The sequence below is a fragment of the Nymphaea colorata genome, chromosome 12 (genome assembly GCF_008831285.2).
Source record: "Nymphaea colorata isolate Beijing-Zhang1983 chromosome 12, ASM883128v2, whole genome shotgun sequence".
Lineage (NCBI taxonomy): Eukaryota > Viridiplantae > Streptophyta > Magnoliopsida > Nymphaeales > Nymphaeaceae > Nymphaea > Nymphaea colorata.
Genome location: NC_045149.1, coordinates 3,176,046 through 3,248,134, shown reverse-complemented (window position 1 = coordinate 3,248,134; position 72,089 = coordinate 3,176,046). Strand labels below are relative to the sequence as shown.

The 72,089-nt window shown below is 37.9% G+C and overlaps 2 protein-coding genes across 3 annotated transcripts; both read left to right on the top strand.

The window, feature by feature from the left end:
- The first annotated feature begins 33,544 nt into the window (after positions 1-33,544).
- Positions 33,545-37,545, top strand: LOC116266033 (CDT1-like protein b). The gene is made up of 7 exons (XM_031647099.2): positions 33,545-34,022; positions 34,544-34,663; positions 34,751-34,985; positions 35,154-35,915; positions 36,004-36,199; positions 36,523-36,613; positions 37,251-37,545. Exons 1-7 carry the CDS (start codon positions 33,643-33,645, stop codon positions 37,318-37,320), a joined length of 1,854 nt encoding a protein of 617 aa, XP_031502959.1. The 5' UTR covers positions 33,545-33,642; the 3' UTR covers positions 37,321-37,545.
- A 16,705-nt stretch (positions 37,546-54,250) lies between these two features.
- On the top strand, positions 54,251-60,324 carry LOC116265932 (leucine-rich repeat receptor protein kinase HPCA1-like). 2 transcript variants are annotated; one of them, XM_050080967.1, is made up of 20 exons: positions 54,251-54,293; positions 54,435-54,542; positions 55,344-55,464; positions 55,557-55,628; positions 55,741-55,815; positions 55,904-55,975; positions 56,057-56,218; positions 56,298-56,372; positions 56,446-56,517; positions 56,745-56,816; positions 56,899-56,967; positions 57,054-57,128; positions 57,216-57,287; positions 57,370-57,504; positions 57,621-58,093; positions 58,196-58,342; positions 58,485-58,627; positions 58,708-58,927; positions 59,028-59,263; positions 59,702-60,324. In XM_050080967.1, the coding sequence occupies exons 2-20, from the start codon at positions 54,455-54,457 to the stop codon at positions 60,197-60,199; spliced, it is 2,877 nt and encodes a 958-aa protein (XP_049936924.1). In that variant the 5' UTR covers positions 54,251-54,293; positions 54,435-54,454; the 3' UTR covers positions 60,200-60,324. The 2 variants fall into 2 exon arrangements, with proteins under 2 accessions (XP_049936924.1, XP_049936923.1); XM_050080966.1 differs by having other exon boundaries at positions 54,258-54,299.
- Positions 60,325-72,089: the final 11,765 nt, after the last annotated feature.

Below are 72,089 nucleotides of genomic sequence, written 5' to 3'. Positions count from 1 at the left end.
ACCCTAGAATCATCCGAAGTAAAAGATTCATCTTTTAAATCATTTTAATTAGAGGTATGTAATCAATATCTCACTCCATTTCTTTATATCATTTCCTCCCTTCTTCTTCTCCCCATGGCTGTATAGCTCTTAAATCTCCTCTTCAGAGTCAAGAAACTATTCTTGAGTGCACCAGAAGCAAAAGAAGATGAAATCAGATTTCATTTTAAGATCGAAACATGTTTCTCTCTTCTCTTGAATGTGCTTTGTTTTGAGATATTATTCATGCATAGTTGATTGATTTTTCCCATTTATATGTGAATGAACGGTAAGAATGAATGTTTGAGTTGGGATTCATCTCTATTATTATGTTGATTTTGAGGTTGAAGAAAGCTATTCACGAATATGTACATGTTAAAATGCATCTTCATGTCATTCTTACGGTTTGTTTTTTTTTTTAATCAGCTGATTAGGAACCCCAATGAGTGTCATATTACATACCCAATGGTGGGAGAAATATATCCTCTCATAATAAACCAAATAATTATATTTTATGTTCATGTATAAAAATTTTTGAAATCATGTTTTTCAAAATATTTTCGAAAGCAAGAACCCTCCCTAATGAGGCCTTGTAAACTTAGCCTAAGCTCTTCCATGAGCCCAAGTTCCTCTCCAGCCTACATAAAAAACGAAGTCGGATATTTTGAAGTCATTTTTTTATTTCAACTGTCACGAAGACATATATGTATATACATGTTATATACGTAATATACATATACATGCACATAATTATCTTTCTTTGTCATTCTCTCGCTATGGTTCAACATATTATTTTACGAATTTTCGTATACACATGAAAACATATATACATGTGTTCAGTTTTCTCTCTCTAGAATCTTTTGTTTCCTCCCTTCAAGTTAAATATCTTCTTATATATATATATATATATATCCTCTAAAATTTCTTTCTTTCTCTCTCTGTCTCTCTCTTTTTCCAAGATCTCCTTCTCCCTCCCCATTTGAGTTAATTTTTTATTTTCACAAGCTTTCATATACATACGTGTACATATATCTATACATATATACGTATACACATGTATATGTATACATATAAAATACATATATAAAGATACGTATCTCCATCTATTCTTAAATCTTTTATTTGGTGATCTTTAAAATCTCTTTCTTTCTCGCTTTCTCTCTATGAAAGTATTTCATTTTTTTCATTCTTTTAGATATTTTTTCCCAAATGTCTAAGGTTTAACTTTCCATTTGTCGACTTCACCAAGAACCAAGTATTCACTCAACATTAGAATAATGTTTGATGGTCTACAACCTCATTCCACCTTCAAAAAAATTTTTTCCTTTTCACAAAAATACTTATGATAATTTTATAAATAAAAATGAGAAACTAGATGTATGTGATGGTAGGATTGCTTCCAAATGAATATTATGATAAGAATGAATAATTTCTTTTTAATCATATAGGATCAATGCATTCATACATTCACATTCACATAACATCACAAATGATCACAAGCACACCTCTAAAAGAACTTAAGCAAGATGAGATGGAGTTCTAATTAGGTAGTAACCGAACTAAAGCAAAATGTCAAACCTACTTAAAGTCTTAGAGAACACTAATGTAACTTCAAAAAGTGATCTCCAAAGGCTTCCAAATGATATTTGTAAAGATTTCTCAATTCAGAATTTCTCAAATCAAAATATTTTACACTCTCAAATGACTCTTCAAAAACTTTCTCAAAGATTTGAAACATTAAATTTTAAATATTTTCTCAAACACTATACCGCATTTCGAATAAAAGATGTTTAAGCCAAAACGAAATGCATCAAGAATAAACATAGCCCTTGGATTGGTTACCCTCGGTAAAGGCATCAGAAACAACTAATCCTTGTACCGACGGGTGAGTCCATTTCTCTCTCATTTAAAATAAAACCTTATTTTTCTAAAGCACTCCAAAAACCAAAATATGTTTAGGGATGCGGACAGATGGTGACCATAATGAGACCCATCATCATTTGGCTATGATTATCATTGATGCATTTCCACCAACTTGAACATGTCATATATTACCAATGATAAAGCATGTCCCCTTCTTTGGTCTTGACCCTATCGTATTTTAATTATCATATTAGAAAACATTGCATTAGAGACAATTAATTTTGCATGTTTTCTCATATTTCAAAACTCCTCATACCTATTTGTCTCGGTCATCATGTTGTTAGGTTTGGTCTTAGGTGATAGGACAAAACTAAGCCTTACAACTAGACCACACCTTGGAGGGGAAAGCCCCCTCATTAGTACCATGAGTGGTAATTTGTGGTATATCGATGAGTATCAAAGAAGAAGTGGATAAATCCTACCCTTAGTTGCCTAAGAAATAATCTATGCTAGTACTAATTCATTTGGCTAAAGTATGTAAGCATAACCTGACATTTGATTATCGTGAAACAAAATTATCTCAATTAGGCCCCTATACCCCTTTTTCTCTAAATTATTTTGCATGATGGAAGTATAGAGAATGTTTAATGTACATAAAACCTTATGTGATGATTTACAACTTTATTATATACCTATAATTCATATCGTCTTTACCAACCTAGTCAGCCTTTTCCACTAATTTAATCTCTATCCTTCAGAGTCATCACTCAAGATGTATTCTTTCCAACGCAGTGTCACCTTCCCTTATGATCACATCTTCTTTGGGAAAGAACCCAAGCGGTCTACTTATATCTCTCTTGAATCTAAACCTTTGGCTCCCGAATGGTATCGGTCTTGGCATCTCACCTTCTCTCTGATATTTCTTTCTTATTTTGAAGAATGTGGGCTAGAGACAGTGATAGCCAGAGGAATGCAATCAGTGGATGAGAATTTTGTGCATGCAATTGCCGAACGATGAAGCCCAAGGACCTCCTTTTTTTGGTTTTTATGGAGAGAAATGACAGTATTACTAGATAAATTTGTTAAAATACTAGACCTTCCCTCCCCGACTTGTGACCCAAATGACCCATTGGAGAAACAGTTCCTCGTGGACCCAACTAAGGTTAATGCAAATGACCTTATAGCTCACTTTACTAGACGAAAAACTTGATCCTTAGTAGACAACTATGACAACCTGAAAATCTGTATGAATAATTTGGAGTCTATGTTGAATCTTTCATCTTATCTCAAAAAGCTAGAGGAAGAATTAAACATTGTATGATGTTTTACACTGTGGGAGTGACCCTTTTAAAAAACGGAACGAACCTCCTAAATGTTCATATCGCCCAACTTTTCCAGATATGGAGACATAGCGGGACCCGACACTTGTTAATGGCAATGATAACATTGGCTTTCCTTTACCGAGGACTCACCCACTTCACCATTGGAGACACTGATTTCATAGAAGGATGCACATATGTTTTACAATTGCGGTTCCTCAAGCATGCAAGACCTCAAGCAGGTCTATTTAGAAACACTAATGGTGCATTGATAGTTCTAGAACAATACTGCCCTTTGATCAAGAAGTTAGACAGAGAAGAGATCATTTGGGACTATCATGATTGTCTTCAAAACGCACCTAGATACACTTACCATTACCATGATCGCACCACACTTTTGGGCCCTTATTTCATAGTTGATTATTGTGCTGATAGATGCATGAGACAATTCTCTCAGAGACAAAAGATGGTTTCTATGCATCACCAATTGGAGGTATTCCTAAATTCGACCTCAGTTCTCCTCAATGAGTGACATTGTTTGCAGTGGCTCGACAAAAGTGGAAGACACAGATATCATACACTTGGTTCACATGCTCAATAGTAAAAAAAGAATACGTCGAGTGGTGGGATGCTAACGAACTGTCATAAATCCTTTCTTAGAAGTTTACATTGTCAATTTTGTACTCTTTATTTCACCTTCAGTTGTTGTCACCTTTGATAGTGTTTTCTTTGGATATAACTTTTAAAACTCTTAATGCAATATGAACATTCATTTCATCATTTCCTTTCAATTACTTTTCTTTTTCCTGTCTCACAAGGTGAATACTTGAAAGTCAATAAGATGGTTGAATCCAGAGCACAAGCTAAGCAGACTCTTAACAATGAGACTTCATCTTCTGATCTTATGCCAGAAACACTTGACTTTCCAGCAATCGAGAAAGAGGGCTATCATATATTCCAGTTGTACATGGAGCGATTCATGAGGGAGCAAGAAGAACAAAGGGCCCTGATGGTACAAGAAAACAACAAATCTTCTCTTATAGCCGGTCAAGCAAAAAAGAAACTAGAAAAACAACAAACCTTCTCCTATAAATCAAGATGAAGGTCATCTAGATTCAGATCATCAAATAGTAAGGAGGAAAAGCCCAAATTACTTCCACTTACAAAGAAAAAGACAACAAAGAAAAACAAGAAAGAAAAAGTAATCATATAGGAAAGCAGTTCACCTAGCCCTATCACCAGCAAAAGTTTGGAATAAAAGCCAAAAAGAAAGAGAAAGCCAGCCAAGAAAGGCAAAAAGACAAAGAAGTGCATCCCAAGTAGTAGCTTGGACAGCGAGGGTTCTAAAGAGAAAGTAAAGGAGATCAAGGGCAAGAAGAAAAAAACAAAGCTAGAATTAGTCAAAACAAGCGATGATGAAAGTCTGACTATTTGCATCCCCAAAATTTTTTTTAGTTTTCGGAGTGCTCCAAACAAATAAGGTTTTATTTTAAAATGAGAGAGAAAGAGATTTTCAAAATCACAAAAGCAAAGGATTTAAAAGAGAGAGATATACAAATACATATACATACTTATACATACATACATATATATATGTATATGTATGTATGTATAGAAACATATATGAAAGCTTGTGAAAATGAAGTTTAAATCACATAGAAAGAGAAGAAGAATTTAGAAAGAAAGAGAGAGATTTTAAAATGAAATACACGTATATATATTCATATATACGTATATGAGAGTTTATAAAAGAATATGTTAAATCATAAAAAGAGAAAGACAAAAAGAGATAGTCATGTGCACGTATACATATATAACATGTATATACATATATATTTTCATGAGAATTGAAATCAATAAATAACTTAAAAATATCTGATTTTGATTTCTATGTAGGCCGGAGAGGAACTTGGACTCATACAAGAGCTTATATTAAGTCTTCAAGGCCTCATTAAATGAGGTTCTTGCTTTCGAAAATCTTTTAAAAAATATGATTCTAAATATTTTTGTATGTGAACATAAAAACCATAATTATTATAAGAAAATCGATTTTTTCCACCATTGGGTATGGAAGAAAATCAAACATACATGAAATGAAGAGCAACGTAAGAAGCATTCATTGGGGACCCTAATCGGGTGATTAAGAAAGAAACAAAGTGTGAGAATGACAGAAAGAAATAAGTCGCAACCTCAAAAATCAACATAAAAATAAGAAAATCCCAAAACCCAAACACTCATTCTCGTTGTACATTTGCATATTCATTAAAGAAAATTAATGCATCATATGTGAGCATCATCTCAAAAATAAACGATGAATAAAGCAATATAACAAGCATGTTTTTGAAAATAAATGAAGAAATGAAATTTAATTCACATTGCTCATACTCCCAATACGCTCAAGATATAGCTCTCAATTTCGGATATGAAATCATTTGAGCTTTCTTGCATGGCTATGGGGAGGTGGTAAGAGGAAATGAAAATAAAAATGAAAGATTACATACCTCGAATACAGATGAGCCTCCTCTTTTGAATGATCTTAGGATCACCTTGGATGAAGCTCCAAGATGATACAAATATCCCTTTAAGAGATCTCTGTTTGCTCTCTTGAAGAGTTTAAACTTAGAGAACCTTGCTCTCAAGGTTAGAGAAGAGGATGAAGGGAAGAAGAGAGAAATAAAAAGAGGGAGCTAAAAAAAATCTAGATTTCAAGTGAAGAAGCAATGAAGGTTTTCCAAGAGTTAGCTCATGCCCAAGAGGGACGATTGTGGGGATATTTATGAAGAGTTTTGGAGCCAAAATTCAAAATTTGAATTTTTTTGAATTTAACAAGATTTTCATGCAAATTTCAAATATTTTTGAATAATTTAATTTTTTTTAAGACTTATGCTAAGTTGGATTGGCCATTAGCCCTGTAAACACCCCTTTGGGGTGTGGGCAGGGCTAGTGCCCACCCAGCCAGGCCAAAACCATTTCCCAAGGGGCGGTTTTTCATTAAAATGAGGTCACGATGTGCTAGACATTGTTGCATCTAGCGCGCGTCAGTGCACGGCAGCACATGATGTGTTGCCGCACACGACGTGTGAGGGAGCGCTCACGTGAACGAGGTGTATGGTTGTCTTTCTCTCTTTATGATTTAACATATTCTTTTATAAACTTTCATATATATATATGAATATATATACGTGTATTTCATTTTAAAATCTCTCTTTCTCTTTCTAAAATCTTTTTCTCCCACTCTATTTGATTTAAACCTCCTTTTCTCAAGCTTTCATATATGTATCTGTATGTATCTATATACATATGTATGTATATACATATGTATGTATATACATATATATGTATATATAAGTATGTATATGTATACGTGTATCTATCTCTTTTAAATCCTTTGCTTTTGTGATTTTTAAAATCTCTTTCTCTCTCATTTCAAAATAAAACCTTTTTTTTTTAAGCACTCCAAAAACCAAAAAAATTTTGGAGATGAAAACACTTACTAAGCGTAAGTTTCATTAAATGGAGGAAAGAATGAGCAACCTTGAACTTAGAGGAAAAGGAAAACTCTCATACTCGTGCGAGGATTACGATCTTGGCATTAAAGAAGATGAAGATGTGAAGGGTTTGCCCAAGGATTTCGTCAAGTATGATGGAACCACCAGCCCACACGTTCGTCTTTCAACATTCATCAATGGTTGCTAAAAGATTCGAGCAAATAACATAGCTTTGTTTTGCTACTTTCCAAGAAGTTTTGAAGGCATCGCTGCGCAGTGGTACAACGAAAATGTCAATGTAGTTGAACTGAAGAAATTTGACAGATTAGTTAACATGTTCATTGAGAGATTTGAGCAAAATGTTCCCATGGCTTTAACCTTCAGTACCATTTGCAGTTTTCATCAGAAACAAAGAGAAAATGCTCGAGAATTCATCCAAAAATGGAGAATCCAATACAACAAGATGAATGAGCCAATTTTTAAAACACAAGCTTTGTCACTCATCAGAAAAAATCTCACCCAGCCCTTGAAAAGTCTCATCTGCAATGCTCCAATTAAGACCCTTGCCGAGTTGATTGAACAAGCTGATTCAATAGAGGAAGGAATTGAGGAAGGCGATTTTGATGGAATCATTGCTCCTAAATACAAAGAAGATGGTAAGAAAGGAGGGAGGTCACAGTTGCCCACACACTTCATAGCTAATGTCGGCATTTGAAAGCACAATGGCAGTAGTAATAAGCATAACAAAAAAGCCAACCACAAGAAAAACACACAGTTGTCCAAAGGCAATGAAGAAGGGAAGAACAAACACCCAGGCTGGAGCTATGACCGGAAGTTCACTCCTCTCAGTCAGTCTCATGAGAAGATCCTAGAGTACCCACTCACCAAAGGAACTGTCGTATTGCCAAAAGAATTATAACCTCCAAAAATGATGGCAGGTAATAAAGAAAAATAATGTAAGTTTCATCATGCCCCTGGTTATGACACTGAGGATTGTTTTGTTCTCAAAAACATTATCCAAGATTTTGTCAACCATGATCTCAAGGTTGATGATGATAGCATTCATGAGGTCTTAAGGAATCCATTTTCTGATCATGTGATGGTGGCAGTAGCCACGATCACCACAGGCATTCCACTCCCATATCATCCATAGGGGCACATCCGACTTTGTGATGGAAGCAGTTCACACAAAGTCATGATGACAAATCAAAGTAAAAAAATCTCTAGATTTTATTGTTATCATGAACAACAAGGTAGAAAGTTCATCCAAAAGACCTGCCATAATTCCAAAGACTTTTATCTTATGAGGTGAAGATGATGGATAATTAGATGACTCCTCGAACAACGATCCATGCTACTTGGATGATGTCTTCCCCTTGAAAGAATGTATGATTGACGAAGACTGGATTCAAGCCTCTAAGGACCAGTCAATAACCTTTTCAGAAAAAGACCTCTCAAAATGGGGATATTATCATGAAGATGTTCTTTTACATTGTCATCCATGTTAACAAGATGACTGTGCCACATGTATTGATCGATAGAAGAAGTGGCTTAAATATTTGTCTTGATCTTACGGCCAAAGCTTTGGGATTTTGTGAAGAAAAATATCACCCCGATGATACCAAGATCTATGGATACGATGGCCGAAGTATGAATAGCAAAGGTACCTTCAACATGGATGTGATCATCAAACGCACAGTCATTGCATTACATTCCATGTGGTGGATGTACCACCATCATATAACTTGCTCTTGGGATGGTCTTGGATCCATGAAGTATGAGGAATCCAGTCCACTCTTCATCAATGCCTCAAATGAAATTTTGGCCCATTGGTCATTACCGTACTTGCTGAGGATCCGGTCGAGAGATTGGTACAACCAATGCTCCCTAGGCCAATTGATTTGGTGGACATGCCCGGCATAAGAACAACTATGGAAGGATGTCTAGAAGAATGGATGAAAAGCATAGAGATAGGCAAATCATCCGAAAGAGCCTATACTATTTCAAGCAATCGAATGGGTTACGAAAAACATCCCTTGTATGCTCATTTCGTGAAAAACCCTAAGGGATTTTAGTTGCTTTTGAAAGGTGGCTACCATCCATTCACTGGCCTCAAGAAGAACAAAGATGACATCTTGCAATCGATCAGTATACCTTTTCAGATGAACACCAAAAGACTATGCTATTATAAAGAAATTTGAAGAAGATCATGTTGGTTGATAGTATTTGCCTTTGTTTTCAAATCTTCCCATGATATATGTAATCTTAACTTCTACTTTATAGGATGTCAAAACTTAACATGTCTCAATTTCTTCATTTTCCTCGAAAGTCACCCCAAAAAGCATTTATCAAACAATCAGTTAGCAAAATTGAACTTACAACAATACTCGAGTTGGAATTACCGGAATTCACTCATATTCAAAAATAAGAACATCCCTTGTCCTTAGTTAATGATCCAATTGAAGTGATTAACATTGGAACTAGTAAGAATGCCAAGATCCTTCAAATTGGTAGTAGTTTGTAAGTAGATGAAAAGAAAAAATTGGTGGACTTTCTTATAAGTAACCAAGAAGTTTTTGCATAGACCTACGAAGATATGCCGGGCTTAGACCCCTAGTTGGTTCAACATTGTTTGCCCTTAAGTCCCAATTACAAGCCAGTTAAACAAAAAATACGCAAGCTTGATCCTCGACTAAAAGGACCCATAAAAGAAGGATTAGAGGACCAACTAAAGGCAAAATTCATTTGTGCGATTGCTTACCCCGAATGGTTGGCTAATATCATGGTAAAAAGGCAAAGTCAGGTTGTGCATCGACTTTCGAGACCTGAATAAAGCCACACCAAAAGATCATTATCCACTTCTAAACATTGATTTATTGGTACATAGCCAGCCATGCCATGTTCTCTCTTATGAATAGATATTTGGGATATAACCAAATCAAATTAGTAGTCAAGGACCAACCTAAGACCACTTTTACTATACCTTCGGTACTTTCTGTTACACGGAAATGCCATTTGGATTAAAAATTGCAGGACCAACTTATCAAAGAGTCATGGTCGCTATCTTTCATGACCAGATGCATAAAGTCATGGATACATATATCGATGACATATTAATTAAATCTAAGACAAGAGAAGATCACATTGAAACATTTGCCCAGGTGTTTGAGAGACTCTTACAGTACAAGCTTCATTTGAATCCTGAAAAATGTGTGTTTGGAGTTGAATCAGGTAAACTTTTGGGTTTCATGGTCAGTAAGAGGGGGATCAAAATGGATCTTATCAAAGCTAAAGCAATTATTGATATGTCACCACCTACCAATATCAAGGAACTATGAAGTTTGCAGGGGAAAATCCAGTCTAGCAGATAATTCATTTCCAATCTAGTGATGAGACGTGAACCACTCAACCAGCTGCTGAGGAAAGACGTCAAGTTTGAATGGGGTTTTGAGTGCCAATAGTCATTTGAAAAGATCAAAAAATAGATTTTAAATCTACCAATTCTAAAATCCCCAGTGTTGGATAGACTGTTGTTACTTTACATGACAGTAAATGAGTCAGTATGTGGCGGCTTTTCGGTCGCATCGAGCATGCAATTTATTATATTAGAAAAACTTTTGCCCAGTATTCAAAGAAGTACTCTCCAATGGAAAAAAACTTGTCTAGTGTTGGTTTGGATGTGTCAGAAGCTGAGGCACTATTATTACCTTGTGAGATCAAGATACTCTGCAAGCTAAATCCTCTTAAATATATCTTGGAGCAGCCCTTCCTTAATGGGTGCATGGTCAAATGGCAAGTTTTGCTGATGTAATATGATTTTGAATACGTACCCCAAAAGTCAATCAAAGGATAAGCAATTGTGGATCAGTTAGCAAATTTTCTCCAATACGAGGAAATGAGAATGAAAGATGAGTTTTCAGACAAACATGTACTAAGATTGGAAACGGTTCTAATATGAAAGATGTACTTTGATGGATCCAGAAACGTGATGGGAGCAGATATAGCCATTTTACTTATTACTCCGGAAGATGAAATGATCTCGTACTCTTTGAAACTCGACTTTTCATGTACCCATAACATGGCTAAATATGAAGCTCTCGTACAAAAACTTCGTTCTTTACTGAGTTTTCAAGTAAAAAAGGTGCATGCCTTAGCGACTCTCAGCTTATCGTCAATCAAGTGAACAAAGAATGACAAGTCAAAGATGAGAAATTAGTACCATATCAAGAAATCGCCACCACCATGATCCATCAGTTTGAAGAAGTACAGCTAGCTCACATAAAAAAACAAGGCAACCCTATTGTGGATGGTCTCGTAAGTTTAGGATTCACTATCTCATTTCAAACCAATGAAGCAATCTGCTCTTTTAAGGTTGGAAGATTAGAACATCGCCGCTTTTGAAATAGTGAAGCATGTTCATCATATCCAAGAGAGGAATAAATTTTGATATTATGATATAAAAGTTACATTGAGAGTGGAGAATTCCCGATTGGAATGCCCAAAAATGAACAGAAAGCAATTCAAACTATGTCAGCAAGGTACTTTATTCTTGCAGGAGTCTTGTACATGCGTGTATTTAGTACCGAATACTCTTGGTGTCTTGATAAAAATGAGGCAAAGGAAGTCATCGAAGAGTCGCATCGAGGAGATTGTGGGGGCCATGTTAGTTACCAATCCCTCACCAAGCAAATAGTTTGAGCAGGATATTACTGGCCTACTATGCAAAAGGATTATTACCAATTCGTCAAAAGATATAAAGAATCTCAACTGCATGCTTCAATAATCCATGCACAAGCCTCTCATTTGCATTCTATAACATCTCCCTGGCTATTTCACTGCTCTTATAAAGCTTCCTCTAAATCAATATCAGCATAAGAGACTGATGCAGCTCAATTTGCTAGATGAAAAGAGGCTAAAAGCGGTTGAGCATGCTGAAGCCAATTGCGAAAGGGTGGCTAAACAGTTCGCCAAGTCAGTTATTGAGAGACATTTCAAAGTGAATGACTTGGTCCTATGATCTGTGGTATACCTCAGAGGATGACCACAGGGTAAGTGGGTGCCCAATTGGGAAGGCTCGCATGTTATTGTGGAATCCTTACCCCGTAACTCATACCGGTTGATTGATGCTGATGGGGTGGAACTTGCCAATCCTGTTAATGTTCTTCACCTCAAGAAATTCTATACCTAGTCCTCTTGTATTCACTTTTCAATCAATGATAAATATTTGTGCCCTCCACATTCAATCTACTATTCATTTGGGATTCTTTTCCGTCGTAAAATGTAATGATTACACTAGAGCATTATTTTATTTTATTATTATTATCACTCAAGACTTGACAGCAACCCACGCAGGTAAGGGGTTAAACCTGCAATGTAAAGCAACTCGTTCAAGTAAGGGGTCAAACCTGAACTCAATCTTGCCCAAACCTGCTCAGGTAACGAGTCAAACCTGAACTCAATTTAGCACAAATAATTCATTCAGATAAGGGGTTAAACCTGAAATATAATTCCAAATATGTTTTGTTTGAAAAATCCAGGGTGTTTATCTTTGCCACTAAGCACGGTTAGTGTCGGCCAAGTTACAAAGAGGGACATCTGTTATCACCCCAATTTTTTTCAAAAATACTATATGTGGATTTAATATTTGGTTCCTCAGCCCAATCTTAGACCCAAAACAAATTTGTAATTATTCAATCCAAAATGAATTTTTGAACCCCTTATCTGAATCCAAACACAAAATTCAAATTCAAAGCCCAACTTTAGATGTGAGATTCCAATCCAAAATCCAATTACCAGATCTGAATTATATCCAAATCAAGAATTTCAAACTCAAAATCCAAAATTGAGATCAAAACAATGGAATTTGATGCTATCGAAAGCCACAGGCACATGTACAAACCTTCCCTTTGTTTTATGTCTCGTCCTCGCGCCAAAAATGTGCCTTTGAGCTTAAATCACTCAATAGAACACATCGGCAACAAATTGAACCCAATCCAGATTTAAAACATGCTTGGAGTCACTCAAAACGAAGTCGGCCTCCCATTTGCAACAAAAAAAAAATTACACATTTTAAATGAAAAAATGGTTTTATTTCTGTTTTTAAAAAATCGTGTGTCATGATAGCATGTCGCGCGACACGGCAGCGCCTCACGCATGCCGCGCATCATTCGCCAACGGCTGCATGCACCTGCAAAGGCACCAAATAGGGCCTGCACCCGCGCGCAGGCCCCATTGCGAGGCTTAAACTGCCCCTTGGGGGTGGTTTTGATCCTGTTGGGTGGGCAATAGCCCTGCCCACACCCCAAAGGGGTATTTGTAGGGCTAATGGCCAATCCCACTTGTTCAAAGCCTATCTTTTTTAAAAAATTAAAATTATTCAAAAATACTTGAAATTATCATGAAAATCTTGTTAAATTTAAAAAAAAAATTAAATTTTGAGTTTTGGCTCCAAAACTCCCTATAAATATCCCCATAATATTCCCCCTTGGGTATGGGCTAACCTTTGGGGAACCTCTAGTACTCTCTCACTTAAAGATTTAGAGTTTTCCCTTAGCTATTTTTCTTCATTTCTCTCTTCTTCTCTTCTTCTTCTACAACCTTGGTAGCAAGCTTCGTCAAGGTCCAACTCTTCATGGGAGCACAAAAAGATCTCTGGGAAGCATATATTCATCATCTTGAACCTTCACCCAAAGCAACCATACAATCATCCGAAGTAAGAAATTCATCTTTTAATTCATTCTCATTAGAGGTATGTAATCAATATTTTACTCTATTTCTTTTCATCATTTCTTCTCTTCTTCATCTCCCCATGGCCGTATAAGACAGCTCTCAAATCTCCTCTTCAGAGTCAAGAAGATGAAATCAGATTTCATTTTAAGATCGAAACATGTTTCTCTCTTCTCTTGAACGTTGCTTTGTTTTGAGATATTATTCATACATAGTTGATTGATTTTCCCCATTTATATGTGAATGAACGGTGAGAATGAATGTTTGGGTTGGGATTCATCTCCATTATTATGTTGACTTTGAGGTTGGGGTTTGTCCAACCTGGAAAAGCTATTCACAAATATGTACATGTTAAAATGCATCTTCATTTTCGAAAGCAAGAACCCTACCTAATGAGGCCTTGGAGACTTAGCCTAGGCTCTTCCATGAGCCCAAGTTCCTCTCTGGCCTACATAAAAATCGAAGTCGGATATTTTCAAGTCTTTTTTTTTTACTTCAACCCTCATGAAGACATATACGTATATATATGTTATATATGTAATATAAATATATGTGCACATGATTATCTTTCTTTGTCATTCTCTCTCTATGGTTTAACATATTATTTTACGAATTTTCATATACACATGAAAGCATATATACATGTGTTCTATTTTCCCTTTGTAGAATCTTTTGTTTCCTCTCTTCAAGTTAAATGTCTTCTTTTCTATATATATATATATATATATATATATATATATATATATATATATATATATATATAGTATATCCTCCCTCTAAAATCTCTTTCTTTCTCTCTCTCTCTCTTTCTAAGATCTCCTTCTCCCTCCCCATTTGAGTTAATGTTTTCTTTTCATAAGCTTTCATATACATACATGTATATATATGTATACAGATATACATATACATATGTATGTATACACATATAAAATACTATAAAGATACGTATCTCCTTCTCTTCTTAAATTTTTATTTGGTGATCTTTAAAATCTCTTTCTTTCTCTCTTTCTCTTTATGAAAGTATTTCATCTTTTTCATTCTTTTGGATATTTTTTTCCAAAGATCTAAGGCTTTAACTTTCCATTTGTCGACTTCACCAAGACCAAAAATCAAGTAATGACCCAATATTGGAATCATATTTGATTGTATACAACCCCATTCCATTTTCAAAAAAAATTTTCTTTTTTCACAAAAATACTTATGATAATTTTATAAATAAAGATGAGAAACTAGATATATGTGATGGTAGGAATGCTTATCGATGAATGTTATGGTAGGAATGAATAATTTTTTTAATCATGTAGGATCAATGCATTCATACATTCACATTCACTTAACATCATGCACACTTGTAAAAGAACTTAAGCAAGATGAGATGGAACTCTAACTAGGTAATAACCGAATTAGCGCAAAATCTCAAAGCTACTTAACGTCTTAAGATGACACTAACGTGACTTCAAAAAGTGATCTCCAAAGGTTTTCAAGTGATAGTTGTAAAGATTTCTCAATTCAAAATTTCTTAAATCGAAATATTTTATACTCTCAAATGACTCTTCAAAAACTTTCTCAAAGATTTGAAATATCAAATTTTCAATATTTTCTTAAACACTATACCACATTTAGAATAAAAGATGTTTAAGCTAAAACGAAATGTATCAAGAATAAACATAGCCCTGGGATTGGTTATCCCTAGTAAAGGCACCAGGAACAGCTAATCCTCATACCGACAGGCGAGTCTCTTTTTCTCTCATTAAATAAAACCTCATTTTTCTAGAGCACTCCAAAAACCAAAATATTTTTGGGGATGCAAACAGCTCATCAAGCACAAGTGAAGAAACTAGGGGTGGATCTTATTTCCTAGAAGAAAAACCATGAAAGGTATTTCGTGGATTTTGATTGGAGTTTTTTCTTTTTGGGTGGCCAATGGCCATTGAAAAGGCCCTAATCACTCACTCCAATGTTGCCTCTTCTACGAGTGAACTTTTCTTAATTAGATGATTACTAAATTTAGTTAGTTTCTTCAAAGCAATTTTATTACCTTTTCTCTAGTCCTCACAACATAGTCTTCTAGTTGATTATTTTGTTGGTTAGAAAAATTTGCTCCTAACTCTTGTTGGTTATCTGGAGTGGAGAGGATGACTTGTCCCTTATAAGATTTTTGTGGCTTTTAAATTAGTAAAATCTATAGCCTTGAGAAAAACCACTGGAATAGGTCTTTCATGATAATAGAAACACCGAAATAGTCTGTGGATGTGGAAACAATAATTCAACACAGTGACGTCTATCATGGTAGCGGCATCAGTGGTCACTTTAATGGCAATGAAAGTTTTCATTGTGCCATCATCGGATAATGCCATCAAACATCCTCTAATTTGTTTCTATTTGTGTACAAGAGAAGGTGCCACTAGAATAGGTACACAAAAGTTGAAAAGGTTGCCAATACCACAAAACAAAGGAACATAATTAAAATTACAATTTGTAGACATAATTCTACAAGGCTTTTTAAATCTTTTGAATTATTAAATTTTAGACATTGTCGATCCATTTTTATTGCGAAGCTTTAAAAGGTGTAGCCAAAAGTACCAAATAACATACTAATGACTTATTTTAAATCAATATAATCTAACAATATGATTTTATAGGGTTGTCCCAAAAGTTTGGGGCAGGTTCAAGAAAAAGTAAAAAGAAAAGTGTTTAATGAACAAGACCTAATTGGTGTGGTAGATACATGAAATGATAACATTATTACAGTTCCTAAACTGCTACTATGAGACCATTTGGCATTACTAACATATTGTTGTTGTCCCAGCTGTTCAAAAAATTGAGGTAGATTGATTAAACACAATAAAAAGTGCTACACGAATTTGCTTCATTTTTTGGTGCAGGTTCAGAGTTTCAGAGTGCGATAATGCCACCAAATGACCCATATATACATATACGACTAAATTATGAAGATGGGGACTAGGAAAATTTTGAACTTGGTCACAAACCTAATATTGGAGATGTAATATTTAACATTGTTTATTCCTAAACCTTGTTGTGTAAAAGTATATGATTTTTTCTTAACCACTCATGCATATAAATTTTGTTGGAATATATATATATATATATATATATATGGAAAAGTACGGTTGATTTTTACTTACCTTTACCATATATTTCAACTCTCTCTCTCTATATATATAAGAAAATTGAAATCAACCAGTACTTCTATAACCAAATGCTTTCTTTTTTTACTTTGTTGTTAAAAAACTATCATAAAATGTGCATTATATATAAAAACTATGGCCAAATAGCTAGCTATCATCAATGCACCTTTTGAGATGGTTTTTTTGTGACACAAAATTAAATTTTAAAAAACATTTAGCCACAAAGATAGCTAGCTGATTTCAATCTCTCTCTCTCTTCCCACCCCGGTCCCTTTGGTCTCCTGGCCCGTCTCCCCATGCCATTGCTTTTGCCTTGCTTCTTTTTACTGGCCATATCAACACTTTTGACCACCTGCAACGCCTTGGCATCAGTTTAGCTAACCAGTGTCTCATTTGTCTCGTCGCGACTGAGTCTCGGGTCCACCTCTTTACTTCTTGCCCTTTTTTCTCTAGTGTCCTTGCTTATGTCTGGCCTTCCCTTGTTGGTAGTCTTCCAAATCCACCTTTCATTCGTCTCCTTTTCCTCTTTTGTCATTCCTCCCACCTGACTGCATCCTGGGGTCATGTCTGGAGGCTGTGGCTCATTTCAGCTTGGTGGTGCATTTGGGAGGAACGCAACAACAGAGTCTTCATGGACACCTTCTCTTCGCTAGATTCTGTGGCTCGTCTTGTACAAGAGGATGTCTAGTTTGCCATTCGGTTGAAGCGCCACTGTCCATCTGCGACTGGGTGAATGTGCCGCGCCGCCTTTCCTCTCTCTCTTATTTTTTTGTGCATTGTATTGTATATTTCCTCTTGCTGATTCTGTTTTTGCGGTTTGTTTTTTGCGGATATATCTAGGGGACCTCTTGTCCCCAAATTTTGTTATATATTCCAATTTTATTGGCTCTCTCTCTCTCTCTCTCTATATATATATATATATATACTAAATTTAACATACATCTCCTCCCCCCATTGTTCCTCTTATAGTTGTTAAGGCTCCCCTTTCCCTCCACCCATCATTGAGTGGAGGAAGCAAAAGTAGAAGAAAAAAACATAAGGGTGGTCTATTTGGCTCTGCTTTTAAGCCTGATCACTGGGCCAGGCCACCGGCAAGAACCCGATGGCCAGCCTAACTCGAGCTCGGTACTATAAAACCATTTATTGGGCTTATCTTGTCGGGCCTGACCCGGCCCGATACTCTAACGGGCTGGGCTCATGCTTGGAACTTTGCCTGTCGAGGGCCCAAGAAGCCCGGCGATCACGACAAAAAACAAACTTTTTTTTTAGGTTAGGGCCCAGTTGCTGACTCGCCATCACGGGCCCTGCCTCGTTGACCGTCGTCGCTGCTTCTCCAATCACCATTGTTGTCGTCGGACAGGATGCTGCCCAAACCATCGAAAAAACACCCAAAAATGCAGACCACCTCGCCATCGCCTGACTGCTGGTAGCCGGACCCCGACCACAGTTCTGCAGGTAGCCAGACACCGAACACTCTAGTGATTCAGTAAATGGTTCTTTAGAGAATTGGGGGGACTCTGGCGTGGCATCTGTGAGTCCGCCGGCGGATACTTCAACAGATGTCGATACCGATGGCAAAAACCAATTGGTAAATTGCTCAGCTAAATCGAGCGGTGGTAACTGTGGATTCGTATAAAGGAGAAAACAACTGATCAAAAGGTTGGGCAAAAGTTACCCTCTTAACTAATATGTTAATATATGTGAGTAACCTTTTGTTTTCACGTTTTTTTTCCCTTTTTCCTATGCAGACACTGTGTCGGCTTGCTCAAAATCATAAGGCTGCAATAAAGACCTGCTTGAGGCAAAAGGTTAGATGGTTTTGTCATTTGCATGCACTTCTTCAGTCAGGTTCGAGGTCATTTTTATCGCCTCTTTATTCTTTGTTAAATTTTTTTATTTTACGTTGTGCTTAGGTTTAAGTAGATACAATTTTGCTGGTAGAATGATGGCCGTATATGCTCTTGTAATTTTAAGAATCCATTCAGCTATCTGAAGTTAAACTTTTGAATTCTCTGTGATGTCTAATGATTTGTCTTCAATTGGCCTCTCCTCAGTAATTCCAACAAAAGAATTGAGTGCTTTATTTTTTTTCTCATTTGATGAATCTGAAGCTACTTTATTAGGCAATAGTTGGAAATATGAATTTATGTTCGCTGAGTTGCAATTATCTTATATAAATGTTGACTATATACTAACAATGGAAACTCTAGTTTCAATCGCACAAGTTCTAGTGTTTTGCCAAACAAAATGCAGAAAGCATCATTTGACAAAGATTTTCCTTTGTTGGGAGCTTCGGTGAAAAATGGAACTGCTGATTCAAGCCCAAGAGATAGCCTTTTGTTCACACAATCAAGGTTGATGCATCCAGGCAAAAATATTTCTAGCAAGCATGATAACATCATGGGATCTTGATGTTCTATTTTTAGTTTGATGTGCCTTCTAGCATAAATAAGAACACTGCTGCAATCCAAAGCTGATGCTTCTTTTTTCGCTTTCAATTGCTTGACAGTTATCACTTTTTTGGATAGTTGATGCATCTGATGGCTTACAAGGTCAGAGGATAACTTTTTTCTTCTCTAGGACAGCTTAATCCGTTCAACAGTTCAAAAATGACCCACTGGCCCTGTCAATGTTCAATATTTCTTTAAGTATGCACTTGCCAATCAGATTATAGGCCTTAATTAGTGACTAGTGGCTATTTAAACATGAAAAATTTGCAATACATCAATCCAACAATAAGGCTCGAAGTAGATAGAAATCAAGGTTCACAGGATCTTAAAAAAGGAGAGAAATTAAAGCTCTTGAAAGCAAAAGTATGATAATGAACAATACAAACTAAAAATAACTAGTGTTACTAAGAGAAACATATTACAGAAGGGGGTAATTGTCTGTACATACAAAAGAGAGGCAGGAACCATTGGTTGGTCCCTACCTTGTTAAGCTAGTTACTAGGTACAACTAGTCACTACTTAGGGTCTGGTTGCTAGTCAGGTCTCTAGCCTCTAAATTGACAGAACCAAGGTTAGCAGCTAGTTGATCAATTTGAGCAACCAATTTGTTAGTTTGGGCCAATCTACATGCATTTGGCAAGTCTTAGTTACTGTCCAATCCTTTTCCATTTTATGTTTTGTAACATTAATTTATGGGCTTTTTGCCTTCTCTTTACAAGATACATTTTGGAAACTATTATAAAATTGCATTACTGAACATGGCTTCATAATCTGTTCACATTCTTTCAAATACTCTCTCTCTCTCAAAAGATGGTCTAAAAGAGGTTGGAATGTATCTCACAATATGTCATGCTTATCATTTGTCTCATTCTTATTCTCTCTCGATATATCAGTATTTATCAACTACATATATTAATAACAATAAAAATAATAATAATTGTTATTATTTTATTATTTACTCATATAATGCCCTTGTTAACCAAGTTGTCAAAGAAGAAAGTTGGATAATAGGTCATTCAAGACCAAAACAAGACTAATCTTTGTCTCACACAGATGTGGATGTCGCAAGGGCATCTATGTGCATGTTTATAATCTAATTTTTTTTTTAGTGTTGCACCATATCATATCTTTCTTTAGTGTTGTTTCATCATACGAATTGAATTTGTGAACTGATTTGGCACCTACAATTTGATTTTGAAGTCTGATCATCTGTTGTTTTTATCAGATTTCTATCAAATTTCCTGTTTTTTGTTTTCGCTTTTCAGGTGCGTATAAATATGAAAATCTATTGTAAAATCAGGTCATTTTGTTGATCTATGTTATACTTTTTTTTGTTTCATAAGTTGTAACTTTGTTACGTTTATATTACTTCCTTCTTTAGGTTGTGTACTTTCTATGTGTTCTCCGGGCAATTTCTTTCAATAAGTTTGTAGGCCATTCTCACAATCTTCTATATGATATATTTTGGTATGTTTGTTTCTTTTCTACTTCATCAGTTGGTTTCTTCATAACTTATAAATTATCAAATGTTGAATGCATTGTTCACTTGTGTGCATGAGTGTGCACATATACCCATGTTTTTTGAAATTGCTCTGCATCCGTGACATTGCATTTTCAAGATGAAAGACTTTAGGGAATTTACATTCTTCCTTGGGTTAAAGTGGACAGCCAATGGGTTATTTTGACTACTATGCCACACAAGTATACTCTTAATTTCTTCTTGTAAGAAAAAATATTTAGAAATGCAAAAAATTATCCAGGAAAACATCCAATGAGGTGTAACAATATTGTTTTGAGATGACCTTTTGCCTTCTTTCATATTTTTAATGACTTTTTCTCTCAATTGCAAGAACATTGCTTCTTTGTTTGAACATTTTCTATCTTACTGCAACAATATTGTTTCTCTTTTATCTTAATTTTATTTACCATGCATCTTATTGTTCTTTATTATTGTCTTGGTTATTCACATGGGTCATCTTAACTTATGTCAGTTGTGTCTTTGAGTTATTTTGATAAAGAAATCAATCGAATCATACTCATCTACTGAGAGAGAAGCTGTCTCCAAGAGAAAAATGACTTCAAAAGTATGGATTGATTTTATATTGGTTAAATATAAGGGAGAAGAGTTTGCCAAATGCAAAAATTATAGAAAACAACTGAAATGATGCAGTGCTATTGGAACTAGTCATTTAAGTCGACATCTAAAATCATGTTTAAATAAGCAAATCAGTGAAGAAAAACAAAGAACTTTATCACTTGCAGTTAATGACTCTGGTGCAACTTCCCTATATATAAAAAAATTTGACATTGAGTCTATAAGAAAGTTGATGTCGAAGTGTGTAATAGCGCGTGAGCTTTTGATTAATTTGGCAGAATATAAATATCATAACAAACTTTTGCAATACAAGGTTTGTTCTATTTTCTTGAAGAATGTTGAAAAGAGATATTATGTCAATGTACAAGACTAAGAAAATATGATTTAAAGGATTTGTAAATGATTCTACACAGCGAGTTTCATTGACATTTGATATATCGACTTCACAGCAAACATTGGGTTATTTATACTTGACAAGACAATATATTGATAGATATGGGAAGTTGCATGCTTATATGTTCAATTTTGTACATGTACCTCCCCCACATAATGCAAATAGTTTGTGTGAGGTTTTATTAGAATGCATCTCTAAATGGAACATTCAGTCAAAGTTATTTTTTATTATTGCCAACAATTGTTTGATGAATGATAATGTGATGACTACACTGAAAAGAAACTTAGGAAGAAGAAATCTTATTCTAGTAAAAGGGCAGCATGTGCATATTCGCTGTGATGCACATATTCAAAATCTTATGGTTCAAGATGTTATGCAACATCTGCATGATACAATTTCAAAAATTCTTAAAAGTGTTAAGTATGTAAAGGAATCACCAAAGCAATTACATACTTTTAGGTAGTGTTTGATGGCTAGGAATTCCATTGTAGCTATGGAAATATTATTCAAATTTAAAAAAAAAATTCCTGCGTAACAAACGCGGAATTATTTTTTCGACCGTTGAGGTCGATTCCGGAAAAATGTTTTCGAAAACATATTTCCACCTGGAGGGGTGGAAATATATTTCTGGAACTATTTTTTGGACCGTTAGGGCATGGTCGCGTATCCCTGCCTCTTCCCTCATGCGGCCGCAGCCCTTTTCGTCCTCACGCCACTCGCCTCTCGCAGCCGCAGCCCTCTTCGTCCTCACGCAGCCGCAGGTTCTGCTGCCTCAAGTTCCTCACTTAGCCGCAGCTTCTTCCTGCTGCCGTGACCCCACTCGAAGGATTCCCTCGTGAAGCTCCTTAATAAGGTGAGGGTTTCGACATTCTTACTGGACTCTCCCTTGGTCATTATTCTGCATTACCATCTCCATGCTTGTCTTGGCTGTTCCAATAACCCCAAGTGGCAAAGACAAGTAAAACTGAACCATGAAGTATTGCTGTCTCTCATTGGACTTTTCAAATCCTGAACCGAACGTTCTTTCCTTCTTTTTTTTTTTTTAGGTATAGCTTAACAGAGCATCTCTCATTTCTTTGCATCTGATGTCTGAGACCTTTGGGAGACTTCCTATGGAAACTAACTTGCGTTTTGTTTGTGATGTTTGATAAAGTAGGCTGCACTTTACTGCTTGTAATCATTATATTGTTGGATTCTATTTCTTTTATATTGATATAATCGTCTGCCTTCCTATTTCTTTCTTTTTCTTGGAACTTTTCTTACTTGTGGTGACGAAAAACATGGTGGGAATATGTGCATCTGAATTTTGGTATCCCTGCTTTTCCTTTTGTATGCATAAAAAGAGAGAAAGGGACGGGCATCCTTTGCCTTTTGGTATGTAAATCAGTTCTCACCTCCTTTGCAGGAAAAAGTTTTTTTAGCGAGAAAACAGTCTATTCATGCTCCTGAAGGTGTTGGAAATACTTTCTCTTCCTCTCAGTTGAAGCCAGTGTCACAAGAGCAACAGTAAGGCAAAACAACAGTAAGGCAATGCCCCATTTCTTAATTTCCTATACTTCAACATTTCTTAGTTTCCCATTCGTGCACTTGTATGAACGATTCTTTGATATTTCTCCACCGATAAGATATGTATTGCCTGCAAACCCAGATATATGTATATCTACAACGATGATATTAGGACCTAAAGATCTTTTGAGATGTGTTGTTGTTCAATTGAAATTGAAAGACTTTATTCTTTGCTCTTTAAATGGGAAGGATTCTTGCTTTTGGTAAATTGTTCCTCTTTTCAGTAACGTGATTCTTGAAATCCTGTCACTTTGCCATTCCCTTTCTTTCTCCCTTAAGAGACTGCCCAATCATGTAGGGAGACGCAAATCAAGTCCTAGACTGAGGAGATGGTTAATGGCTTCTGGGTTGCCGTCCATCGCCTAGATGAACGGCCTCTAGGTTGAACACTTGCTACTTTTACAATTATTAAATGTATAGATGTGCTAATGAACAGCTGACTGCAAAGACTGCTATGCATATTAATGATGCCAAACATCTGCATAGTTCTAAAGGATTGCAGACATCCAATTTAAGCAGGTGCCTCTTTATAGAGACTCATATTTCACACCCTGCTTGATCAATAATGCACCTTCAGGTGTGAAACATATTTTTTTATTTATCATAACCCAAATTATTGAACTATTTGGTGGGTTGTAATATTTCCTTCAATTTCTTGTAGTTCTTTCAGGTTACCTTGTGTCCATGGCCTGTATTTATCAACATCACATACTGATTGTGGTCAACATTTTTTCTGCCTATGTGACTGTGATCTAGATTTTGGAGTTGGGAGTCTTACACAAAAAGCAGTCTGGTCATCCATTACATCCTTATTTGTAAGCACCACAGAAAATGCCATATAGAAAACACACTTGTTCTGAAAACGGCATTCTAGATTCAATATGAAAGTGAAAGGACAAATTATTGCTTTGAAATTTGACAACATTAACGTGCTTGATCATAAAGGGATGTGCATTGCTGTGATATATATTTATTGCTCTTTTAATTATAGAACCATGTGTTTCCCTCTGCCATGCAGAGCATGTTACACCTATTAAATTCAGTGGGCTATTTATGATTCGTAACTTTGGGAAGGCTCATCAATTTTCTTTCTTTTCCCTGCACTACTTTTTTGGAAAACAAGAAAATCGAGAGTGTCCCAACTAGAAACAAGAAGCATACATCATTTCAATTTAAAGGAAATATGAAAGACTGAAATTTGTATTTCCTTAACACCCAACAACTTGTATCCAGAAATAACAATATATTGGCGCATCCATGCTTCACACAGGGAGAAGCATGAAAAGGAAAGATGAGAGGCAAAAAGGGGGAAAATGGATGTGGCTTGTAACCTTGTGCTCTATTATGCTCTTTTTTGTGCTCTATTATTTTCTATTATGCTCTTTTTCCCTTTTTTGCCTCTCTTCTTTCCTTTTTTTTTGCTCTATTATGCTCTTCTATTATACTCACAGTCTTCCATAACAAGAAAATAATATTGCCAAACCTTGTGCTCTATTATGCTCTTTTTTTGTTTTATTTTTGGGTTTGTAATTACTTGTTATATTTTTTTTGTACTGTAGTAGCTATGGAAGGAACAAGTAACTCAAGAAATGATACTCATATGGACTGATGCTCAACTAGAATATCTCATAAATCTTCTAGTTCAGCAATTACGACTACCTGGCATGAAGTCAAGCGGCAATCTAAAGACAAAGGCTTATAAGGCGAAGAACAGTTTGTGCCAAGTTTCACAGTAGAAAAAATAAAAAACAAGTTGAAGATTACAAAAGCATATTATAATATATGCAAGCAAATTTTGGCAACAAGTGGGTTTGGTTGGGACCTAACAAACAAGTGCGTAGAAGTTGACAATGAAGTTTGGGCCATCTACATTCAGGTAAGCTGGGGAACATTGGGTATGAAATTAATCATATCAATTACTATATAGAACATATGTGACTAAAATTCAAACCGCAGAAATTCCCTAAGAGGGAGATTCAAAGGAGGGCAAAAATGGAAACACTATGACTAGTTACATGAAGTGTACGGTCCGTCAACTGCCACAGGTCGTAATGCTAATAATTGTAATTCATTCATGATTACTGAAGACTGTGAGTCTAATCAAGCACCAGAGACCCCTATAATCCATACGCCTGATTTCGGGATAAATATTGATGAAAATGTATCTTTCACACAAATGTTGAACGGTGATTCTCCTATACCATCACCGGCACATGTTCAACAAGATTCACTACCTGTTGCATCTGATAGTAGGACTACAAACTCATCAAACAAAAGAGCAAGATTAAGTACGAACGATGAGGACGATATTGCATGACATAGCCGATAGTTTTCGAACAATCGTAAACACATCAACAACACAAACATTGGACATGGACATATTGCATGAAATGCTCGACTCAGGAGAGATTGATAATGACATGCACTTAACAGCCTTCATGCTAATGGAGCAGGGAAATAAGCCAGCCATCTTCCTCAAACTTCGGCCTACCGAACGTGTTCCTTGGTTGCTGCGTAATCTCAATCATCAATAGTAAGTAGTACGTGTTCTCCTACTTCATAATTCTTTGTTGTGTTCATTCTAACTTATATGCAATTGAAAAGATGTTATTGAAATTGCTTTATACTTGATACATACATGTTCTTTTTATGGTTGTTAATTCCTTTTCGCTTTGCATATTAGAATGTTTTATTTGTAGATGGTATGATTATACATGACGAATGTTACTTTTTTGTATGTGCTACCCAGTGCTGTAGTCATGATATCAGATGATGACATCAGATGATGACAGAGAACAAGTTATAGTGAAAATGATGTTTGTGTTGGTCATCGTATTTTTTAAATTCCTACATCGACCTAGGCAAATTGTTCACCCTTATAGAAATGCTGGTAGTCAATTTATTCATAATATCATTGATGGCCTTCCAAGGAATTGCTTGGACTTACTGCGCATAGATCGCAACTCGTTTATTATACTATGTAATATCTTGAAGGAGAAAAATTTAGTAGAAGATGGTCGTGAAATCAACATTGAAGAACAAGTTGCTATCTTCCTACTTACTGTTGGCCATAATGAGCACAATCGTGCATGCCAAAACACGTTCCAGCACTCAGGTCAAAAATTAGTAAGTACGTGAACCTCATCCTATGAGCTCTATGTCAATTGGGTAAAGAATACATCAGCCGACCGAACGATGACATTCCATCCAAAATTCGCTTCAATCCTCGTTTCTATACATATTTTAAGGTAAGCTAATTCATGATCACATATTATATTGTGGCAGTGCAACTAATATTTTTCACTACACATAGGATTGTTTAGGAGCTATAGATGGCACTCACATGCCAGTTTGGGTACATACATCAGAACAATCGAGGTTTCGTAATAGAAAGGGAACTCTTTCACAAAATGTTTTGGCTGTAGTCGGATTCAACATGTGATTCCATTATGTTTCCGCTTGTTGGGAAGGCAGTGCCACAAATTCAAGAGTATTATACAGTGCACTAGACACTAAGATCGACCCTTTCGTCATACCTACAGGTTAGGAAATCAATTTACTCTTTCATAAACAAGTAATAGATTGTTGTGTAGGTGTTAGCTTACTATTTATTTAATGTCAAACTCATAATAACTTTACTGTCTAGGGAAATACTATCTTGGTGATGGAGGATACCCAAACATATGTGGTTTACTAACTCCATATCGAGGTCATCGATATCACCTCTTTGAATTTAATGCACCGGGGGCACGACATGTTACATCTGAAGAGGAGTTGTTTAATCATCGTCATTCATCGTTAAGAACAATTGTTGAATGAGTTTTTGGTCGGTTAAAAGGACGGTTTCCTATACTAAAAGCACAAGTGTCATATCCTTATCATACACAAGTTGGGATTGTGTTAGCCACGTGTGTTCTACACAATTTCATTATAGACCATAATCCTAATGTGGAACAGTTTGACCTTGATGAAGGTGCATCTGGCGATGCAAATGAGAGTACATCGTTCGTAACCGAACTTGAAAGTGCGACACAAAGTATTCATCGAGGATCAAATAATGACCTGCACTTCAATAACATCTCAAATGTTCATGGATTTTCAAAATCGTACGTGCGTAGGAACTTATGACACATGGAAACAATTGTGTTGATGATTATTAGTTATTCATATGTTTATTTTGTTTATGTTTTACTTTTGTTAGTTACTGTATGTAGAATATGAGTTGATCACGCTGATCTTTATGTTTATGTTCGTAGGTAATCGGAGATGAAGCCCTGACATAAGTATTATGTCATGTTCGAGTGTCGTTCAAGGGACATATATGAAGAAATACAATCACCATATTTTGAAAGAACCTTTTTTGTTTAAAACGATAGACATGATGAAAGTTATATTTTGTCTGTGCTATGTATTTGACGTTGATGCTTTTGAATGGCGCCGCCCATATTGTTAGTGGGTTGAGAGTAGCCATGTTGCACGTGTATCTACTGCTTTGGAAGGTCCAGCTAAACCTTCTTTCATGTTGTTTTGAGATCTGAATTTTATTAGTTTGAACATGAAAATTGACACTTGATTATGACAATCTCAGTAAGTAAATTTGAGTTTGATAATTGAGCTCTTGCTTAGTAATGTTCATGTTCATTTTATCACTGGTCGTGCTTTGGTAGATGATTTATTATTTATCTGTGTGTTTAAGAAACTATATCAAAAGATTATGTAAATCTGAAAATATGTTTCCTTATTATCAAACATAGAAATATATTTTTGGAAATATGTTTTTGTATCATCAACACAAAAATATATTTTTTGAAACATAATTCTAAGTTATCACACACACATCAAAATAGGAATCAGAAAGATTTTTCTCATTCTTTTATTCCAGGAAATATATTTTCAGAAATATATTTTCAATTTCAGATTTCTTGGCCATCAAACACTACTTTAAAGATTGTATAAAAACAGTGGGTTCGAATGGTATAAAGAAATTAACCTATGACATTGCAACTCGATGAAACTTTACATATGTCATGTTGAGAGATGCATTGGTCTACAAAGATATCTTTCAACATTTGACTTATGTAGATACCAATTATATAAATTTACTTCTCATGATGAATGGTCTTACGCAACTTCCTTGTGTCGGTTTTTGGAGTTATTCTATAATGTTACAAATATCTTCTCTGCCACTAAGCATCTAACAACTGATGTAGTTTTTGAAGACATACAAAAGGTAGGCGAACATTTGCGTACACATCGTGTGACAGACAATGATTATATATGGTCATTAGCATACAAAATGCAAGAAAATTTGGACAAATGTCCTCTTTGCAATTGGATTTATCTTAGATCCTAAGTCCAAATTGAGATATTTGAAGTATATGATTGAGAGTTTGAATTAAGTTGATGCAATGATACAATATGAAAAAATAGAGAGCAGTCTTCATGAATTGTATGCTGAGTAAAAAAATATGTATGATACAAACGATGAAGAAAATGAAATTGCAAACAACACCATAGTGGAAATTGAAGAAGATAGAGATTTTTCAAGAGATGTCTTATTCACATATTACGTGAGTTCTGCATCTCCTCAAGTACCTCGCACAGATCTGAAAACATATTTAATTGATCCAATAGTATGACCTCAGCTTAATGAAGACTTTAATATATTATCTTGGTGGAAGACAAATGAAAGTAAATATAGAGTTTTATCCAAAATGGCTCGAGATATATTGGCAATTCTTATATCCACAATTGCATCTAAGTTTCCTATTCAGTAAAACTAGAAGAATCATTAATGATTATCGATGTTCAACCACTCTTAAGACTGTTGAAGCACTAGTTTACACATAGAATTTGATTCGTGATGAAGACAATTCATGTGAAATGTAAGATGTTTATTGTTTAATGCTAATTTTAATCATTCCTTTAAGATGTTTATTTGTTTGTGATGATGTGTTTTTTGTAGTTTTGAATATAGGGAGGAATCTTCTCGTGGTGAATGATAATTCGGTGTATGATTCATATTTCATTGTGATAAACCTTTTGTATTTTGTGTGTTTATTTGTTACATGTTATTTTTATTTACTTTGTAGACTAACTATGGAAAGTGTTTTATAGGATAAATGAAGAAATGAAGTCATATAATAGAAGTCTTGGAGAAAGTCAAAGTTTAAAAGTGTTTGTTTAAATTATGATGTAATTATGTTGATGGCTGAGGAACAAAAGTTTTTTAATATGTCATCGTTAGTCTTAAAATCATTTGTAGGTTCCAGTTTGTCTAATATTTTTACATTACGGAGGTCATACTTGATTAAAAGTTTGTATGTTTCTTCTTTTTTTTTTTTTATTGGTGTATCAATGAAGATCATATCACCAAAAATGATGTGTAATTGGGAGCCCTATATTGGCATGTATTCTAGAGGGCATGTTGGCCCCCCATATCGTTTTCCTCATTGCATGACAACCTTGTGTTTGATGGTACACTTAAGTTGAAAGTGGTGAACTTAAGTATTCTAATAGTTGTTTTTTTCCATCTTATGTTGGTCCCTCATATCCATTCATTTTCTTTTGTGTTTTTTGGGACCGTGTATCCCTTATAAACCAATTTTATTTGGTATACTTCGTATGTATTGTATGTGACTAATGTTTCATTCTGTATAAGCTTAGATTTGGACCGCCCGGCTTGCCCAGCCCGGCCTGTTAATAATCGGGCCGGGTCGGGTCTCGAGCATAAACTCAAGCTCGAGGCCTGATATTTTATCGGCCGACCCAACCCGATGCTATATATATATATATATATATATATATATATATATATATATATATATATAACTCAATGCTGCCATGCGCCTATGTTTTACGATGGTTAAAATTTTAAAATTTGTCAATACGTGTCACGGGCCGAGTTTCTCCGACCCGCGCGGCGCCGAAGGCGTTTCCCAAAAGCCTTCGGCCAGCCTAACACCTCTTTTAAGCTAGCGGAAGCATTCATCATTATTCGGGACTGTGGACTAGACGAGGAGTGCAAAGCACTCGGCACACCATCACCCAGGTTTTATCCCCTTGTCGACCATCGGCAAGCCGTGGCCATGAGGCCCTGTCAGAACTTCACCATTCTTCCAAGTGCCTATCTACATCCAAACGAAATCTGGGTGGGGGTAGACTTCCCTTGGGAGGAAGTCCCCAGCCGAAGCCAGTTGACGACTATATGTCATTAAGTAAGGCGGCCGACCATCGCCCTACTCGACGATGAGCATTCACTTGCTCACCCCCGCGTGACTCTACGCGGTTGTGGAACGCAGCGTATGCGCCCACTGGGGGAATTGCCCCCAGTGGGTTCCCCACGCGTAGTGTTTGGATACACAAGGGGGTGCGCGTGGGTTAGGGTCACTTGTCACGGGCCGAGTTTCTCCGACCCGCGCGGCGCCGAAGGCGTTTCCCAAAAGCCTTCGGCCAGCCTAACACCTCTTTTAAGCTAGCGGAAGCATTCATCATTATTCGGGACTGTGGACTAGACGAGGAGTGCAAAGCACTCGGCACACCATCACCCAGGTTTTATCCCCTTGTCGACCATCGGCAAGCCGTGGCCATGAGGCCCTGTCAGAACTTCACCATTCTTCCAAGTGCCTATCTACATCCAAACGAAATCTGGGTGGGGGTAGACTTCCCTTGGGAGGAAGTCCCCAGCCGAAGCCAGTTGACGACTATATGTCATTAAGTAAGGCGGCCGACCATCGCCCTACTCGACGATGAGCATTCACTTGCTCACCCCCGCGTGACTCTACGCGGTTGTGGAACGCAGCGTATGCGCCCACTGGGGGAATTGCCCCTAACCCACGCGCACCCCCTTGTGTATCCAAACACTACGCGTGGGGAACCCACTGGATTCCCCAACGACGGACTTGCACTTCCAAAGGGACTGCTGATCATGATGCATTTAAACGCCTTGTCGCTGCACCACCGCGCTGCACATTCCACGTGCATTGCTTTCTGCTTGACTCGGCGACCGATTGATCCACATGCCTTCCAACTATGCCTAAGCTGGCCAAGCAGCATTACCTTTTACTGGCTTGGCCGGGCCAGACACAGTCGACCGGCAACACTCTCCCACCGCCAAAATCGTCACTGACCTCAGTGACTTTGCCCCGAGCGATAGAAGTTCAGCTAGCGTTCCCTTGATTTCTTTTAAACTCAGGCTTCATCCGTTCGTCTGGTTGACGCACCCGTCACGTCGTGGCTAGCTGCCTTATCGGGTGTTTTGCCTCTAGTCCATCTCTCAGCATCACCCCACTTTTCTTTCATTATTTGCACTTTTTCTTAGTAAAGTCCGGAACATATCCGACGACCACTAAGTCCCAAATTTCCAAGCTGTGTTGCCTACCCGTGCACATGCTCCTTCCTCGAGACATGTCAACACTAAGGGCACTTGCCCTCCTGGACAATCCTTTTCCACGTCGGGTCTCACCCTATCTGTCTCAGCGAGCGGCTCTCTTGGCCCTTCAGCTCCTGACGCCCAGACACCATCTTCGGAACGTGTGATTTCCATCTGGCCAACACCAACGCGGTCACCTGAACCAGTGTCCGACGAACATGCCCAAACCCTTAGGGCACCAAACAAGCCAACATTTTTCTTTTGAACTACTTGTTTGTTATCATCGCAGCATTCTCATCTTTCAAGTTCCCTTCGAGAAATCGTCTGCTCTGATACCACTTGTCACGGGCCGAGTTTCTCCGACCCGCGCGGCGCCGAAGGCGTTTCCCAAAAGCCTTCGGCCAGCCTAACACCTCTTTTAAGCTAGCGAAAGCATTCATCATTATTCGGGACTGTGGACTAGACGAGGAGTGCAAAGCACTCGGCACACCATCACCCAGGTTTTATCCCCTTGTCGACCATCGGCAAGCCGTGGCCATGAGGCCCTGTCAGAACTTCACCATTCTTCCAAGTGCCTATCTACATCCAAACGAAATCTGGGTGGGGGTAGACTTCCCTTGGGAGGAAGTCCCCAGCCGAAGCCAGTTGACGACTATATGTCATTAAGTAAGGCGGCCGACCATCGCCCTACTCGACGATGAGCATTCACTTGCTCACCCCCGCGTGACTCTACGCGGTTGTGGAACGCAGCGTATGCGCCCACTGGGGGAATTGCCCCTAACCCACGCGCACCCCCTTGTGTATCCAAACACTACGCGTGGGGAACCCACTGGATTCCCCAACGACGGACTTGCACTTCCAAAGGGACTGCTGATCATGATGCATTTAAACGCCTTGTCGCTGCACCACCGCGCTGCACATTCCACGTGCATTGCTTTCTGCTTGACTCGGCGACCGATTGATCCACATGCCTTCCAACTATGCCTAAGCTGGCCAAGCAGCATTACCTTTTACTGGCTTGGCCGGGCAAGACACAGTCGACCGGCAACAATACGAAACAGTCCCTAAATTTGCATTAGTTAGGGTTTATGTGCGGCAACATTTATAGTGACTTTAGTGATGACTTAAAGCTTTTTTAGCGATGAATTTTAAAATTTTAACAATCTAGCAACTATTGGACACACTCTTTTTTGGTCTCACACACACACATATATATATATATATATATAGTTTATGATGGCTTTAGCAATGATTTATAGTTCTTTTAGTGGTGAAATTTAAGTTACAGTCATCCAGCATCTGGTGGATTTTTCTTTTGTATATACAGTACGTGTGAAAAGAAAAATATATACACAGTGTCTGCGTTCGTTGAAAGGAAAAAATATAGGCACATTTGAAAACATGTGACTCGTTATTTAGGCTTTTATAAGCACCGGCCAACACCACCAGTCTGTGTGGTCGTTGCAATGAATTTGGTAACAAACTAATGCAGTAAAGTGCAATTAATGGTCGAATCTAAATGCAACTTTCTTCTGCATTAGACGCTCCTCACATCCGAAGCTACTGAATCCAAGCACAGACAATCGACAGGGAGTGGGCACATGGTCACTAGATGGATTTAGAATCCATGCCGTAAGGATCTTCCAAAATAATTAGGACAGATATATGGATCTTGGTTGCGGTTAAATAATAGAATTACAAGATACTTTTCTTAATTTAAGTCATATCAAATCTAACTCCGTATCCTCTTACTTTTTACAAACTTTATATGTATATATAAATATATATATATACCTAAATTGAATCAACATCATTTACATTCCCAACCCGAAAAGGTAAACATATCTGCTATGAGGATCCGAGTCAAATAAAGTGTATTATTTTTTGGAATACGAGTAGGGTATTTGGCCAATATAATCAACCGGAACTTGGGCCGTAGGGCGCAGGCCAAGCAGCGGTGTATTCGAACGGCCGAGATGCTGGTGATTCACCTCCCGTGCACTGAGGCCATTTCCGTCATTCCATTTTTGGAGGGAAGCACGAAGGTCCCACCAGTCTCCCGCCAAAACTATCCCGCCAAAATGCTCCTATTTGGCTCTCCCTGATCGCCCGCCACCGAAAGAAGCGAAGCGAAACCCTAAACTCTCTCTCTCTCTCTCTCTCTCTCTCTCTCTGTGTCTCTGTTTCTTTCTACGCAGCTGCTATGGAGCTTCGTTCTCGGAAGATTTCGGAAGGATCGGCCGCGGCGGAGATCCGTTCCCTTAAGATTTCGAAAGGATCAAACAAAGGCGATCAGACAATGGATTCAGGGATGTTGGGTTTCATATCGAAGAAGGAACTCGCCTGCTCAGAGGTGGGGATCAGCTCTTATTGCGAGAACCCGCAGTCGTCAGATCCTTCCAGCGCCTTGCAGACTCCACAGAAGCCTGCGACTTCGCGGCCAAATCGGCGTTATGCGCGATCCGTGGAAGACGTGAGGCGAATAGCCAAAAGCATCTGCGTGGAGAAGAAAGATTGTGAAGTGCAATGCAAATCCTCTGTGAAAGTTGCAAAACGGAAACCGATGGTCAAACTCCCATCAAAGTGAGTGCTGTTTTGTGGCTTAACATTTTTTTAGTTTATAGACGCGATTTCTTATGAAATTATAGATATCAACGGTTGTTATTTTGCCCCTTGTTGTATCTGTAGCGCTGCAATCTTTACCTTAGACCGCCACAGGTATTTATACTACTTAATGTTATAGCAATATCATTGCTCTTCTTTTTAGTTCACTTTTCATAAAAAGAAGATAGTTATTCCGCATTGCTGTCAACTTCTGTTAGGTTTTTTCTTCATAAGCGATGGGTTTGTAGGGGGGATTTGACAGAATTCCAAGTACATCAGAAGTATTAATGTGTTTTGATACTGTTTTCCCTTGTTGAAGCTGGAGAGCCTTCATGTAATATTTGCTGCGAGTAATCTATAGCAGTTAGCATACTACATGGGATTTGGTATTAGAATTGTTAAAATTTGTTGCTTGTTCGTGATTGTTTAGTGATTATTCGTAGTCAAGCATTCTCATTACCAATCATCATCTGAACGCACATTTCTTTTTTGATCTTCAGGTATGAAGGCTTATGTAATCAATTTGATTCGATGGTCAGTTCCATAAGATTGCTTAAGCTGAAAGGTTATGCGTCGACTTTTGCGAATATTTGTTCATCTGTTCAGGCTTTGACTAATAAGTGAGTTCAATTGTCATTCTAATGGAAATTAGTCCGTCTTCGAAAGTTTTTACAGCAAAGCAGGAGCTTATTTTCTCTATTTTGCAGGGGATTCTCTCAGAGTCAACTGGCGCAGCTAAAATATCTGATGCCAGAAGCCATTGACATTAGGACCACACTTGTACAAGATGAGAAGACAAGCTGTGTGAAGTCTGAGCTTCTGGTTGCATTACAACCAGACGCACTAAAAGACAGCATACTTGGGGTTAATGGAGACAGCTACTTGGCTTTAAGCACAGTGGTCCGATCTCGGTTGTCCACATTTATAAAATCAAGGCCAGAGGTAATGCCTTCTTGATGATAATTGTCTTTTTAATTTCTCTTCGGCAAACTCACTACGAAAAAGGAAATCCATTAGGTCTTTCTTAATTGTCTTCTTCCAAATTATTGAAGGGCATAGCCCTTTGAAGCTTCTTGGTTCTGATAATTAGGACACTTTTCTGCATTTCAGGGTGATGAAATCCCAGAAGAAACTTTACCAGAACCGTTCAATCAAAGAACACAATCAATACTGAGTGAAGCAACGCTTAACAACCAGTGTGGCACGGAAAAGAACTCAGTAATTTCAAGTGCTAGTAGCTCACCAATTGAAACCCCCGCGCAATTACCTTTAGGGTGTTTTACAAGTAGTTTCCAAAAACGCTTCTCACAGAGAGCTATCTTTTCAAAATCTGAGAAAACCCAGTTATTATCTCTGACCACACCAAACAGCTCCGATGTTGAAGATATCTCCAATGCTGTTAGTTCACCGCCTAATACTTGGAGGTCATCTGCCAAACATGTTGCAGCCTCCAATTTGACATCCTTCAGCATTGAAAGATTATCAAGATTTTCCACTTGCACTGATTCAAACCTAGAGAAAAATTCTATGCACTGCCAGGGCCTTTATTCAACTCCACTTGCTCCTTCAAAGATGAAGAGTGAACCATGTTCTCATGCAGAAGAATTTGCTGGATCTGAGGTTGGTTTGTCACAAATTGACTGCACTCCAGCAAGGCTTATGTCTAACACACCTGATCCATCGACCCCTAAGCGAGCTAAAATGACTCCAGAGAGCAATGCTACACCATGTATCAAAGCACCAAGGCATATGATTAAGCGAACATTAAATTTTCCTTCACCCGTACACTCAATGGAGAAAGAAAGGAAAATGAGAAGGTTTTCTCTGGATGAAGACATTGTTAGATCCCTTCCTTCAACACTACTTCAGTCGGTATTGTTCAACTACTTAAAACTATTAATACATTCTTTTACCACATTTCTGGTTGTTCTTGTCTTCTGATGTTTGTATTTGTGGACAGTTGGAAGCGAAAGAGAAGATGAGGGTGGAAAATGAGGCAGCGATTCCTGAAGCGAATTTGCATCAGAAGATGATCAAGCTCCCCAAGTTATTTGATATGATCTATCTCATATTTCAGTCTGCTAAATGTTCAGTGTTAACAAAACAGGAGCTCTTATTCAAGATAACTACGCAGAACCTTGACATTGTTGACCAGAGTATGTATTCAGGCTTCAATACTCTTAGATGCTACTATACTTGTAAAAGTTATTTTGTCTGAAGTAGCTTTTTTGGCCTCCCTATTCTGTCATTATGTGCATCTAGTAGCAAAACTAATGGATTCAAGGAAGGAACCTTGAAGGGTTGCTAATGCCTTGATTTCTTGACATGATAAAACTGCTATGATGACGACCTCTGTGAATTGGGGTCCTTAGTTGTGGTCGAATTATTTCTTAGATCAGCAGTTCTAGTTCTCTCTGTTTCTTCATGGCTGTTGCTCAGTTGGCCTAGAAATAAACAATTTTAATGTCTTGTTGCACAGGAGAGACTGAAGAACAGCTGAAACTATTGGTAGAGCTAATTCCAGATTGGATTTGTGGGAAGAAAGCATCAAGTGGGGATTCCATATTTTGGTGAGTTTATTGTTGCATTTTCATTTTTTTTTCCTTTTAAGCTGCAAGTTTAATTGGTTGTGGTCAAAATTGCTCTAGTGTTTTGTGGATGATTATCCAATATACAGTAAATTGTTAACGTCAGTTTTTAGGTTCAAACTTCAAACTTCAAACTCCCAGTTGCCATTTATCCTTTATTCAAGTTGATTATTTGGTATAACATGTTTTTGGTTGATTCAAATAGCATTTTCATTAAACAGATGAAGGCGATTCTCATTTGCTGGGCTGCATATTGAGAGCCCAAGCCCCTATTTGTCACACTTGACAGGTTTTTGATGTGGCTACTTTTACATATTTAAGGAGTGTACCTTAAATATTATGATCGTAGAAGGGCAGTCTTGATCAAAATTGTTTTCGTATTAATTTTTGAAATGACATGTACGAAAAAAAATTGAAATTCAGTTGTGCATTTCTTTTATAGTTCTAGCACTATCACATTTTATTGAATCCCAGCCATGTTAAAGATCTCTTGAAAGGCCTGGAACATATACTTACAATATCTTGTTCATGCGTCCTAGTGTCCATTTTTGTTTTCATATACTTGTATGCTTGAGCTTGAAGCAATTCCTGATACATGGGCCGTGTTTGTATTTTTCAGCATCAACAAGATTGCGGACCCCGAATCCTTGCGGGCCAGGCTAGTCGAAGCTGGGAAAGTAGGCAGCTGATAATTAAATCCATGTAAATTTTCTCTTTTCGATAATAATGGCCATCGCAGATGGCATGGTGAAATGAGCTGCTCCTATTAGCTTGTCAATATGTTCTAGACAGGCAAAAATCTGGAAGCTTTTGCCTCGATTGGTGCCACTTTTGTCTGATGAGGTTGTGAAGCAGGCCTCCCTTCTCACTGTAACATATAGCATATGAAGGAAAATTTCCTTGAAGATTCCTCATCTGTGAGTCATCAAATAAACTAAAATCGAAATAATTAAAAGGTTCAAAATAATGTAACTTCATCCTGAATCAGGTTAAATATGGCAACTTGTTTTGCAAAAAATAATGCCTCTCATCCATAGTCTAACTGTTTACATCCCCAATGTAATTCTAAAACTTTGTTAAACACAGTGGCCCCTGCTAACGTTTCCTTTTTCTATTTTGCGACTAATGCGCTGTTAAGATCTGTTCATGATCTCCATTCACTTGATTCCACAATTCAATAAATCATTATCTTTTGATCCTTTGTATCTTTATCATAAACATAATGAGCTGGACCGTTCAATCCAATGTCGATTTCAGTTACTTGAGCTTACCTAGGGAGGACTGATCTTCTGAGTTGGCAAATGACCTCAATTTGTATAAGTGAAACAGATTAAGTGAATGTCATTCAATGTGCTTTGCTTTGCATGGAATGCTGGACGCGAGACATCATTCTCATGATTTACCACCAGTTCGAGTTATTTCCGAAGGTCTCACATGAGTTGCACTCATCATTTGATTTGTGTGAAACAAGCCCTCCATAAGATCCCTTCTTTGATGGCTGTGGCTGAGCACTCAGAGTGCCAAGGGTCAGTGAAGCATCGCTGAGGCTGTGGCACTTGGTGACATCTGTGCTAGCCCAAGCAATCAACAACGTGGCCTTGGAGCGTTGGCAAAATAAACCATACGTTTGTGCACATATTCTAGAATAACGTGCGTGCATGCAGGGTGAAAGTCCCATGCGGCATGCACCTACATGTAGTCCCTCTATTGTGGAAGACACGCTTTTGGACATGGGCCATGGAGGCCAAGACTCAAACAAGATTTGGATGGGCTGAGTGCAAGTGTAGCGAGGATCGTCCCATGCCCTGGACATGGCTTAATGGTCAACCAAGTGGGTGGCATTGCTTGCACGCTCGCAAGTGAGGGCTTGTAAATCACTGGCACAACCTGCTTTGAAGACAGCTCTAAGGCCCAAAAATGGCCAAATGACAGAGCTTCATAGTACAGCCATTAGGAAGATTGTCAGGCATGGCTGAAAGTTTGGGCCTCATGGTCAAGGATGTGAACTTGGGTGAGTAGTAGCACCAAGATAGCACCGGCTCTTGTAATAGGAGAATTTGAGGCAACTCAAAGGGTGTTGGCTATAAAATAGTTTAGTGAACGTAGGATCTCAAGAATGTAATCGGCTAAGTTTCAAGGTCCATGTGAGCAATAAAAGAATGAGTTCCTTGTTTGCCTTGTTCTTAGGGACGAAAAGCGATTGAACCTCCATTGAAAGAAAATTCCTGGTCCAGTAGTCTCCAGTAACTAATATCGTGGCCGGGCTTGAATGGCAAAACCCTTTCACAACCATGGTGTGCCTAGTGAGCATTCTAGTGAGTCATAATGATAGATTGCCTGATGAATTCTAGTGAGAGTGGGTCGAGATCAAAGAAAGGTTGGACCTTGAGATTCAGTACTCTGTTGGGTGCTAGGGGAGGGCCGAATACCAAATTCCCAAGAAAATCAAAGTACGAGACTTTCCACAACATCAAAAGATTCAAGAATCAAAACTAAACTACATTTAGGACACAAATTGTTTGAACCAAGTTAAAGATCTAGGTCATCGTTGCTAGTATGTATCTGCATGCCAATGCAAAGGGCACATGTTTTCGTACGGTACTAACACTCACTCCCCTAGGATCTCCACTGCTAGCACACTCCATTAGGTAAGGTGTTGATAGAATAGACACATGGGTCAGCCCTTGCCACATGGAGAATCATGTTGCTGTACCTATTTGATAGAAGTTCACTTGGCCACCAAAGCCCGGCTTTCACCTTGCCTAGTATTTTCGTTCGAGTGTGCACTACCAATGCACCACTATGTTGGATGTTGGGGGCCTTGAACCTACAGTTTATTGGTCAATGCTATCATAGTTGCACTGCCAGAAACACCGCTGCATCTAGAGTGTCGTTGTGCAATATGTAACTCTACTGCAGCTACTTCTTGAGGAGGTTGTAGACCATATCAAAGAGTTTCCATAATCGTGCTCCATTGTTGCCATGCTATACACTTCTATCAGTTGATACTGCTCAAGGCCAGGCATACACTATCAAATGATGGCTAATTCCAGGCCATATCGTCAAGGCATACCACCCACCCATTTGAGATGAGCTTTGTGATCATTCTTGGATGCAGTTCAAAGTGCCACACCTCAAACATTCATCCAAAGATTGTTGATTGTGGACCAAACCATGCACGTTTTCCCACATACAATCAAGTGCAGCCATGTCTGGGGCTATTGGCACGTCGATGTAGGCAGCACAATGGTGAAGGTTTAGATTGTGCCTCCAAAGGACATGTTTTCCTCTCTAGTAGTGTGGTCTAGGTGCAAGGTCATGCATTTGTTCTATTGAGCCAGACCGAAGGCATTGATTGCTTCAAGGGTTTGTCGCACCACTAGTGAAGCAAGGTGATAGTGTGAAGAGCCAAATTGGCCTATGGAAGAAGAGGGAATGGAAGAGGAGCAAGTGCAGAGAAAGAAGTAACAAAGAATTTTGTCCGGCTGGGCATAGCAGTCTTGTAAATCTTAAACAATTATCCACTTTCTAAAGCTTCTACTTGAGCATGTGGCGGAAAAGTTTCAAGTCCCTATTAATTATCTTTTTGATGCACCACTTAAGGCCTACCTCAGTGAGTATTGAGTGTTGATTTATGTGCCTCTAAAAGGAAAAAGTTCTTGGGCTTGCGCCTCAAGGATTACCGCTTTTGTGATTGAAGTGGATACATCGCCAAGATCTCCTTCCAAATGCCTCTTTAGTCCAAGGATCGTTCCCTTCAATGGATTTAAGCCCGACCTGAGGCCATATCAACAATGTTCCAAATGTATTTAAAATCCAAAATCTCAATTTGAAAACCCAATCTAAGTTTCATGATCATATCCAATATCATTTGATTAAACATATCCAATTTTCCAAAACCACCATTTCGAGATGTAAATAAATCAGTCTATAAAATCCAAATCTAAAGTGGTGCAGAAAGGTAGCTGTCTAGAGTGGTGAAGCTTCAGCTCCTTCTGTTGCAGCAAATGGTTTAATGTTTGATGCACATTCTGATCATTCTGTTTGTTGTGATAAATGTCAAAAGTGGTGCCTACATTCAAAGCATACATATTTGACAAAGAAGTGGATATGCAGTATGCAAAGTTGGTTGTAAGTTTCTTTTGTTATTCTAAATATAAAGTGCCGAATTCTATTCTATGTGTGCTTAGCTTTCCCAGCCAAATAAAACTATTTTGTCATTATTTTTAAGATTTTTTATTGATGCTTATCACAGTCTTGTAAATCTTAAACAATTATCCACTTTCTAAAGCTTCTACTTGAGCATGTGGCGGAAAAGTTTCAAGTCCCTATTAATTATCTTTTCGATGCACCACTTAAGGCCCACCTCAGTGAGTATTGAGTGTTGATTTATGTGCCTCTAAAAGGAAAAAGTTCTTGGGCTTGCGCCTCAAGGATTATCGCTTTTGTGATTGAAGTGGATACATCACCAAGATCTCCTTCCAAATGCCTCTTTAGTCCAAGGATCGTTCCCTTCAATGGATTTAAGCCCAACCTGAGGCCATATCAACAATGTTCCAAATGTATTTCAAATCTAAAATCTCAATTTGAAAACCCAATCTAAGTTTCATGATCATATCCAATATCATTTGATTAAACATATCCAATTTTCCAAAACCACCATTTCGAGATGCAAATAAATCAGTCTATAAAATCCAAATCTAAAGTGGTGCAGAAAGGTAGCTGTCTAGAGTGGTGAAGCTTCAGCTCCTTCTGTTGCAGCAAATGGTTTAATGTTTGATGCACATTCTGATCATTCTGTTTGTTGTGATAAATGTCAAAAGTGGTGCCTACATTCAAAGCATACATATTTGACAAAGAAGTGGATATGCAGTATGCAAAGTTGGTTGTAAGTTTCTTTTGTTATTCTAAATATAAAGTGCTGAATTCTATTCTATGTGTGCTTAGCTTTCCCAGCCAAATAAAACTATTTTGTCATTATTTTTAAGATTTTTTATTGATGCTTTTAGCTTTTTGCTATCCAAGCCTAGCCTAGGTTGAACAAGTGCAGTGCAGTGTCGTTGAACAGGATGCAGTTAATGCATTCAATGCATTATACTGAGTTCAAGATCACTAAAATGGCTGCACGCACCAATCTATGGAATAGTATTAGTTGCATCTTTAGAACATGTACATTATGAACAATATTAGTTTAGGCTTTGTGCAGTTCTTTAGTTGAAATGCTCAAGTGGCTTTGATTAGTTTAGGCATGTTTGGTATTTATCGTAATCATTTTACAACTCAAATTTCTCTTCAATAAAAATTATAGGAGACCTCTTTCTTGGCAATGTATTAATTGTAACCGCATGGCACCAATTTTTGGAGTCACACAGCTTTTCGTTACAGAAAAGTTAGACAATTTGCAACAAAATATTTTGCATGTGATATCAAACTTTGCTCCCACCGGCATGTATGCAAACCATTGCAATGCAGGTTTTATTGCCGTAGATTATTAATAACAAAGATTTTCCATTGCAGATCCTTGATCATTAGTAACAAATATTATTTTCATCACTAATGGATTTAGTGTCACAACTTTTAGTAACATACTTTGTCACACATAGTTTTTGTTTGTAATGATATTTATCAATGAAATCCATGCATTACTAAAGGTTGTCTCTCTAGTTTTAGGTGTTGCAAATTTGTGTTTTGTTTTTTACGTTTCTCATGTCTTTACATTCACTACATGTAAATGTGTTTTTTCTTTGATTGAGAGATTGTCAAGTGTCCAGTGATCATGCCAAAGGTTAGAGCAAGTCAAAATCTCATCAGAGAAGCATGTAAGGCTGCCCACAGTCGGTCTTATTCCTGTCGGGTCCCCAGATTTGTTTTGCAACTAGTTTGACTAATTCATCTCTTGGTCATGACTTTTATGATTGTCAGAGTAGATAATTGCAACACTCAGATGGAGACTATAAGCATGTTCATGAGGTGCTTTATGAAGCTAGAGTTTGCTACTACAAAAAATGTGGAACGATGTACTACTTTGATAATATGTGCCATGTGAAAGTCAGTGGGGATGGAGCGGTGAAAGACAATTATTGTAAGGCTAAGATCCTTGCAAAAAAGAGGAATGTGGTTCGACGGGGACCATTTAGCTCAGGTGGAGCTTATCCAAACTGTTTTGCAGCCCTTAGCAATGAAAGGATTAAGGAGTCAATTTAGACATGGAAAGATTTTGGTAAGGAGATTGAGGTTGCAAATGGTGTTGTTGAGTAGTTACCGACCATGGGGGAAAGGCGGGAAGGCCATACAAGAAGAGGATAAAGGGAAGAAATGGAAGCTGAAGAACAACAGTAGCCTTCCTGGAGTATACACTGGGAAGACTTTGTGGCAGTTAGAAGGTATGTTGATCTCTCAAATCCCTTTTGTGTTTCCAATCTGCATTTATCATCTGAGGATATGGAGAAAAGAAGTCTGCCTAGGTTCTCTAAGGGTTACTTTATCAATCAAAGTGTTTGTTTGCATCCTCAAAAATCTATTTTAGCCTTTGGAGTGCTTCAGAAAAATTTTATTTTATTTTATCTTTTGAAATGAAAGAGAAAGACACTCGCTCGTTAGTACGTGGATTGACCATTCCTGGTGCCTTTATCATGGGTAATCAATTCAAGGGTTGAGAAAATATTAAAGATTTAATGTTTTAAATTTTTGAGAAAGTTTTGAAGAATCAGTTGAGAGTATAAAACACTTTGATTTAGACAATTTACTGTTTATTTGCATATTAATTAGTAAAAATTAATCTATCATGTAATGAACATCATCTCAACATAAACAATGAATAAAACAATATAACAAACATATTTCAGAAATAAATAAAGAAATGAAAGTTATTTCCCTTGCTTATACTCCGGGTGCACTCAAAAATAGCTCTGGAATGTAGATAAGAAATCTTTAAAGTTTTCATGCACATCCATTGGGAGGTGGCAAGAGAAAATGAAAATAAATGGAAACAAGAAGAGGACTACATACCTCTTAATATAAATGATTTTAGGAACGAGTCTCCTTTGAGTGATCTTAGGGTCGTCTCAAGTGAAGCTCCAAGATGATGAAGATATTCCTCCAAGAGATCTCTTCATGGTCCCTTGAATAATTGGAACTTAGAGAAGCTTACTCCCAAGGTTGGAGAAAAAGAAGAAGAGATAAATGAAAAGAAAGAACTAAGAAAAACTCTAAATCTTCAAGTGAAAGAGAAGATTATGAGGTATTTATAAGGAGTTTTGGAGCCAAAACTCAAAATTTGAATTTTTTTCAATTTAGCAATATTTTTATGCCAATTTCAAGTATTTTGAATTATTTAAATTTTTTTAAAAAAATAGGCTTTGACGAAGTGGGATTGGCTCTTAGCCCTGCAAACCCTTTTGGGGTGTGGGCAGGGCTAATGCCATCCAATAGGCCCAAAACTGCCCTTTTAGCTTAAAATGGGGTCTACATAATGTGTAGGCCCCTACTCAGTGCGTTTGCCCACGCACGGCTGCAACGTTGTTGCGCGCCAGGCACTATTGTGCCTGAAGAGTCAGCATGCGAACCTGCCGCACTAGGTTCAAATGAAGGGGGTAAAATGCTCCCCCCAACCCCCCTTATTGTCTTGTTTGAACCAATAAAGGGTGGATTTTGCCCCTAGGTTCAAATGAAGGGGGTAAAAAACCTTTTTCTTAAATGTGTACAAAAAAGGGTTTTTGTTACAAATGGGGCCAACTCAGTTTTGAGTGATTCCAGACTCATTTTAGATCTAAATTGGGTTTGATTGGTCGTTGACGCATTCTAGTGAGTTGTTTAAGCTCAAAAACACATTTTTTGTGCAAGAATGAGACATAAAACAAAGAGAAGTTTTGTGCATGCGCACATGGTGCTCAATAACATCAAATTTTGTTTGTTTGATCTCAGTATCAGATTTTGAGTTTGAAATTCTTGATTTGGATCTAAACTTGGGTTTTAGATATAATTTGGATCTAAGAGTTGGATTTTGGATTTGAATCTTGCATTTGGACTCCGACATGGGTCTAGAGATTCATTTTGGATTGAATAGACGTGAATTTGTTTTGGGTCTAGGGTTGGGCTTAGGGTCCAGAAATTCAATCCAAATGAAATAATTAAGAGTTTTGTTTGAGTGAAAATGGAATACACCCATTTTGGAAAAAATTGGGATGATAACAGTGTTTGATTAGATGAGTCTCCCATGGAGAAGGAGACCCCTATCCTGAAGCTTTCTAGTGTTAAATCATAAGAATGTAGTTTCTTGTTCCTTCAAGTCCCCTCCAAATACAGATCTCACAAAAGTATTTATTTTGTAGGGAATGGGAAGAAAGGGAGGCCCCCACTAAAGCTGACCAGCTTAGTTGACCTGCACATGGTTCACTCCCTGAGCTCCAAGAACAAGAAGACCTCAGGATGTGGAGAGGGGGGACCTGATTCTTGTAGCTTGAAGAAGTTATTTCTAGGAAGGGATGGACACTTTCATGGAGTCCTTAATGAAGATCTTCTACTCGAATGATAGGGCTCTTGCGAAATTGGAGGCCTAAAAAGAGCTTAAAAATATTATTAGCCAAGGGCAGCCATGTATTGATTTCATTTTAGACTTCATGGTGGACTCGTCCAAGGTAGAGATCTCCATGCCTCCGTTTACAGGTTATGACTTTCTTTCCAATGTAGCCTCCCTCAACAGGAAAGGTACGGTGTTCTGTATGTGGAAAAGATGGATAGAGCTCCTCAGCTATGTGGTGGCCTCTTATTGGGTGGGAGTGTGTTTTCATGATTTGGAAAATAATAAGGACTTTGTTGTCTTTAGTGTATATCTGCATACTAGGTTATTCGACAGACTTGATATTCTAATCGATCTAGAAGAAGTTGTGTCCAAGGTTCATGGTGCTTGCGTGGTGATTGGAGACTTTAATGCGATGTTAGAGAATTGGAATAAGACTAAGGCCAATCCTGTGGTGAGGCCATGCCAAGCGTTTAAACGCTTCATGTTTTTTTACAATTTGTTAGAAGTGGAAGAACCTCCTAGGAAGTTCACTTGGTCTAATCACAAGAAATTTGGTCATAATGTCTGGTGCAAACTCGGTTGGTGCTTTGTGAATGACATATGGATTACTGAATTGATGGGTTGGCTCCCTTAAAGTCAAATTGTTAGCCAGCTCTTACCATAGTGGGCTCTTGTACCAATCCAACTTCTATAGGAACACAAGCAAAAGCCATCATCCTTTCAAGATTTTGAATTTGTGGATTATGGCTTTTGATGATATGGAGATTGTGAGGAATGAATGGCGAAAGACTATTTTAAGCTGCCCCATACTTAAATTTGTGAAGAAGTTGACTATGGTTAAGGATGGTTTGATGAAATGGAATGCCAATAGCTTTGGTAAGCTTGAAAACCACATTGTCTTGTTGTGAACTCTTCTTGAGCAAAGTATGTATATGGTAGACAATGGTTACTTGGAGGCCATTGAACAGGAATACAACATTTCTTTCATGTTGTGGCCGATTGTAGGAAGACCCAAAGGCACATTAGACTTATATTGACAGTGAGGTTGTTAGAGATGAAGACCAAATTATTCAAGTCTACCCTGCTTACTTTCAGTCCTTACTTGTCTCATAAAATAATTGGTGATATGTTTGAAGGGATTTAAAATGGTGACATAGTCACAGATGAGGAGAATGTCTCTGTTCTTAGCTAGTTTCTAAAGAAGAGGTTTTTGCTACTATTACTAGTCTGGACAAGGATAGCGCAGCGGGGCCAGATGGTTTCCCATTTTTTTTATCAATAATGTTGGCACATCATAAGTAATGACTTGGTGGCTGCTATTCAGGATTTTTTCACTAAAGGACTTTTAGCGAAAAGTGTTAATCACACTATGATATGCTTGATTACTAAAACTCCTAATGCAGTTAAGTAGAAGACTATAGGCCCATGTCCTTGTGCAATACTAGCTACAAAATTATTGATAATTTTTTAGTGATCAGGATGAGGGACATTTTTTGTGTATTGTGCAAAAAAGTCAGACGACATTTTAAAACAAACAGTTTCAGGATAATGTTCTGTGGGCACATGAGGTGGTCAAATCAAATGAATTTTGGTAGAAAGGGGGTTGTGTTCTTAAACTAGACCTTTCAAAGGTCTATGTTAGAGTCTCTTGGAGATTCTTTTAGAATAGTATGCATATGTTGGGTTTTCACCCGAGATGGATCATGAGAGTGATGATGTGTGTCATTTCGGTGACTTAAGAGGTGATAGTGAATGGTTGTCTAGGGGACAAGTTCGTAGCCTAGCAATGGGTCAAACAAGGAGACCCAACGTTTCCTTATCATTTCATCATGATCATGGAAATGTTCAATAGAAAAATTCAACTCAATGTTAGGATGATACAAATTTAGGTTCGTAAGCTTCACAAGGTCAACCAAGAGATTGCCATTGTTATATATGTTGAGGATGTGCTTATGGTGTCCAAGGCCACTAGGAATGGATTAGCGCTCTTCTGGCTAGTAGGTGTTTTAGGATGTTAGTAAATGAAGGGCTTTGGGCTCATATGTATAAAGGGAATATCTTCAAAAGCATAGCCTCTGCTCTATGAATGGCCCAATCAAATGATCCTGGGGTGGAAAGGGTTGGTGTGGGTATGGCGCTATGTCCAAAACCAAATTAAATGGAGTATTGGAGATGGGAGAAGATGTCTGTTTTGGTTAGATGTGTGGTATGGGAATCCCTTAATTGGATGGATCAATGAGGCAATCAGTGGGAGTGTATTAACATGATATTAACATCTCGATTAAGGACAAGATCCTTATGTGAAAGGATCCAAAGGTTCAAATCCGTTTTGTTGGAAGAGAGGACAAGATTGTATGGAAGAATAGTAAGAGGGCTTTTAGCAAGGCTGGAGATATATTGAGTATATGAACATGAGATTAACATCTCAATTAAGGACAAGATCCTTATGTGGAAGGATCCAAAGGTTCAAATCGGTTTTGTTGGAAGAGAGGACAAGATTGTATGGAAGAATAGTAAGAGGGCTTTTAGCAAGGCTGGAGATATATTGGAACATTCTAGAGTCTCTAGTAGAGTTGAGGCTTAGAGAAAGGCTGTGTGGATGGGGCAAGCTCCAACCAGTGCATGTTGGTTCACATATCTAGTGAGTGAGGGCAGGCTGTGCACCTTAGATCAGCTTCAAAAGATTGGGATTTCTATTGCTAACTGTTGTCTTTTTTGTAGGAAGGCTGAAGAGTCTAATGATCACCTCCTTAGTAAGTGGAGGCTGACCAACGAAATGTAGAGGTAGATTACCTCTAAATTTAAAGTTTTCACTATTCCAACTAGAGAGATTTCATATGAAACTAAGAGATGGAGTCATAAAGAGATAAACTGCAAATAGAGGATGAAAAATGCTGGAAAATATTTTTCCTGTTTGTTTGCGGGTGGCTTTGGTGCTTCCAAAACAAGATGGAGCATGAGAATATCTCATTAGAAGGTAGTAAGATTGAAGATGAAATTTGGAGAAGCTACGTTGAGTCCTTCATGAGAATCAGGTGGTCCAAGGAAGATGAAGGCAAGCTTTGGTTATGGATTCAAACTGGCTTAAGTTTTGGCAATTGTACTGGCCCATAACATGTTCCTCATTGAAGTTTTTTGCCTCAAGTTGGCAGCTAGCATTAGAGTTGTCAGGTATTTATCTTTCAATGAAGGAGTTAGAGGTGTGTCAATTTTGCTATCTCCTAGAAGAGGCATGTTGGAGAGTAAGGTAAAGGTTCTTGAGAAGATTTTCAGTTACCACCATGATTATGGTGGTGAGATCATTACCAAATCTTCGGTTGATGTACTAGTGTGTACATTACATCAACATCTTGAAGGCAGAAAAGTGTGGGTCTCTTGCAGCAGCTTTTTGAGAGGCACAAAGTTAAGGTGGAGAAAGGGGATCCTACTCTTAATTTTGATGGTTTCATTTGTGCCCATCTCAAGAAGAGAGACAACCTTTTCATGCAGCCTAACAGCTGTCCATAGGGGTCTTTAACTTTTGGTGTTTTAGAGGGTTGAGTTAACCCTTCGACCTTTTCTTTTTGTGAATATTAACATCTATATAGTGCTAAACTTTCCTTATATAGCTGATTTTGTTCAATAAAGATAAGGGGCCCATCCACCAGCAAGCTGTAACTCCTATGTCTAGGGTATGTGTAGGTCAAAGAGTTGGATGGCCACTCTTGATAGAACCGCCAAAATTTGTTGATCTTTGCTTTTTAATTTTGTTGTTTAGTTGTTGATTTCAAGTTTTTTGAGTGTTATTCCAGTAGGCTAATTTTTGTTTTAGGTCATATTAAAATGGAGGTAGGCCAAAGTTTGATGATATCACACTACTTTTGTTTGGAATTCTCTCTAGAACTCGTCGGCCAAGGTGGTTCCTTTAATAAAACCGAAAACTTTCCCCCTAATTTGTGATTTTAATTTCGTTGGACTTTCTATTGTTCTAGATTAACTTTTATGTTAGGAATCTTATAAACTTGTTTCGTTTTTTGTTTAGCTTTGTCCTCTAGGGGGGCTTGACAGCATTGAATTCTGATTCTAGAATTAAAATTCTAGAAACAAAATTCCACCTCAATCTGGAATTGAAATGAAAATCCTAGTTCTAGTTTCCCTTTGTGTTTTATAGTCTAGAATTTTAATTTCAAAATTGAAAATGATGTTCTTGATAGAAAAGAATCAGAATTAGAATTGATAAATTAAAACCATCATGCCATGAGTCCTAAGGAGAGATGAAAAAATTCTAAAATTCTGGAATCATAATTCCACCCTCTATGGTAGAATCATAATTTTGGAATTTTGATTCAAAAATGAGCCAATGATTTGAAATTAAGATTCTTTGTTTACTACCGCAATTCCCATTTCATCAAAAATGTCTTCCCTTATTAAACACCCCCTTAGTGTCTTTGTAAAATAATTTGATTTTCTCAAATCAAATCAGCTACAGTTTTAAGGATTTCTTTGGTAAAAGAACTCTAGTTTTTAAGGACAAATCAGGTCTTTTCTGCAAAGTTTATGTTTTTATAATATGTTAGTGTCTAGAATCTCTGCAAAACTTATGTTTTTCTAATAATTTTGAGTGTCCAGGATATTCTCTGAAAAACCTATGTTTTTCTAATATTTTAGAGGATCTATGATCTAGATCTAACTTCTGATGATTATCTTGGATATCAAACAAAAGTTGTACACCTTCTTCATCTGAGTAGCGTTATTCTTTACATATGTTACTATTTTCTTGTATTTCGTTGTGTTCCCATATGTTTACATCCAAAGCCTCCGATCTATAGGCTTAGATTGGCTGGAGGCTATGTCACCTGAGTGCGGGGTGCGGGTGCCGGTGCGGGTGCCGGTGCGGGTGTTGGTGCGGCACATCTCAAAAAATTTAGGTGCGGTGGTGCGGTGAGAGTATTTTATTATTTTTATTAAAATAATAAAATGCCCTATTCTACTACGTATTGGATCATTCATTTCAAGAAATTATAAGCGACAAGAGAGATTGCTACTTACCTCGAATGGAGGTCACCCTGCAGGGCAGGCTGCAATCGACGACTTCGCCGGCTCCATTGACCACCAAATGCAACGTATAGAAGAGGGACTCAGAAGAAAAAGGGACGAAGAGGATGAAGGTCGAGGAAGATGGATTCAGAAGAAGAAGGGATGAAGAGGATGAAGGTCGAGGAAGAGGGATTCAGAAGAAGAAGGGATGAAGAGGGATGAAGGTCGAGGAAGAGGGATTTAGAAGAAGAAGGGACGGAGACGTCGAATAGGGATGAAGCCTCAAGGTCCAGGAAGAGGGAAGAAGAAAGAGGGAAGAAGAAGAAGAAGGGAGGAAGAGGGAAAGGTCCAAGAAGAGGGAAAATCGGAAAGGTCGAGTTAAAAACTCAAAAATAAAAAAAAAAACCTAAAAGTTGGACCAAATTAGACTTTCTCGCCTTTGACCGCACCCGACTCGGGTCAAACGCGAGTCGGGTGCAAGTCTGAAAAGGACGATTTTAGTCGGGTGCGGCTAACCGCACCCGACTCTTGTTTGACGCGGGTGCGAGACCATAAAAAACGCACCCAGGTGACACAGGCTGGAGGTCACCAGAGTCTGGCCAAGCACTGTTCATTTTGGTTGGTGCTCTCTATGAGGTAGTTTGGTAAGATGGACGTTTTGTGATTGTCTCATGAATCTGCTTTAAAAATTGGATTAAGTTTATGAAACAATAGTTCTAGTATCCACTGAACCTACCTCAATCTTTGGGACATTCATGCAGCATCCACTAAATGTCTTTGCTGCCAAACAACCTTTATAATACACGGTTAGGAATTTTAGCCATATTCAGCAATAGTTTCGCAAACTCTGTTAAATTTTCCCAAAATTATTATTTGTTTTATATTATCCACGTGTTTTCTAATTTGTCAAGAGGTTGTAGGTGTGTTTTGAGTGTTTTTGTTGAGTCAAAGTGAAAAAAATAGGTCGAATTTAGTAAAAAATCATGCATAGTAGAGGCATCGTGGTCATTTGACAAATAGTGTGCATTGTTTATTTGATTTCTATATCTTTGTAGGGTGATGCATATCGTAAACATGCCATAAGTTTTAGTATCTCACTTAGTGTCGTATTGCATCCTTCATCACATTTTAGAGTGAACTTTCATATTGCTAGCTTTTTAGCTGATCTAGTTAGGTGTACCATTTGGTTTTCCTGTGGGTTTATTTAGTTATTCTTTCATCTTTACTTTATAGTTTGGTGCTTTAAACTAGGATTATGGTAAGTGTGTTGAGTTATCGAAAACATATTGCTGAGTTGCTAGCCCTCTTCCAAGCAATACTTGGAGGAATTTTAAGTTGTGAATTTTGTGTATCTCAATGATAAAATCAATTCCAAAGCAAAATTTATTGAATTTAAAGGCATATTTCAAAAACCATGTTAGTAGCCAAAAGACGAACGCCATTTGGAAGAGAATGAGTTGTGTGCGCCACTCTCACAGGCAAGTTTTATACACCAAAAAAAAACAGGGTAGGAGTTGGGTATTTTGGAAATTATTTAAAAAGAAATGTGCTGTTTAGTCTTTTAATTTTTTTTTTATTTTTCTTTTGTTTTACAAAAAGTTTTTCTATTAATTAGGAACATTTTGGTCATTAAGAAAACCGACGCACCCAAAAATTGTGCATCAATGGCTTGTATAACCAGACAGGGGTAGAGAGAAGGGGAGCCCGCCTAGGCCGTGGCCTCACCTCAACTAACAGAAAAAAAAAAAGTTACATTACAAAAATAAAAAAATTTTAGTTGGGTAATGTATTTTTGAGATTTGAATTTAGTTTGGTTCTATCAAATAAGTTTGTTAGACCGTTTGGCCCGCCCTTAAAAAAAAAGTTCATGTTCACCCTTTTAACCTTCTAACCAGTTTCACATTTAGTTGACAGCAGCACAAGGCAAGCGGGGAAGAACATAACCATCATTGCAGGTGTACCAAAAAACGAGGATACGCCACAAGTCTCCCGCCGCATTTAAAAAAATCTAAACCAAGTGATAAAGAGGCCAGAACTGGAGACTGGAGTAGGTGTTCACCAAGGGTGAAGCCGAGGGGGCTGGTGGGGCCATGCCCCTCAAATTTTGAGAAATTGAAATTTTAAATTTTAAATTTTAAAAATTTTCATTTGACCCCATAAGATTTTAAAGAATTATATTTTAACCCCTGTAAAAATTTTGAGAAATATAAATCAGCCCCTCTCAAATAAAATTGTTAACTCTGCCTCTGGTCTTTACTAGAAAAATCTACAAGCAACCCGGACTTTAACCTTTGACACCCGAAAGGGGGCATGTGTGATGTGACTAACTGGACAGGACATCCAAGGGTCGGACCAAACGTATGGCGCACTTCCTAGATCTTTAGTTAAACGGGAACGCGATATCTATCGTTCGAATATTTTTAATATCTGCTTTGAACGGAGAACTGAGATCATCATTAAACAATCCCCAGCGGAAGCAATGATGTAAAAGTGTTTAATGACCCTGTGTAAAGGAAGGTTAAACAACAATAATCAATGTTTATGACTTTTGTTTCATTCAAGGATTCATTATTTCATTTCCAGCAGGTTAGCGTCTCACCAACCTTTTGACTGAATGGGTAATCAAGCATAGAGCTTCTTAATAATCTCTCCTTATAAGCAAAGACATTAATTTATTAAAAACTTTTCTACTTTCATTTTAGAATAGAAAAAAAAATAATATAAGAGACATTTCAAAAGTATATAAATCTGTACGCCTCTTTTAAAATTTTCAGTTTTGATTCGGCTTTTTCTGTATCCATTGAGAGAATTTGGCTTTATTTCTTTATTGGACTAATTAGCCTTTCTTCAATTGTTTGTCTGTAATTTTTGTGCTGAACGTCGAGGAAATTTGGTTGATCATGAATTGCGTTCCATTTTATACTTCACTACAGTTGAAAACAATAAGTGCCCATTTCAGGTGTTATTATGAAAAATACGTCTGATATTTTGAACTTCTGACGCCCGGCATTTTGTGCTCACAACCGACAACAGGGGAGAGTGAAAAAGTCAATTCACGAGAATAATAAATCCGTTTTAAACATATAGAAGGCCCACATTTTGTTTAAAATATTTTCCAACAGGAATTTAAGAGGTCTTATCCCCCACTTATGTGGTCTTATATCTACCAATTACTATCTCTCTCTTTCTCTCCCTCTCTCGCTATATATATAAGAGAGAGAGATTTCACATATTTTCTTGTTTCCACGAGAATTAGGATTCATGGTAGAGAGTTCAGAGAGGGAAAGAAACAAATATATCTGTGGTACAATAAATAATTTTAAGTCATTCATTTTAGAAGTACATCAAATTGACTACTTTATACAGCATTTTTGCTCACCAAATAATGTACATCGCATCACACAAAACAGTAAGTCAATAAAAAGATACTAAAACCAGAATGATGAGAGCGCAGGTATGGGTTGGCCGTGCATGGGCTGGGGTTTGGCATTTTGGAGGGACATTTTCATTTAATACTCGACCCCACTTACATAATGGCAGACCTCAGGCCCAAATAGGTTGTTTGGTAATGGTACTCAACACTACAAAAAGACTATTTGACACGGGTAACGGTGACCTAGGCATGTGGGTACGGTTGCGTATAGCTTTATTTTTAAAACATTTAAAATTATATTTTCAAATTTAATTTTTCTTTAATTTTTAATTTTTCTTTCTTTTATATTTTTCTTTCATTAAAATTTTATATTTTCCTCTTATTTTTCTTTAATTTTCAGAATTTTTGTAGATTATAATACAGTATGTGAACTATTAATACTTTTTTTTATTTTGTCATATTTGACAACATAAAATCTACCTATCCACGTACCTATAATTTTAAAAATTACCGAACTCATACCGCCGAAGTCCGAACCCATATCATTAAATGAAAACAGTAAGTATAACCCCCTTTAAATGGCAATTCATAGCCAGAGGTGACGCATGTATCGGGCAAATCAGAAGTGCAAATATCTTTTTCAAAAACTTAACTGAAACGGTGGTGACTTGAAAGAAACTTAATTTTTATCAGGGAGACTGACGACTTATGGGAGTTGTTGGCGATTGAATTGGAACTTGGAAGACGTGCATGTATGGGTAACGCTTTTGGACTAAGTCGATTTTGTCACCTGAGCAAGCCTGTGATCTCTTTAAACGCGTGGTCGTTGACTTTATTAGAAGGAACAATATCCTTCTTGTTGGCGGTTCGAGCTTTTTCTAACCTTTCTGCAGGGTTTTTCTTTCAATTGATCATGGTGGTGTGGAGCTGTTTTGCTGCCCTGTTCTTAAGCATCACATGCCATCTTCCTGTTGTCTTAGGCGACACTTATGGCGAAGATGGTAGTCCTCTTAAACTTCAGCCCTGTTTTGCTTTGTTAGCCTGTTATGTTGTTCTTTTTGCTCTTGAAACAGGCGGCAGCTTTTTTTTTTTTTAATTCCAACTTGGTAATTTTCTTTTCGTTTTGGTTACTCTCTAAAACGTGAACTGGAGTAGGCCAGGGCAGCATTCTTGCTCCTAGCATCCTTGTTCATAGTTGCTTCTGCGTAGATTATTGGAATTCATTTTCAGGAAGATTTTACATGCTGTGAAGAGTGACTATATTGCTTTCTAATTCTCAATCTTCTTCTGGTGTTGTATGCGGCGGATGTTCTCATTCTTTATGCTTCTGGTGTTTATCTATCTCATGTAAATGATTGTCTTTAAAATCGTTTCTCAAATCCTTAATACGAGTTGCTGCAGAAGTCTTTAACTAGGTGGACTCTTTTGAACGAGTTTCTTTTTCCTTGCTATTGTTGTTTTTTTCTTCTTGTTATCATTAGGGATCGTAGAGCCACCGTGAAACAGAATAATTCGAATTGGTTGTTATGCAAAGTTGCAAACATTTCTTAAATTGTAGGATGTGTGCTTTTGTAACTCTGTGGTCCTTGTAAGTCATAGCAGAGAAACATAGTACCACTTTCTGCTCCGATTAAAATCCTCGGTGCTTTGTTGAAGAGCTTACAGCTGTGCATGTACTCAATTCTTTATCTTCCAAGGGAGTTCTTGCTAGCAAATACAGATTATCAAACACCTTGAAGTTCTGGTAAATGGCTATCCATAATGTATCATCTTTTAATTCTTTGGGCTGTACTGCGTTGCAGCTGCTGCACTTATTGCATTGAAGAATGATTTGCAGAACACCCCAGCAAGTTGGGAGAAATATGATCCATGTGGTGCACCATGGGATGGAATTACCTGCAATAATGGCAGAGTGGTCACCTTGTGCGTTTCTCCTTATGAAACTGTTCAATCTCTTTGATTATTTTTCTCCTTCCACATGATTTCCTTGTTCCATAATCTTGATTCTGATATAGGACATTAGCATCCATGAATCTTAAAGGCACCGTTGCTAGTGATATTGGCTCTCTCACTCAGTTGCAGTTCTTGTAAGTTATCCAGAATCTGAGTTATGATGATATGAATAATTTCTTTGTCCTTATGTCCTTTTCTTTTCACTATATTCATGAATTTGTTTGATTTTATTTTGTTTTATCACAGGGATTTATCAAACAATCCTGGAATTTCAGGTCAAATCCCACAGAATATAGGGAATCTGTTGAACTTAACAAGGCTGTAAGAACCTGTTCATTTGATATTCTAATCCAACACTACTTCCAGCAATAGTTAGTGGTAATAAATCCTTTTAATTTCTGTGTATCAGGATGCTTTTGACTTGCAGCTTCACTGGTCCCATCCCCTTAACAATTGGAAACCTCGCACAGCTGGTTTACCTGTAAATCTGACAAACTTTTTGTATGGTCAACCTAGTTCATCCATGCATTTTAATTGTATGCTGAATTTTCCTTTCCTACAGTGATCTGAATTCAAACAAATTAACGGGTAACATACCTGCATCACTGGGTCGTCTCTCCAATCTTTATTGGCTGGACATTTCAAACAATACCCTAACTGGAACCCTTCCTGTGTCAAAGGGAAATTCGCCTGGTCTGGACAATCTTCTGAAGGCAAAGCATTTGTGAGTGGAAAGTGTTGCTCTTTATTTTCTTTAACTAGCAAAATCAGTGATGGCAGTTTTTTTTTCTTGTCATTTCCAGCCATTTCAACAAGAACAAACTCTCAGGATCTATTCCAGTTGAGCTTTTCAGTTCAAGCATGGTCCTTATACACATGTAAGCAAATGCACACCTAAAAGTTCCCTATCATTTTCCATCACAGGTCTAACAGTATTTGTGGTTGAAACAGCCTATTTGATGATAATCAGTTCACTGGGCAGATTCCATCAACAGTTTGCCTTGTCAAGTCACTTGAAGTCCTGTGAGTTGGGCTTAATTTGTTTGTTATTTCTTCTTTCTATAGATAACCAGCTAGAGAGTGAGCCTTTCTAGGACTTCATTTCGAAATTCATCTGTTAGGATGGCATGATTTGTGCAAAATCTTACTGGGTCTACTTTTTGCATGACTTTTGAATATCAGAGAAACTGTATTTCTGTGGCACCATCCTTTTACTTGTCCTGATTTCTTCTTATTGCTTTCTGTTTCAGTCGTCTTGACAGGAATTCCCTTAATGGATCGGTTCCATCCAACCTTAATAATCTCACAGGGATAATAGAGCTGTATGTTTCTACTTAACCAAGTCTTGGCTACAGAAAAATTACATATAAGCAAGGGATTTTTCATTTCGTCTGTCATTTTCAGGAATTTGGCTGGGAACAAGCTAACTGGAACTTTGCCTAATTTGACTGGAGTTACAACCCTCAATTATTTGTAACGAGCTCAAAAACTTGTCTATTTCCTAACTTAGGCAGTTTTCTCATCTATTTAATTAAATTAACTTGTAAGACCTTTTCCAGAGATCTGAGCAATAATTCTTTTGACCCGTCACCTATACCGTCATGGTTGACAACTATGCAGTCACTTACAACACTGTGAGTTGAACTGGAATTTGTCCCTCTTCTTACTCTTCAAAAAAATATAATGCATCTGTGATTTTTTTTCTTGGCCACATGGCACAGTGTAATGGAAGGTGGAGTGCTGCAAGGACCAATACCAAGATCATTGTTCAGCCTTCCTTCACTTGAAATTCTGTAAGTTACTGCATGCTGTGCTTCTGGCAAGTTACCTGAGCATGTGTCGTTTTAGCATCCTAAACATTTGCATGTATTGCAGGAAGCTGAAGAATAATCGGATAAATGGCACCCTTAGTTTGGATAATGACACCAACCGGCAGCTATTACTTGTGGATTTCGAGAGCAACCAGATATCCAGTGTGACAGTTGGACTCGTAACTTCATATACTCTAATGTGAGGAATTTTTTTTTTAAATTTGAAACTTTGTGTTTGATAATTTCATTAAAATATTTTTTATTTTTGCACTTGATTCTTAGTAATATGATGTTCTTTGCCTAACAAAAATGCAGATTATATGGTAATCCCATCTGTGTATCCGACCTTGCAAACACTAGATACTGCCAGCTTCCAACTCAAGTGTCAGATTCATATTCAACTAATTTAACAAGTTGTGGGAACATAACATGTCCACAAGGCCAAAAGCTTAGCCCCCAGAGCTGTGAATGTTCTTATCCTTTTGAAGGACTTCTGATTTTCAGAGCACCTGCATTTCAGGACATATCAAACAGCAGCAGATTTACTGGACTCGAATACCAGCTATGGACCAATCTGAGTCTGGCTCCACATTCTGTTTATCTATCAAATCTTTACTTTGATGTTAATGACTATCTAGTGGCACCAGTGGATTTTTTCCCATCAAATGGCATTTATCTTAACCAGTCAGAAATCCTAAGGATATCCTCATATCTAACCAACCAAAGTTTCAAGCCTCCAAGTGGATTTGGGCCATATTATTTTGTTTCTCTTCCTTATATCCAACAAGGTAACACGAGATTTTCTGGTATTAGGTATAAAATTGGTTCTGTTTGTTACTTCATTTCATTTGTTGTATTTTCTTCAACTTACTAAATTAGGTCTTTGCCAGGAGCAAGTCAAGCGAAATCCTTTAGCTCTTCAGCAATCATTGGAATAGTGGTTGGTTGCTCCGTTTTGGTGATACTACTTTTTCTACTTGGATTTTATGCACTTAAGTATAGAAAACGGGCTAAAGAAGCAGCATTAAATCCTTTTGGTAAGTTTTCTTGAAGTTGTTTATTGAATCTGGGTCTCTTATACATAGACAGAGACTTTAGCCAGCATAACAAAATAAAAGTTATAATTGCTTAGTGGAAGTCAATGAATGTTTTTGCCTTGATATGGTCTACTAATTTCAGAAACATGGACAAGAGTACACAGTAAAGGTCATGGAGATGCACCACAAGTGAAAGGAGTTAGATGGTTCTCATTTAATGATGCCAAAAAGTATACTAATAATTTCTTTGAGGGCAATGAGATTGGAGCTGGAGGCTATGGCAAAGTAAAATCTACTGGAAATTCTATGCTAGTCACCTTTTATGGACCATCAACGTGATCAGTTCTAAAATTATACTTTTGCAGGTTTACAAGGGGACTCTTCCAAGTGGACAAATTGTGGCAATCAAAAGAGCACAAAAGGGATCCACACAAGGTGCACATGAGTTCAAAACAGAAATCGAACTGCTATCAAGAGTTCATCACAAGAACCTAGTAAGCCTTCTAGGCTTCTGCTTTGACCAGGGAGAGCAGATACTCATCTATGAATTCATTTCTAATGGCACATTGGGAGAAAGTTTGTCTGGTATGGAAGCTAGAAGTGTTGTTTGGTGCTCCACCTTTTTGTGATTTTCCTTCTTTTTCCCTTTTCTACTCTTGGAAAATGGTTTCTGCTACATTAACAGGGCGCACTGGCATCTGGCTTGACTGGAAAAGGAGGGTTAAGATTGCTCTCGATTCAGCCAGGGGGCTTGCTTATCTGCATGAACTTGCTGATCCACCAATAATCCACAGGGATGTCAAATCCACAAACATTCTTCTGGATGAAGATCTAAATGCTAAGGTCGCAGATTTTGGCTTATCAAAGCTTATAGATGATGAAGGAACGGGGCATGTTTCCACTCAAGTGAAAGGCACACTGGTGAGCCTTCTAGTGTCCAGAAGCAAGTAAAACTACAATTTCATTTAATTGAATTCAATGTGGCTCTCCATTTCTTCAGAAAATGGTCACGTACCCTTCCTCAGCCATATCTATGTCATAGATCTAACTATTAATTGTCAAAAGAATACATATCAGGTCCACGTTGTTGTGTACTAACACGAGCCTTGTGGCACTAGAGGATATACTAGTAATTTTTCATATGACACTAAGGATCTCAGGTGTGACCTAAGATCCACACTTGATATTCTTATTTTACTCTTGTGCTAAGAAAAGGTCTGATCTAAGATCAGAGAGCACAAGAACTGATATCAAATCGATGGATCTCAGTGCCGAGAGTCTAAGATTAAACTAGATTCATATGTATTCAAATGCCCCGTAAAATAATTGATTTATGTCTTTTTTACTGCACAATTTCAGGGGTATTTGGATCCTGAGTATTATATGACCCAACAGCTTACATATAAAAGTGATGTATATAGCTTTGGCGTGGTTATGCTTGAGCTTGTAACAGCCAAGCCACCAATACAAAGGGGAAGATACGTTGTTCGTGAGGTGAAAGCAGCAATTGATAAAACCAAAGAATTTTATGGCCTTGAGGAGATACTGGATCCTACTATCAGGGGTGAAACCAGTCTTGTAAGCTTGCAAAAGTTTGTGGGCTTGGCATTGCAATGTACAGAAGAACTAGCATCTAAACGTCCATCCATGAATGAAGTGGTGAAGGAAATTGAGGCCATATTGCAAAATGAACAGTTCAATGAAAGAAGATCAGCATCAGCTTCTACAAATTTAGGAATTCCAGTGCAAGGCATTCATCAGCCTTATGATGAACAAATTTCGGGAAAAGGCTTTAGCAGTGATGAATTTAAGTACAGTGGGGCATATGCATTCACTTCACATGTTGAACCAAAATAGGACAGTTTAGTTGCCTTCTGTAATTCTCTATTCTTCCATTCCATTTCCTTCCTTTCATATTGTGTGCATGAAGCAAGTTGAATGATAATGAAGTGTAATGACAAAAAGTGGTAATTGATTCTTTATACTAGTGCATATGCATTAATTTGAGATGCTAAATAATTAGGATGATTTAGTTGCATAATTGTTTGTTCTTTCTCCACTTCATCTGCTTCCTTTATTGTGTTAATGTGTTTCTTGAAGCAAGTTTAACTGTTGAAGGATAATGATATGTGATTGATAAAAGTGGCCCTTGTTTCTCTACATTAAATTTGGTTCTTGAGTTTGTTCAGACACAAAACCAACAATAATCAGCCACCAATGTTTGTGATTTTGATATTTTCTTTGTTCTGAAACACATTTGGCAATGGGAATTAGAATCTCTATTGTGGTGCATACTAGACTTAACATGCCCAGCACTTGGTCAACATATTGTGTGTGTACACACCATTTCTGCGCATTTTTTATTACAAGTACCGGAATGCTGTGAACGAGAACATCATGGAGAGATAAAATTAGTTTCTTTTGGGTTCTTGATGAGCACACGTGTTCCAAATCGAGGAGAATTCAGGTACGATAGTATGACATTAACATCTTGCTGTCCAATGGAACCTTGTAAAGGCTTTGGTCTGAACATGTATTGTTGAGGAAAGGAAGTCCCTTGACCGCCAAAATGATAGCAACTATCCAAATGGAGCTCAATAATGAAAATGAAGGAAGTATCACGTATATCAAAACATCTCCAAAACAGATGGCGATAGAAAAGCAATTTCCTCAAAAGCAGGAAATTAAGATTTGATGTAATTTTTACATCCTACAATACCTATAAATAAGAGAGGCATCTCTCTCCCTATATACTGAAATTATATTTTTAAGAAATTCAATGAAGAGAGGTTGAAAGCTTTTCATTGTGAATGTGAACTCATTTAACGAGAGTGAAACCACGTGAAGCCTGGTCTTTGATTTCTTTCTGCCTTCATATTCTTGATGTGGTATCAGAGACTTGGTGACTCCTCTTTACACGTTTTATTTCTTGGCTCACGGCATGAAGAATTTTTTTGTTGGACCAGCTTGTCTCGAAATTTTTGCAACAGTCAGCTCCATCCTATGTCTTGTTTCCTATCTTACCTGCTTTCACAAACCTATAGTATTTTTTGTCCATCAAGTTGATGGAAGACAATTTCTTACTATTAGAATCTCAGGTCACTCCCTTGTTGAAAAGCTAAAATATAATGTGATATATTAATTGTTCTACACCCTGTCTGGATGAAAAGATTACTGGATCTAATGGATAGAATGTTAATGTTTTAGCTTTTCTCCCATGGCATAGGATGGACCAACTATTGCTTGCTTGGATTTTGTCCTCCATGAGTGAAACGATCAATAGTCAAGTTGCGCGTCTAACATCATACAGAGTCTGAACCACCCTTAAAAAAGACATGCCACTCTGTCCTGAGCAAGAATGGAGTAGCTAAAATCTCTGACTGATTATATTATTTCTTATTTCCACAAAACTAAAAACCCAGCCCCCCAATCAGATCTGGCCTCAAATAATTTGAGGATGAAGGTCTGACTATGCAGATATTATTAGCTGGCCTACCAGTGTGTATGGGTCTTTTTGCACTTCTTTGAATGCGCTACTTTTTTATCCTATTTCCTTAGTAGAACTCTCGATTATATTGCTTGTTTATAAGGCCCAACTACATCACATGTAGAAACCAAAACAACTGCGGCTAATATCGCTGCGCCGCAAAGCTAAATATGGATCAACTTAGTTTGCCTCTCGTCCAAATGAAAATCAGTTTGCTAAAGGAAAATCTAAAAATAACATCTGACCAAGAATGGAGGATCCATTACATGCAACTCGTGTGGAAATCATGAGCTTATATTGCTACCCGATGTGGGACGGTTTGTCAAGCTTGCCACAAGCAAGGACTTGGCACCCTATATTGCAAGGTTTTTTCTCTTGAAGATTCTTCACCAGAGGCTTTTCAACACGTTTCTACAGCTCATGAAAATGACGGCGATACAAGATATTTAGATTCCATCATCGATGTGAAGACTCAAAATTTTTATTTTAGTCGGATTACCATTTTACATCTCATTAGGTTAATTGCAAGAAATTTCAAGAAAATTTGGAGATTAGTTGCAAATATTTTCAAAATTTTCAAACTTTTTGAAGAAATCGTCAGTTATTCCCGATCAATTTCAATATATCTTAAATCAATTTTCAAAGATTTTGAAACAAATTCAAATAAATTTGGGAATGATTTTAAATCAATTTTAAATTATTTTCAGGTTAACTTTAAAGATTTAGAATGAAATCAAGTGATATTTAGGAGAGAAATTTCAATTGATCGCAGATTTTAATTTACAACAAAATTTTAAAATTCCTCATTTTACCTTATTTTTTATTTTTCTTTATCCAATTTTCTCCTCTCTTTTGTTTCTTTTCTGTTCTTGTTCCTCGTTTTTCTTGGGCCCGCGCGGGGACTCCCCCTGCTTCGCTTCCTCCCCTCTTCCCTGCTACAGTCTCTCGCATTCGGCCTCTTTCTTCTTTCCCACATCCATTTCGTCTTCCCTATCTTCTTTTCTGTTGTGTTTGGATGGATGGAGTTAATAGAAGGAAAGGTGTGGAAAAGAACAAGGTGGGAAAACTGATGCGGAGGAAAAAAACCAAGAAAGGAAAGAAAAGAAAATACAAAAAATCATGTTGGTTTAGTAACATAAAAAAAGGTGATGCTTTAATTTAATTAACGAAAATACCCTTAACATTCATTTCATTTTAATTGTAGTATTTCTTTCTTTCTCTCATTTGCTTCCTCCCTCTCTTTCTTCTTTCTATCTTTAAAATAAATTAAAACCTGTTGAATAATTGAATAATAGGTTAACCACTCTTATGGCAAAAGTTGGCTGTTCAACTCTCCCCCAAGAAAAAATGGCGAAAATGTGTTCGATCAACTTGTGTCTACAACCAGGTTCGTGAATGGGGTGGTTGCCATTTTTGCATTTTAATTCAATGTAAATATTTGATAAAATTTGGATTTTCTGCCAACGTCCAAGAAAGTGTGTGTTACATTATACACAAGTGCAACTTTGAGGAATAGAAAAAATTACTAACAGCAGTATTAACGGTGATTGTGTTTCAAAGTATGATAGAAATGAACTAGAAGAAATGTTCTTTTAACTATTTGCTAAGTCAAAGGAAATGCCTTATTCGGGAGAGCAAGCGAGGGAAGCGAGCGAGCGTGAGGAGGAGCAATTGAGGCAGGGGAGGCTCCGTGGGGGTCTTCCCCCGGATGTGGGCTTCCAACGATGGAGCAGGAGGTAGCGCCTGTGTTGATTGGCATTGTATCAATGGATGAGGAGTCTTTGCCGATTGGGGAATCAAGTTGCATTTGAGGTAAGCCTCCTTTTTCTTCCTCTCTACCGGTTAAAGATATGGATGATTTCGTGCCTCCTTGTGTGCTCTCCTCTGTGTATGGGGAATATGAGGGGCAGATGAATGGAGGTGAAGGGGTCTCTGCAAATGGGAATGGGAAATCCCCTGTAGGGAATGCTTGCTGTGAAGAGGGAAATACTTGCCAGGGTGAGGAAGGGGGTGTTCCAGAGCAGTTTGGCGGAGTGGGCAGAAGAGGGCTTCCTCAGAGTCGACCTTGGGTGGACGGTGTTGCAGGTCATAGTCCTGACCATGAAGAGGAGCTGCCTCCTTTAAAAGTTATTCTTGACAAGGGTCAGCCAATAATAGTGGTGACTGAGGAAGACGCAGTTCGTTGTTTCATGTATTCAACCTTAAAATTTCAGTGGAAACATCTCTAAACTCATTTCTGGCTTGCTTACCCAATGAATGGAAGAATATCTCATCAAATCTCCCTTCTCAATAAAGAGGATTTTCTGATTTGAGTGGCAAGCAAAGAAGAACTTAACTTGATATTAGAAAAATGCACTTGGAAAGTGGGTGGTAGGGCTCTAGTGGCTGCCTGATGGAGGCCTGGCCAACAGCTTGAAATTAATCCAAGTTCTACCGCTCCTTTGTAGGTGAGGCTGCCAGGTCTACTACCACCATATTTTTGGAATCGTCGAATCTTCAAAGCAGTGGCAACGAGACTACAAGGTGACCTCCTAGAGACAAACACTCACAGGGTTCGAATTCCCGCACTAATTTCGCCCGCATCTTATTGGATCTCCACATCCAATCTGAACTCCCGCCAGAGGTGGAGATTGACTTGGGAGGTGGCCATATCCTCGCGCAAGCGACAGTTTATGAAGGTCACCTCCATTTCTACCAAATGTGTGGTGTGAACTCTCACCCACCAGGGACTTGTCGTAAAATTCATAACACAAAATTGAAAGACGAATCCAGAGCTCTGGAGGTTGGCCACATGGTCACTGGAATTTCTCCCAATAGAGAAAATCGACCTTCAGGCGCGTCACGACTGGAGCACCTAGCTGCAGCCAACAGGTTTAAAGTGTTAGCAAAAACAGAGGAGGATCATGCCCTTCACGACAAAACCAATGAGGGGCTAGAGAAGTTGCATTGGAAATCAGAGTAGGAAGGTCATGTCCCTCTTCGTGCACCCAGACGAAAAAGAGGCAAGAGCAAATCACCTAATGTAGGGAAGAGTCAAAACAACAATCACTCATCCACTGAGCACCTCCCCAATCCATTTGTCTCCAAGCCTCCAGATGGGCAGGAGTTCCCTTCTGATGTCCCTCCAAGGGCACCTAGTGATTCGGGGCAAGATGGAGTTGCCATTTCTTCTAGTCAACAAGGCGCAACAGAGGGATCCTCATCATGGGAAATCAAACTAAGTCATGGGGCTAAACATATGAGCAGGGGAGCAGAGGTCGGAAAATCCTAAAAGACATATCAAACTTTAATCTTCTCCAGCATGAAGACCTTGAAGGAGTGGACAACAAATGTAAAAGGACTTGCTATGGCCCATTTTCGCTGTTTTTTGTTCCCAACCCCCAGGACCAGCACATAGAGGGCCCCATGGGAGAGACCAAGGAGGGTGTGATGCTCATATCAGATTCTCCTACATGAATTTCATGTCTTGGAATATAAAAGGGTTGGTTAGATGGGAGGCTAACCTAGAACTCTCGGCCCTTCTGCAAGCTTTCTCCCCTGGATGGTTTTGCTTAATTGACACAATGCTCTTTGAAAAACAAAGCTCCAATAATGGCAACTTAGTATGAAGAATTATGGTATGGTCCCCAATACTCACTTGCCCTTTGGGGTTACCTGTATCCTCTGTGCGTGGGATCCAGCGAGACTAAAAGCTCAAGTTGTGGTGATAGATCATTGCTGGATTTTCTTAAGATGTTTTAGGAGAGGCTCCCGTGAGATTTTCTATGTGGGAGGAATCTATCTTCATCTAGCAAGTGGAATTCCAAAAACTTCTCTTCCTGATCCAACATCTTAAGGAACCAGTTTTGTTGATGAGTGATTTTAACTGTATGCTAGGCCCTTAAGATAAAACTGGTAATAGTTCATCACTTTCTTCCTGCAACAATTTTGCCTTTTTCCTCGCAAGCAATAGCTTTAGCCTTCTAGAAGATTTGAAAAGGACCTTCACTTGGACTAATAACCGCAGAAATGGAGATTCATCTTCTGCAGGTTGAATTGGTGTCTATTGAATTTGGCATGACGTTAGCAATGGTTAGGGAGAAATCAACTGAAAGTGGTGGTTCAAACTTCTTCTGATCATTCATCTCTTGTCTTCTAGTCATCCTCCTCGAAAATTGGCCACACTCGCCCTAGACTTTTTAGGTTTTTTAGTAGTTGGCTTAGCTACCAGAGAGCTACAAAATAGTGGCTGAGGCTTGGTCTCATTGTGATCTAGGTTGTCCCCTCATTAGGGTTATCTCGAAGCTTGAAAGAGTAAAGAAAGATTTATCTAGATGGTACAAGTTTGGAGATGTGGCTTCGCGAATCAAAGGCCTAAAGCAGTCGCTTGAGGACACTCAAATAAGATGTGAAGCAGGGGATAGTTCTGGGGATAGTTCTGCGGTGCTTGTGGAAATGTTACTTAGGCAAGAGTTGTCGAAGGCACTCTTGGAATAAGAAAGTTAGTGGAGACAAAAGGCTATGATTAAATGGCTTCGAGAGGGTGACAAAAATACGTCCTTTTTCCAAAGAGTGGTAAAGAGGCGTCATGTCAAAAATCAAATCCTTACAATGAAAGTAGGTGGTTTGGAGTTTGAGGATCAAGATATGATTCAACAAATCTGTTTCAACAATTTTTCTAATCTTCTGCACTACGGATGGCTCAGGGGAGATTGTCCCAGGTTTATGGGATGGAGATGCCATTTCAAAGAGTTTGATTAAACCGGTCACTACAGAGGAGGTGAAACAAGTGGTCTTTGAGTCTGACTTTGACAACGCTTCGGAGTGAGACAGTTTCCCTACCTCTTTCCTTAGATCTTATTGGAACATTGTGGGAGATGATATTTTTGAGGTCATGCGTAGTTTTATTAATTCAAGGAGGCTAGTCAAGAAGATTAACAGGTCTATGATAGCTCTTATTTCAAAACATGAGAGCACCAAAAGGGTTGCCGAGTTTCGCCAGATTGCTCTATGCAACTCAATGTATAAATTCTTGTCCAAATTGCTGGCCAATAGAATGAAAAGCATACTCACAAGGATTATTGGAAAAGAACAATGTGCTTTTATCCCAGGTAGATTTATTTATAAAAATGTCATTTTAGCTCATGAAATAGTTCACTCTTGCAATCCTCAAAGAGGTCTTCTTGCTACTTAAACCTTGACTTGTCTAAAACATATGATTTGGTTAATTAGAAATTCTTTGAAAATGCTCTGCTCAAGATGAGATTTTCAGAAGCATGGGTACGCATGTCACGTCATGTGTCACCTTGGCCTCTGCTTCGGTCTTGGTTAATGGGGTTCAAGGTGAGTATTTTAATCTTGCCCATGGGCTTCGCTAGGGAGATCCAATTTATCCTTATCCTTTCATTGTCATTATATAAATTTTCAGCATGGCTATCTGGCAGACCGCTTGTTTAAGCCTCCCCTCATATCTCATGTGGGTCGTGCTCCCCTGTTTCTTGCCTTTGCGGATGATGTTATCATTTTCAACGACATTTCACAAGCTTGTGTAAGAATTACTGTGGCTCCTAGGGACCAATGCAGGTCTGAAAGTTAACTCCCAAAAGTCTAATATTTATTTTTCTGATGTTGTGCCAGCTGAGGCAAAAGACAGGATTTGTTCTACTCTTGGGTGGCCTTGTGATTCTCTCCCTACGTCTTACCTTGGGCTACCTATGTTTACTGGTAAACTTAAGGACCACCTCAACAAGGTCGAAAAACGTCTTTCTCTATGGAAGTCGGCCACCCTCTCCTATGCTAGATGTCTATGCCTCCTCAAACATGTCCTTAGCAGCGTCATTGGCTTCTGGACATCAGTCTTTGCTCTTCCTAAACAGGTTTTAGGGCTTCTTTCCACGTCCATGGTAAACTTTTTATGGGGTGAGGATGGAAACTCTAGAGCAAGGCACCTCATTACTTGGGATCAGGTTTGCAAACCTTACTCAAAGGGAGGCGCGGGATTACCACAACTAAAAGAATGGGCTAGGGCATGCCAGGTAAAATGGCCCCTTTCCATTTGTGCTCATGAAGTATATTTGGCTAAATTTTGCCACAAAAAATATGTTACACTAAAGAGTTTATGGGTTATTAAGCCCAAAGTGAAACAGTCTTGGTTTTCAAGAACTGCATTATGGCTTGGTATCCAGTTAAGGGAAATGTTGTGTGGTAGGTCGGTAAAGGTGAGATTAGCTGTTGATATGGTAAATGGAGAGGCCATGTTTTGACTGATGTCCTCCTAGAAGAGGAACTATTATTCCTTCAATAATCGAAAACTATGACCATCCAACAAATTTTAAAATCTGATCTCTTCCTTGTCCCTGAGTTCGGTGCAGTTCTCCGTAGGCTTTATATACCCATACCTCAATTGGGAACTGATATGGATGTACTACAATTGGGAAGTAGTGTGGATGTACTACAATATGTTGGGATGCCTGCCCTTGAAGTTAAAGTGGGAGATACCTGGGAGGATACTAGAGAGAAGGGACCTAAGGAAACTTGAAGGGAATTCATTTGGAATAAAGATGTTCATCCTCGTGGCAGATGGTTCACTTACATTGTTGTAAATGGATGTCTCCCTACTCAAGACAAATAAAAGAAGAGGAGACGTACCCTAGCAAATCAATGTCCTATTTGTACTGCTGCCGAGGAATCAAATGGTCATGTGTTGCTGGAATGCCATCTTGCAACGAAAATATGGAATGTGGTCTCTAAGAAATTTTTTAGAAACTTGGAGGAAGAAGAACTACCACTGATGAATTAAAGTGCTGGTACAGTTGCAGCTTCAAGAGAGGATGGGTATCGGAGGATTTGCTTTTAAACTGTTATTTGGAGTATATGGAAGTGGAGGAACAAGTGATTTCATGGGGGGATAGCAGATCCGTAGACTTGATGTGCTCTCAGACATGGTTGGACTGTGTGAGTAACTTTGCTGCTCTCCTCGATAGCCAACCTAAGGAGCTTTATGAAATGCGTTTTTGGTCCAGTTTCGGCATCCTTCTGGGCAAATGGTTAACCACCCATCCTAACTATAGAAGTATCCAAATAGCTTCTAGAAAAATTAATGGTGCTTGCTAGGTTGCAGTTAAGGAAAAGGGAGCCAAAGATGTGTTTGACATGGAAAATCCTTTCTGCTGCATATCAATTTGTCTTTTCCCTAAGATAGAGATGTTAGCTTGGACACTTCTACACTTTGACTTCAATGGTTGCTCCACCATAATCATCGGTGCTAATAACAGAAAATGGAAATTTTGGCTTACCTCTCTCATTGAAGGTAGAGGGGAGACAGGTCTGGTTCCCAAATTGTGGCTAGCAAAGTTCAACTTTTTTGCATCACTAACGAAAATCCAGATGTGCAAACTCTTTCTTCGCTGCCCTTAATTTGAGGTTCAATGTTTTCCCTTGTATAGGTTGCAACAATTTTTTGTTAGTTCCCATGTAAATATTATTTTTTGGCACTGTTGGATTAATAAAGTTTTCGGAGGACTCCTCCAGCAGGTTTGACGTGTAAAGGGAATGCTTTATCATCACGTTGGGCAAAAGCCTTGTTATGGAGGCATACTCACCTCCCATCTTGCAGCGAAGATGCCCTTTTTAGATCTGGAAACCATTTTTTTAACAGAAAAATGATGCACTTTGATTAGATAATTTTTAAGTGAATTAACTTGAAGTCCCCAAGTTTAAAGAGAGTTGGTGAGCAGGATAATATATTGTATTACAACATTACTCACAATGTCGTTGGCAAGCAAGAAAAGGCAGCAACCTACCGTTAAAGCAAGATGGTTGTAGTTTTTACATAATCAGCATCAGACAAGAAATCATTTTATGAAAAAAAAAAAAACACTAGGAACAAATAAGAGCACACGAACAGACAAGATAGTCTAATAAATAAATAATTACAGGTACAATGGAAACCAAACCTTTAAAAATAATTGCATAGCAGTTTGAATAGGTGAGTAACCAAATTGAAAAAGAAAAGAAATATATATATATATATATATATATATATATATATATATATATATATTGCAATATAAACAGCATACAATCTAAAAAAAAAAGAAAAAAGAAAAAGAAAATGAGAGGTGGGACATCGGACGGCAGGGGAATGAAGCGGCTTTGTGGTTCATGGATGGGAGGAACCGACATCCAAAGAGGGGCAGGGGATTGAACCGGCTCCTTGTAGGTGGCTTGGTCTTCTTTGGTAGATGCCCGTTGTCATCCTCAGCCCATCGACTCGCTCCGTGGTTCATCAATGGAAGGAACCAGCATCGAAAGAGGGGCAATGGAGTGCTGGTTGCTATTGGCCATGGTTGTGTGTGTGTGTGTGAAGAACGCCATACCTGTGTTGCATCACATTAGCTCTTGCAGGTTGCTGCTACATTGGAGTGGCCGTGATGAGGGTATTTTCATCATTTGGTTGAACGCCCTCTGCTTTCCTTCCAAATCTCCCAAACAGGGATTCCGAATGAACGTATCTTTCCTTTCCTTCCCTTTTTTCCTTTCCTTCCCATCCAAACGACTTATTTCTTTTCCTTCCTCTTCTCTTCTACCAAACAGGCTGTTACTGCTCACACTGAAGTTCGCCTTGCAGCCACCCTTTTTGTAATATAGGTGGGGTCTTTGGCCGAGGGCTTTCCAAACCATATTTCATAGGCTTTCTCTTCAACAATCCTCATTCGGTGTGGTGGCAGTTGAGGGTTAAGATGATCTTCAATTAATTTGTGGAAGATGGTTCCTGTGTTTAAAGATAATTCGTCAAATGATCCTTTTCGAATTCCTAAGTGATCATAAATCCGTTCAGGTTGTTCAACCAGTCAAGGAAATCTGTCTTGTTATCTTGGAGGCCATTCAATCTTTTCTCCCATACTATTTATCATTTCAGGGTGGAAATCACGAATACCTGCAGTTTGTGAAGAAATGAAGGTTTTAGACTTGGTTCAGAATACTCATCCTTATTCATTTAAAATGCAGCAAATTTTATCACCTATACTGGCATTCTGCTTGAACAAAGTCATAAATAGAAGCTATCCTTGCTTCAGACCATTTTTTGATTCAATGCATGGTTATGGTTTTTTTTTTTTTTTGGTGGACTGTATATTTTGTAAACCAATTATCACCGGATCTGTCATTAATGGCAGCGTGGCTTCTATGGAAGGTAGAGAAAATCTTGCTAAAAAAAAAAACTGAAAAACTTAGGCCATGTGCTGAGGCTGATGTCTTGGGCCCTTTTATGGTCTCCATTCTTCATGAAGCTATGTCTGGTTGCTTATCCACTGGGTCTGAAAGAACACCTGCATTGCTGCTTAAAGAAACTGCATATGGTTCTCTTGGATACACATACTATGAGCTGTCAAAATACCTTAACTTCAAGGCTTGAAGCAGCAACGGTGCCTTAGTTTGCCAGATCAGATCGAGAGTATGCCATCGGAGCAGACATCCCAAATTCTCGCACGCAGCAGGCCGTTCAGGTAATTCCCAAACTTGCGTCTTGATTTAATTGTGTAAAGTCTGTTAAATTTTTTATTTGTTTGGTTGTTGTAGCTGAAGTGGGGCCGTTTGTTCAATTCTACTGTATTTTAACAATTTTCATCTAAAGTGCATCTTTAGTTTTGGCATTTAGTCATATGTTTAGATTCTCATTTTTGAAATGTTGAACTGATGATTAAATGCATGTTATACTTTGATTATACTTGTTGAGGGTTTATGGATCTCACATAATGAGTCTTGAATCATAGATCTCAAACTACGAAGATCACATTTTGGATTTTAGATCATGGAAATTGACTTTTGGACATCAAACCTTAGATTTTGGAACTTGGACCTTAGGTCTTGGATTTTGTGGTTTTGGATTTCAGATTTTGGATATTAGAATTTAGATCTCAAACTTTAGATTACAGATTTCATGTTTCAGATTTTGGATCTTGAATCTTAGATCCTCGATATTAAATTTTGATCTCAAACATTGGATTTTGGATCATGAATTTCCATAACATAATATTTTCCATAACATGATATGATATTTTATGTCTTTATAACATCTCTCATTTCAATTTAGAACAATAATCTCTCAAATTGTTATCACAAGCTTTGGATTCAGTTCTTATTTCTCTATAGATAGGTCCATGTCCTAAATCTTAGGTCTAACAGAGACTGGACTCCAAGTCTACATGACTTAGTTTTGCATGCACCATCTTAGATCTAGGATCTCGATTTGCATTGACTTATGATGATTCAAATATAAGC

Excerpts from the sequence above, each read along its gene's own strand:
- LOC116266033 (XM_031647099.2), top strand. The coding sequence starts at position 33,643 with ATGGAGCTTCGTTCTCGGAAGATTTCGGAAGGATCGGCCGCGGCGGAG. Across the intron at positions 34,664-34,750 it reads GTTCAGGCTTTGACTAATAA|GGGATTCTCTCAGAGTCAAC; the intron begins GTGAGTTCAATT and ends TCTATTTTGCAG. Across the intron at positions 36,200-36,522 it reads CCTTGACATTGTTGACCAGA|GAGAGACTGAAGAACAGCTG; the intron begins GTATGTATTCAG and ends CTTGTTGCACAG.
- LOC116265932 (XM_050080966.1), top strand. Across the intron at positions 57,288-57,369 it reads CTTCCTTCACTTGAAATTCT|GAAGCTGAAGAATAATCGGA; the intron begins GTAAGTTACTGC and ends CATGTATTGCAG. Across the intron at positions 57,505-57,620 it reads GTAACTTCATATACTCTAAT|ATTATATGGTAATCCCATCT; the intron begins GTGAGGAATTTT and ends ACAAAAATGCAG.